The 72089-nt window shown below is 23.7% G+C and overlaps 1 protein-coding gene across 1 annotated transcript; it reads left to right on the forward strand.

The window, feature by feature from the left end:
* The first annotated feature begins 15188 nt into the window (after positions 1–15188).
* On the forward strand, positions 15189–38120 carry LOC145831804 (protein Wnt-7b-like). Its single transcript, XM_082939146.1, has 9 exons — positions 15189–15453; positions 28354–28583; positions 30484–30571; positions 30839–30903; positions 31354–31441; positions 31709–31769; positions 34212–34384; positions 36930–37110; positions 37643–38120. The coding sequence occupies exons 1-9, from the start codon at positions 15200–15202 to the stop codon at positions 37802–37804; spliced, it is 1302 nt and encodes a 433-aa protein (XP_082795272.1). The 5' UTR covers positions 15189–15199; the 3' UTR covers positions 37805–38120.
* Positions 38121–72089: the final 33969 nt, after the last annotated feature.

Here is a 72089-nt window from a genome sequence, read left to right on the forward strand (position 1 = left end):
TTTTACTCAGCACATTACAACATTGTAACATACAGACTATTACTTAAATATGCTTCAAAAAAAATGGTAAAACAACTGGAATTTATAATACAAGTTTAGTGCGACAATAGGATTAAGCTCTTACGGTGTTTTTGTTATATGTTTACAGTTAGCTATCTCAAAAACTTGTATGTATTTCGAATGGAAAAATGCAACATTTGTATGATAATTAAAACTTTTATTTTATTCAATTTATGTCATCGAGCAATAAAAGTACTTTTTATAGTTTTATATAACTGTAAACGATAAACTTTATCTTTAGTAGTTAAAAAGTAGTTGGTTATAGTTAAGCATTTAATATTAATTAGTTTAATTAAAAACTAGAAAAGCTTAGTCTTTAACTTTTTAAAACTATTTGATAATAACTCAAATGATAATTTAAATACTTTAAATGTTTAACACAAATCATAAAATTTGTATCGAAAAAGAAAGTTTGAACTAGATCATGAGTGCTTTACTTCAAGTTTTACTTCAAGTTTTTTTAAAATCAATATTTCGGCTACTTGAGGAATATTTATTTTTAGCGCGTCAAATTTTAAGTAAGCTTCAAAACTTTTTGCAAAAAAGAATAGTTTGAATATTCATCTTCAACTTTTAATTGACTTATCATAATGTATAGTTTTTCATTAAAATCTACAAACATACTTTTTTTTAAACATAATGGTTTTTAAAACATTAAAAATAGACATATACTAAACAATATTTTGCAGTTTTAAAGATTCGAACTATCAAGGTAAAGCATTTAAAAAATCAAAAAAGAGCTATTATGTAATAAAAGCTTGAAGTAAGTACTTAATATAAATTATTTTATACAAAAACGTGTAAAAAGCAAAATATTTCTATGTAATTAAAAGTGTAGTAGGACCTTGAGACACGGTTTTGAAGGTTTTGTTTTAACTAAACATAATTTTGTTTTTATTTACTGATTTTTATACTATCAGTGACACAAATATGGTTGGTTGCTTTTATTTATTTCAAGTTGTTTTACTTTAGTTTGAAATTATTATAGTTTGTAAAACTTAATTATCCGAAAGTAAACCTTTCTTGTGTAGACAGAATTCTCAACGAAGAAATTTTATATTAATAATTTAATTTTTATTTTCTACCTAAGCATTTATCGTTTGGCGATTATATTTTGTACAAGCTAATAATTTAAATTTATGATCACTGAATTTAAATAAAACATACAGTTAAATGTATCAGCTTAAATAAACAAGCATTTAAACCAATTTAGTTTATAAAAACTTGTTAAATTTTCTTTAAATATCTTTTTCCTAACAACTTAATTTGTTAATATAAATTATCATTGAATTATTATGTTTTTGTTATATAATTAAAGTATAAACAAAACTATTAAAAAGAGTATTTTAGTAATAATCTTTAAAAATTTTAAGCACTTAAATATATCTCTTTAATAAAAATTTGTTTTGTTACAAAAAATTTATAATTGAATGAAATCGCTATAATTTAGAAAAAAATGTGATTAAAAGCAATGCCAAAAATGAGCTTAACTTGATATTCTTAAAAAAAAGTATAATAATAAGGTCAAGCCATTGCTGTAAATCACTAGAAATTTAAACTAATTTTAAATATTTTGTAAACAAAACTATGTTAATATCGTTGCTCGCATCTAATTAAAAAATTCAACATCTTCCTTTGTAAATGGTATCCTTTTACGTTCAATTTAGTTCAAAGTTTACACCATAGAGATTGTGTAATATTTCCGTCAACTTTAGTTAAATTTCTTTAAATAAATAAATAATAAACAGGTAAGCTGGATGCTTGTACCTGCTTAGTTTATTTTGACGATTCGCATTTACCATTCATTAATTGTTTATAACTCTGCCTTCAATAGAGTTTGGAAGAGTTAAAAACATTAAACTTTTTCGTAGTTATCAGCAAATCCAGCAAGTTTCAGGCTGTTACTAGTTTTTGAAGTTTAATGTTCCAATAACACAAAAATCCACAAAGTGCTTCATTTACAATTGGTTTAATAGTAAGAAGTTAAATCACTTTATATGTAGTCTGGTTTTTTTATAATTATACATACTAATAAATACCTTAAATCATGAAATTAGTGGAAAACATCAAATTTGAATATTTTTTACTAAAATTTTCATGTTGACCTGGCTGTCTACTAGTATAAAAAATAGGATTTAATCCATTCACTCTGTGTCCTATTTCCAAGTTTAACCAGTAATAATAAGTATTATGAGCACCAAAGTTAAAGTATTGGATACTAGTCTTTCTAAATTGACCTAAATATTGAGTCTTTACAATGTTTTAAAAGTAATTTTTACTAAACATCCAACAAAAATATTTGAAGAACGCACTTTTTAAAGCATCTTTCTAAAGTTTATCAAGGACAATATGATTATCTAAGAACTTGCTGTTATACTTTAGTAAGTATAATTTTACCCTAATAATGCTGTAATCAAATTAACTTATTATTTGTTGTAATTGTTTTTTTTTAATACTACCAACGGAAGACGGTTTTGACCTTTTAGCTTATAATTTATCTTTTTATCGATAAAATCTTTCGTTGCGTTCTAAAATAAATTGCTCAACGTTTTTTATAAGTTGTTCGTAAAAATTATTTTATTAAAAGACTTAACTTTTGTGAGCTCAAACTAATGAAAAATACTTTACCATTCAATATATAAATTTACTAAGATAACACCTCTTATAGGCAATAAAGAAAACTAAAAATATATATTTAAACCTTTATTGTACAATAAATCACATTTCAAAATAACATTATCATAAATTAGTTTTTTTTAATCACATTCAGTAGGCATTTATTTTAAGACTTTAATAAAAGTTGTAATTTTGTTTCAATATTAATATGCTGTTGTTACTCATGTTAAACTTCTTTAGTCTAATTTTATTGTTCTTAATGACTTACATGGTATAATAGGTTAAAATAAGTATTTTTTCTGTTTAAGATTTTTTGATTTTAAACTGGCTCATCTTAGTATATTTTCTTACTGTTTGTCATTTATATTCAACTTTGGTTTTTTGTAAAACTAACGCTGAGTCAATAAAAAATGCCACACATTAAAAGAAAAAAAGTTCATAAAGTTGTTTTGTGTTAAGTTGATTAAAAAATTATGACAAAAAATGTTGGGTTAAACGAGACATTTTCTAAAATTTAAAGATAGTAAAAACAAGTGAAACAACAAAACAAAATATGATTTTAAAACTTATTAATCGATATAGTGTTTTTTTCTTATTTTAATAACAAAAAAATCAATACTGTACCATGAATTCTTTGTAACTGTATACGAAGCGTATATCAATATATACAAGCACATACGAAACAAAAAGCAATTAAAAACGAGTATTGACTATATTGTCACATGTATATTGTCGCGTTTCATAACATAAAAACAAATCGATTAAGCCACTTCAAAAGTCAAATGAAAAGAGTTTCTTTAAGTTTTTTTTATGTTTTTTCATTTTAACCTTTTTATTTTGACAGAAAAAATTTTTGATTCGAGGTAAATTTTTCAAATACGTGTTTTTAGTTAAATATAGGTTAAATTTATGATTTGTGTCAATACAGATTTAAAACTGTTATATAAATACTAGATTTGTTTAAGAATTTTTTTTATGTTTGACAGCTTAGTATTAAACGTTGCTTGTTTCTTACAAATTTAATCAAAACTTGATGTATTGTACAACTAATGGTTAGGTAGTTTAAGTTAAAGTTTTTTTCAGCAGAACAAAAGTTTTCAATTAAGAACATACTAAGTAATTTTTAAGTTTTAAATGATTTTGGTGTCGTAATTAAATATGAAGCTTATATACAAAAACTCAAATAACCAAAGAGTTTTTATACACAAAAATAAAAAAAATAAAATTTGTAAAGTTTATTTAAAAACACACTTCTCAACCACAAATACATTACGTACAACAATTCATTGTACATACACAATTTCTTGCTGCAAAGCATATAAGCTTACCTTAGCAACACACTGTGCTTAACACAAGTATTTACTTAACAACAATGCTTAGCAACGAAACACCGTTGCTAAGAAACTAAACATCATAACTTGGAAACCGTCCAAATAGCCAATGATAAATGGTAAATTGTAATTAGAATAAACTCATTCTTTACCTTGAGCCATTTAGAAGCACGTTTGCAGAATTCGGTTTTATTTTGTTTATACTTCGATAACTTATGTGCAGTTCTTAATAATACATTGTTGAGTAAAATGTATTAAAACAACTCTGTTTTATTGAAATTAAGATACCAGTATAATGCGTTTGTGTTTAGCTTATTGAAATTCGTATACAATTGTTAATATTTTTATACAATTAAACTGTATTTTATCAAAATAATCACTTCAAAATTTTAAATACAATATAAATTATAAAAAAAAGGAACGAAAGCAATAAAAAGTTGTAGGTACACTAGATAACAAAAGCTATTGTTTTTAAAACAAGTGAGCATAAAAAACAATCAAACTTATAAAGTATTTATGTAAATTTTGATGATTGCTTGGAAACAAAATAAAGAACACAAAATGTTTTATTTTAATAAGTCAAACGTAACTATTAACTTAACTTGTGCGACTAAATATTGATTTTCTTGAAATTGAATTACTGGATAATTAAAAACAATGTAAGAAACATTAAACAACATCTTTAATACGTGTACTTTTTAAACTTACAGGCATTTAAGCAGCTCTAAAATTAATCAAATGTAGTCAAAAAAAAAGTCAGTTTATATTCATGTGCGATTGATCAAACCAAGCTTTGTAAGTACTTGGCCTTTTAAACAGTACTACAGTGTGTCTTTAAAACGTAGTTGCAAAATTTTTAGTTTCTGTAAATGCATTGGGTTTTTACACTTAGAACTACGTATATTTGTCCAAATAAGTAGATTGTTAGGAAAGTTTTTTAAAGACAGCTTTAGTTATAACGGTTTAACTTAAAAAATAACTTAAGTTAGCCACAAACTTTCGACGAAATGTGACTTAGATTATATTTTAGTTTCATTAAAATCTATCAAGTAGACTTAAATTATACTTTAGCGTTTTTACTTACTATTAAATACAGTTATTGCTGAAACAAAAATAATAAAACAACGTTTATAATCGCTAACAAAAATGCTGTATTAATTAGAAATGTAGCGAAAAAGTATTGTGTTCTGTAAATGTAGTTAAAGTAAATAAATAGTACTATTTTTTTTAAACCTACTTATTATTAACTTGATCTTTTTTTAATCGTAAACATTCTAATTTAAAATAAACGTTTTGTTTTAGTTAACCTATAAATAAGGACTGTATAAAGTTCTCTAGTGCTATCCTTTTTATAAGTGATAGCTCGAAATTTGACTACTTAATCGGATAATAACGTTATAACTATGATAAATTATCTTCCCACAATTAGCTGTAAGCTTTGCATGACATAATACTACCAAAAGTCGTTCATAATTTTCCTTGTAATTACATAATTATATAAAGATGTGTTATTTTGTTTTATCTCACTGCGATTTTTTTAAAAACATAACACTGTTAAGAACACATAAAGATGGTTGTGCGTAAAAAAACCATTCAGTTGTTATAAGTTCTGTAGAAAACTAATTTACTAAAATTAAACAATGACCTTTTTAAAAAATATTAAATAGCTTCAGACTTAAACATTTATAAATTCAAGTAATAAGTTTCAAAAAAGAAAAAGAAATAACGTAGTAACAAATAAAAACTTTGAAATAAGTTCTTGTATTAGAATACTTTGTTTTATTGGTTGAAAGTTTTTCTGCTTTTATTACTTATGCAGTTAATATAATTTACATGCAATAAAGATTTACGCTTATACTAAGTTCGATTTTATCATTTTTTATTTATTGAAATAACTACAAAACGTGATTGAAAATTCTAATTAAGTTTGAATTATTAAAAACAATTATAAATGTGACTCATACAGCTAACAAATAAGTAATGATGTTGTTATGCTTTTTTATTTCGTCATTTAATACGTCTATCGTAAGATAAAGCATAAAATTTTTTTGTGAAATCGCTCTATGCAAAAAACACAAGGTACAAAAACAAAAGTTGTCAAAAATTACCATGCAGTATAGTGTAAATATTGAATATTTCAATATAAATCTCTGCACGTTTAAAACTAAGTGTGTAAGAAAAATCTCACCCACGTTCACTGTTTTGTAACAAATCGTGAGAAATTTATTTCTAAACATCCTTTAAAAAACCTTCCATGAACTTTGACTACATAGCATCTGGAAATATTTAATTTGCTGAAATTTTTTTTGTTTTTTTATTTTATAGTAGTTTTAAAGTACAGCTCAGTTTTTGTATCGCTGAACAAGTCTTGTAGAGTTTTTTTTTTAATTTTATACTTACCAAAACAATTACAGTTATACAGTTAATATTTTTATATAACATAGTTGTCTAAAACTAAAGAACTATATTTTATTTCAGTTCTGCAAATTTGATTTAATTAAAACTATTGTAACACTGTAAGAAAACATAAAATATATTTTTGATGAAATGTTTATTATGTTGTAATTTAAAGTCTTTTTTTCTTAAAAATTCAATTTTTCACTATTGTTTTTTTACTTTACCGTAGCCATGTTTGTTTAATTTATTTACTATTTATTTATTACTTCAAATAAATTTACTTCCCATATACTTATTTGTACTTAATTGTTGTTTTACATTACTTAGTTAAGAATGCAATCAATGTTTAAGTTAAGTTTTGAAAACTCAGACTTGAAAAACTTCAAATATGAAACCTTTTTTTATATATAAATTGTAACTCAAGTGGTAAACACTGTTACTTAAAGATCTTTTTTTTTTAACTGTTAGCTTTAATTTAAATTTATATAAAACTTTAGTATAGGTACTGGCTGGTGTTAATTAAATTAGAATAAATAAATAAAGTTTTAATTAATTTCCTAAACCCACAAAGTTGAAACTTTAAATACAAATTTCATTATGAGTATAAGCTACATTTTTTTCTTTTATACGAAAGTAAGCAGTTATTTTTTGTAGTTTACAGTTTTCGTATGAAAGATAAGTATTCGTTTGTTTATTATTCAAACTTTTACTTTTTGACATACTATACATACTAATAGATGCGATAAAAACTTAGTTTTTTAAAGTTCTAAATAAACTATTTAAATACAATACGGGATAAAAAAATTATCTCTTACTTAGTATTTTCGAATGACGTGAAAAAAATAAAAATAATCTGTTCCATTTGGTCTAAAAATTTCAAATAAAAAACTTCTTGTGTAAATATTTTCTTATAATTCCGTGACTACAAATAGAAATATTTTTCTGTCTAGCTACTAATCGAGCCATTATGATATCGGCTTACAAACATCTCTCTCGTTTTTCAAACTTGTCTCGTTTTTTCAGTTGTCTCGTTTTTTAAGTTCTCTCGATTTCATTTTTTCGCGCTTTCAAAGCGGCTTTAGAAGCTTTCAAAGTTTTCATTTCAATTTAAGAGTTGGTTGAATTAGGATCATTTGGTTCAGAAATTTATTAAAATAAATAAAGTAGTATTTTTTGTTTAAAGTTAATATTTATTAAAAGAAGCAAAAAGATAAAAATAGTTATTTTAAACGTGTTTAGTTTAATGTTTGGATCTAAAATTAAAAATTAAGTATATCTTTGTTGAACCAGTATAATACTTTAATTTAGATATAATTATTTAGAAAATTTCCATAAACGTTTAGAAAAATTGAAAGTAGATTAAAAACTACTTAGTTTAATCGTTACAGTATAGAACTAATTTGGTAAAGTTTATTTTCTCTGTTATAGTACATAGTTGTTCGTTCATTGATTTTTGATAGAAATTATTGGTTTGAAACACTATTAAAGTTTTAAGTATCAAAAAAGTTATAAACTACATAAGTTATTTACATCAGTTTTAAAACTAAAAAGCTATAAAAATTTGAAATAAAATGTAAAAAAATAATAAATGTTTATGTAAATAAAATTTAAAAGCTTAAGTGTTTTTTTTTTATTTTATAAGGTATATGTAGCAATAAGATAAAATTATGCATTATTCAATAAATTTAAATATCGAGAATTGGAATTTTTTTTTTTGAATAAATTAATATTTTCATGTTCTTTGAAAAATTGAAATATTTGTTCAATTTGATTTTGTTCTTTTTATATAGAAATCAAAAATATTTTAAAATATAAATGACAAACTTTAGCAAATAAAGTATGTTTTTATATTGGACATTAAATCTACTTTGTTTTTTTATTCAGAATTATGTTAAACTTATTCCAGGCTTTTTAACACTAAAAGTCAAATGTTAGAGCGAATTAAATTCAAAACATGACTTTTAAACTTGATATCCAGTAGAATTTTCCACAAAACTAAGCCAGCTGTAACTTGACTTTAAATGTCAAATTCAGTAAACGTACACCTTTAAAGTATTTCTTTCTAATATTTCTATTCAACGTTGAGAAACATTTTTCATGAAAGTCAATATTACCAACGAAGAAAAATAATACTTCGAAATACTTTATAATGGTACAAACGAAATTTTAAATATAACAAACACTCTAATATTTCAACAACAAAAAAAATAAACAGGATTGCATTACAGTATGCTCAACATTACTGTAATATATTTCTTATTTTGCGCTAAAAATAAAGATTTTCTAAAACAACTACAAAATATATTTCCAACAATTATCTACTTTTTGTTCTAGTACTAAAATATTTTTTTTTTCAAAGTATAAAAATATAAATGTTTTCCACAATTTTTGTCAGCTTTGTACACAACTCTCCATGTCAGCTGAAAATTCGACACGAAAATTCATTGTTGACTCTTAAAAGGCTTCCTATAATTTTCATATTTTTCAATTGACACCCCTGCCGTCAAGGGCTTTTGAGAAAGGGCACAATGGCAACAAGTGCACCTCTCAAATCGTGAAAGTGTTATAAATTTTAGGCGTTGCACTCGTGTGTTGTTGTGAAAAAATTATAAAATACTGCTGTGTTTATGACGATGTTGATACGACGTAAAAATGTTTTCAATACTTGAATGTTAACTGGTGTTTGTTTTGCAACCGTTTATGATCTAAAAGAAGCACATCACTTTTAAGGAAAGAAAAAAGATTAGATTACAGGAAATTATTGATTAGCTTTCTTTTAAACATTGATATATAAGAATAGGAAGTTGTAGTTTGATAGGAATTTGAAACTATTTGAATTTTGAAATAATACACTTTCGTTTAAATTAATGCTAAAAAACTTTTTATTTATACTTTAGTTAGTTTTTTTCAAAATTTATTTTAATCTACTTTTACAAATTTTAAAGTATGAACAAAAAAAAATCATTTTATTTTACTGGTTTTTAAATCAACATTCATAAGTTATAAAGATAATGTTAAGTTTTTGTAAAAATATTTACTTTCTAAATGCATTCAGTCAAAATGCAAAATATAGAAATATTAAACATATGCTATATTTTTTGTTCTCATTTTTTTTAAAGAACTCAGCCTTTTAGTTTACTTTGTTCCAAGCATAAGTGTTTTTAGAGTAAACTTTAGTTTCTACATTGTATAAGCAAGCTCATTTGATGAGCTAATTAGTTATTGATTTTCTGTCCTGTGTGATACACTTACCTTGCATAATATAGTATAGTTTTTAAGTATGCTTTAAACACTGCGGTTGAATAATTGTACTCAAGACAATTAAAGTTAATTCAAATTTTATGTCATTACTTTTTCTTAGTATTCTTATTTACCTTCATTGTTGTAAATATAAATTAAAATTCAATACCATAATTAAAAATATTATTTTCATAAAAACAATGTTATTGTGTTAGTTAATGGTTAAAAGTTATCAACTTTTGAATTTTGAGCATTGTGAAAAGTAAAAATGTATTAACTACTTTATATGCATCTATAACTATTTAAAAAAAAAATCATCATTGAAACAATTTTCATATGTAGTTTTTTTATAAAAAGGTTTAAGCTTTCTTATAGATAATTTATAACTGTCGTTTCAAAAAGTATGGAGACTATTTTTTCTAAGCAAGCAAAATCAGTTTGTTTTGTAGCATGTTTAGTTCTTAGCTTAGTAGTTTAGAAGTTTGAGTAAACTCGAAGTAGTGTAAAATAAATATGAACTATGAAAGCTTTATAAGCTGAAACTTTTAAGATTGAACTTTTTGCTTAATTTTTCCTATATTCTGAACTTTTTAAAAGTTGCTCAGTTTCTCCTTTAAAAGCAGTTTTTGAAAAAGTTTTAGTCAAAGCAAGGTTTTAGCCGTTTTAAATTCACAACAAAAACTCCTTGTAGTCAAGAATTCAGTTCGTTTTTAGGTAAAATTACCGATTGTTAGGTAATAATAGCCGTTGTTAGGTAATACTACTCGCGGCCAGGGATCGTGCCCAAACCCCGTGATGAATCCACACTCAATTATGACGTGATAATTGTTTACGCATGAACAAAAAAGTAATCGTTGCTAAGCAACCTTTGAAGCTTCGTTGCAATTTTCTTTATTTTCAAATTATTCTTGAATAATTAAATAACTAAATTTTTAAACTTAACTGTAAACTTATTGTTATAAACAACATGTTAGAAATAGTATTGCTTATAAATAAACATTAATCTACAAACTGCGTAATTGTTTTGGTTATCAGTAGCAATTTTACAAATATGTTAATTTGCTAAGTTTTTCAGTTGCCTTCTTTTATACGAAAACTTAATTTGTTTTTGTTAGTCGGTTACAAGTAAAATCAATAGTTAATGCAAGTTGCTCGGCATTAGCAGATTATACTTTATATGAAATTTTTCATGAAAATCAATACAAGTACCAGCATAATGGATTAAATTATAAAAACTTTGTTACGAAAAAAAAACGATGTAAATAAAACTTACAACACAAAACATTATCTACTACATACAGAAATATAACAATTTATTCACAAAACGGGCGTAAAATCAATATTAGAGAGAAAAGCTACTGGCTGCTAAAAGTTTCTTACTGAGTATAAGTTCAAATTGCTTAATTAAAAACCACAATGAAAGTTTGTTAAGCTGTAAAACCTCATAAAAATTAATTTTAACTGCTCTGCTCACGTTTGAGCCAAATTAAAAACAAACCGTTGGGGTTTAATTAGCATTTGTAAAACTGTTTGTATTTTGCTTTAGCATCATTTGCATTGAAACTCTGGTAGCTTTATATACAGTGGTATTTTAGCTGAACATTTTAATTAAAATTATTAAAATCGAAAGAAATACTTGTTTTTAATTAACATTATTTAAACTGAAAGTGCTTACCGTTTTTTAAACTTCAAAACAACCACATTCTAGCTTTTTACTACTGCTCTTTTTTAATTAAGTTTTCAATGTTTTCTAAAATTTCTCTTTCTGAGGTAGCTTTATTGTAACAAGATCAAACAAATTTAGATACTCAAATAAAGTTTTTAAAGTGCTTTATGCTTTTTTGATTTAAGTATAACAAAAGCCAAACTTTTATCTTTTTTACAATTACTTTGTGTTTTTAGTTTTAGAAAGATTTTTTTAAAGAAAAAGTTTTGTGTTATATAGTTTTATAATATTTAAGGTAAAACCGAGTACTTATATTTGACAGTAACAAGCTATATAACCTAGTAATTTTTTTAATTATTTTTTTCTAGAAGGAGCTGTTAATATAGCAGTGAGTAATTGAACTAATTGAAAAATACAACAAGTATTATTAATATATAGTAAATTAGATAAATCGTATTATTAAGTGACATTTTTTAGTTTTAGAAAATTTGAAAAGTAATTTCTAAGTTTATTTATAAAAAAAATCTGAAAACACCACATATAACTTACGTATGTTGTTCACTATTTAATGAAGTTTGTCATCAAAAAATAACAATAAGTATCATAAAGTGTTTATTATAATGGAAGTATTTTCTAATCATTTTTTAGGCTTATAAACTATTTCATCACGCACAAACTTTACTACCAAGAAAAATTATGAAGTTCAGCTTAAAAAGTCAATTTGCCATCATACCTTTGCCATGTTTTTGTGACACTTCAGCTTATAAATGTCAGTTTTGGTAAATTTTTCGGAAAACATAATACGTACTCGTGAATTCATCATCAAAAAAACTCACCGAAAACATAAACAATTACATCACGTTCTAATGTGTTTTAAAATCGTTTCTTTTGTCCACGCAGTCATGTGATTAATTTTCTCTTATTTATATCAGGATTTGTGTTCTATTGTCAGGAGATTTCAGTGGTGCCTGCGTAAGACCAACCCAAATAAAAACATTGAAAAGTTCCCATTAGAACTTTGTTTGATGAAACACCAAAATGCTTTGAGTAAACTTTCAAAGTGGTCAGAATTTTCACAAACTGTCGTTGACATATCTGAAATGTTTTATAGGAAACTTTTACAACACTAACTAAATTGTGTATTCTGAGCTGTAAAATTACGAAATAAACTTTCAAATCATTGAAAATAGATCGATTTGCTAAATTAAAAAAAAATTAGTTGTATAAAATCATCAATTGATCTAGAATTTTTGTTTTAGAATGCATGTTTATCATAAATTTATTATTGTATAGATGAAATATTTTTTGTTTTATGCATTACAATAAGTACTATTTGTTTAAGCAAAAGCAGTAAACTTAATCTTAAATGCAGACTATTTTGAGAAAAGTGAGGAAAAAGTACTTTACTTTGTTTTATTAATAAAAAAAGCAGATAACCTAGTTTAATGATTGTTTTCCACTTTTATTACTTTTTAAAAACAAAGAAATAAATCGGATGTATTTTAAAACATTTGATTAACAGCTTAAAGTAAAAAAATTTCTAAAAATAGAAAAATAGTAAATATTCTGAGTGGTTACTTCAAGTTGCAACGGAAAAATGCAGCGCGCAAACCCGAAAATGTACGAGAAAATCAATAAAAGTGATTTAAAAAGGCGAAAAGTGATTTAAATTGTGATATTGTAGCGGTTTACGGCTCAAGCGTAGTTTCAAGTTACAATATTGCTGCAGGTTTACTATACAAAGCTTCAATGCTTCAAATTGCTTGCAAGGCTCTAAAGGCGTTAAAAGTTTCTTTGTTTCAGAAAAAAAAAGTGAAAAATGTTCAGGGTTTTTCAGCGGCTTTTTGTTTCATTGTTTAGCCTTTGAGCTGAACTGTGGATTCTGAAATTTACCAGCTTATGTTGACGTTTATTTTGATAAATTTTGTATATGGTTAGACTTGTAAGCAATTAGATCAGTTGTTACATTTGTTCTACTGAGTTCAATTCATTTCTAAAAGTTTTGTTGTAAGATTTAAAATCTTTATACTGTAATAAACAAAAGTAGTTAGAAACTTATTTTCAAATATAAAAGTATTAAGTAAAGTATAAAATATATTCATTTATTCAATCAGTCAGACATTTAGTCTTCACTAACTTTAAGGACATACTGTTTCCTTATATTAAAAACATGTTTCTAATACGTCAAAGTCAAGTCAATTTTTAATTTATGGCAAGCAGACTTGGAGTCTACAAAACAAAACTTGTAACTAGCTTTGAAGTTTTTGATTTACAGTAACCTGATCATCTTAAGTTAAACGTGTATTTAGCTATGATGTAAAATTTGTTTGCCTAGAAAACATGAGATTAATTACTATATTCCAAATTGTTTGCTCAATGATGTTCGAAAAAACTTTTACGACATTGAATAAACATTATCAGAAATTCAAAACGTTAACCCGGTGGTAGTTGAATAAACATTTTGTTGCAAAGTATTAGTTTAGATCAGCGTATAAAGTTAGGTTAAAAAGTTAAATAAAATAGAATTACAAACTTTAAAGAAAACTTAAAGGAAAAGTATAATGAAAATTTTGTTTAAAAATACCCGTTAGTTGTTTATGACGTAATATTTACTTGAATATTTATTGTTAAATTAAACGAAATTTTTGATCCGGTTATGGTAGTTTTAAGTCTTTTACAGCAATTTGTAACTACCATAGTTACTTTTATAAACTTCAAATACTGGATAAAAATGCTTAAGAAATGGTTGTTCAGTAAAGCAATGTAGTAGGTAAAGTTTTAAACCTTGGAAATATAGACATTTTATAATTCAATATATAACTTTTTTTATTTAAACACTTATATGTATTTTTTGAGAAACTATCAAACGCCTATAAGTCTAAAAGTAGTATATTTTTCTATAAATAGAAAACGTAAAATTATGTATAGTATGTACAACACTTTATACATAATATACTTTTATAACAAGAGTTAGGATTATTATAAACTATATTACAATGTAATGTATATTTAATTTCCAGCTATTTTTCCGAGAATTCCAGACAATTCCCAAAAGTTTAGACGACTTAAACAATCAAATTTATTTTCTATGCAATTTATTCGTCTGTGTTATTTTTAGAAGCAATATACTTAAGATGTAGGAAGCTATGTATTACTTACAGAAAATATAATATCTTTATTACAATGAATTATATTGGTACTTATGTGAAACCACTAGTATATGTATATACATTTTTGCAATTATCTCGTTTATACAAGTGTTTAACCTTAGAACGGCATGTTTATAGTCTTTATCTAAAAAAAGCTTATAGTATTGATAGAAATATAACTTTATGTTAAACTCTTATATTTTTGCAGAATTTGTGTTAGTAGAAGTTGTGAGTATACAAAATGTTAGGGTCTATAACTTTAACCTTAGTAACTGGATATTGTAACGAGAAAACTAACATCTAATGTATTCGTCGGTTGCTATGTTACCACGCTAAGTTACCACGCAAAACTTTGGTTGCCAAGGTAACTTCCTGTTGTCAGAGATACCACTAGATATCAGGTTACTGTTTCAAGAAGCGAAAAGATGGAAATTTTCGAATAACTGTAAAGCGATCTTAGCAGTGCATGTAAAACAATTTTTTTTTTTTTTTTATAGAAAAAAATGATTTTGTTAAAATTTGCAAGCAATAGTCTTTATGAGAAGAGTCACTATTAGTAAAGGCATTAAATATATAAAAAAAAATAAAAAAACAATTAAAAACAAAATCAATAAGTCAAAAAACAATTGATAACCATTGCTTAAATTTTCATACTAAATTTCTTATATGTTCAAGTTAATTTTTGAAAAATAGTCATGTAACCAAACAAAAACCGTTTTTTCAGCAAAACACTTAATGTAATGTTTACGGAAATGATCAACTCCTGCTGCTCGGACCAATCGAAAGCAAGAAAATATTCCAAGAACCAATCAAACTGCTCCAGAGTCCCGTGCTACGTCATCGATCAGTCTCAGGAAGACTGCAAGCAGTTACGTCATGACAACAGGAAGCTTCGTAGCAACCAAATGACGTCACGCAACGCGGGGAGCGGAGTGCTTGTGTGGGGTCCTATCCTGATGGTTGCCGTCATAGCAACAACCTTGCCACATTTTGTGTTAGTCAATTTATACAAGTATTTTTAAATTTGGAAACAGTTGATATTAAAATTTGAATAGTAGTAGAGAACTTGACCTAAACTGTAAAATCTCTAAATATCACTAATTGCAATAGTTAAAAAGACTTATAAATAGACTAATTTTTAAATTATACTTTGTCTTAGGAAGTCGAATATTTTACATATAGGTAATTCAAAAACTTTAATATAGTAGATGATTAGTAGACACAGTAATAGTTGTGTAAATGAGAAAATAAAAAGTTAAAAACATTTTATTTGAAGCAATAAATTAAGAGTAAAAAAAAAAGAATATTAACTTTTTACATATGCCTATATTAACTACTTTGAATATTTTTAAACTGAATACTTAATTTTTGTTTTTTGATAATGTTAAATACTATGAAAAAATTAGTTAGGTAACTACTAAAGTGGTTTTTTTTATGATAAAAGTAGTTTTCCCTGTGAATCTTGAAATGTTTTAAATTGTACATACGAACTTATCAAATATTGTTAATAAAATTATTTCAAAAAATATTTCAAAACTGAAACTGTTATAAAAATAAAAAAAAGCATAGTGTACTTGAAAAACAAAACATACTGAATTTGTTTTTTCAAGTTTCTAGCAATATTCAGTAATATCAAATTTTAATCAGGTTTATTTTAAATATATTACAATTCTACAAAAACACATAATGCTTGTGTTTTTTACTTAATATTACATCCCAGAACTTTAAAATCTGTGTTTTACAATATCATATCTTATACTTAACAACTGTTTTAATCTAAGTAAACTTTGTCTAATGTTTTATCTTATTAATGTTAATTGTTGTTAGTGATATTAATCTATAAAAACCATGCTTAATAGTATAAAGCAGTTAGTAAGTAAATATATCGCTAAAATATTTTTTAGTACTTACATTTTAGCAAAAAAAGAAATTAGTAGAACGTTAATTTTTTATAAATACTCCTTGGTCTTTGTTAAAACAGTGGCAACTTTCTGCAATTTAACTTCTTGCTGAGAACAAAGTTGTTTTTAATGATTTTACGACGACTTTGAAAATTTTGGTCTTTTAAGTATACATCGTAAACTTAGAGAAAAGTCTTTAAAACAAACTTTAAACAAGTTATTAGTTGATGAGGGTCTGTTTGAAAGGTCGATTTGAATTTATTGTTTCCAGCTTGTTTGCACAGCATTAAACTTTATTGCTGACATCAAAACGCCGGCGGATTTCGAAATAGTTTAGTATTTTATTTCTTTTGTGAAAAAGTGTCCTTCACCTTATAATTACAATAAAATGTGTTTTTTTTTTCTGTACTTTTTCTATGGAAAACATTCGAATACAAAACAAAGTTGTTTAGTTTTCGGATCAAACAAAATAAAAATAAACAAATAAACGAGAAAACTTTTTTATTTACCTACTTGAACAAAAAACAGTTAAATTTTATTTCAAGTGCTCAGTTTTACTAAATCTAAAAAATAACTTGGTTATTTTTTGAAACATATACTATGTTACTTCCGTTATTTTGTTATTGCAACGAAATAATCAAAAATAAAAACTGCGTTTTTATGGTTGAATACATAAAAGTTTTTATGTTAATAGTTTTAACCTAATTAAAGTTTGTTTTATTTATTAGCTAACAAAGTTGTATTTTAACAAAATACTACTTTTCGTTTAATAGCATTTTAATGTTCACGAAAAACTATTATTGTATTATTAAATTTGATAACTGTACATACCATTTTACTAAAGATTAAAAAGATTTAACAATTTAGTAATAAATTTATGTATTCTCTATATAAAAATAGCTAAATACGGCAGGAAATGCTACGGTTACAGCTACAAATTTAAAAACCTTGCAATGAAGCAAGCACAAAAGTGTGTGTGTGTGTGTGAGTTGTACAAGATGTAGCAATAGTTGCTACATTACTACATACAAGACACCGAACTAGATTTGTAAGTGATAGAGTTTAAATATAAAAGTATAAGGTGAGCGAATATTTTGGCACGGATTTAAAGGAACTTATTAGACATTGTGGCTATGGGCTAATCAAATCTTATAAGTTCATAACTTTAAATATCAGCAGAGTATCGTTGTAAAACTACTGTTTGATTTGAAACATGTATGTAGACTTTTTTTTTTTGCTGATATAAGTTTGACTGAGTTTAGATTGTTTTCTGCTTTAAAAAACAATTTGTAAACATCTTATAAACTGCATGTAGCTATATACGTTTGGTATGGTTAGCCCTGTTTTAATATACATTATGGTATTTACAATAACATGTACTTAAACAAAATTTTACTTTTTGAATAATTTTATTTGAAACAAACTAATCTACCTGTAAATATTTGAAATAAATCTTATAAGGCTATATATAATAGTCTTTAAAGTTTTTAAATACTTTTCTACATAACAATAATATTTGTAATAACGTTCAAATACAGTTCTTTACAAACAAAAATATAACTAAATAAAATTTCCTAGTCTTATTAACAAGAGAGTATGTTTTTTACAAAAACTAATTTCGATTAAGAACTATTTGAAAACCATATTTTCTAAACTTCAAAAAAAACTACTATTGTAGAAGTTATATTGTTCATATATACAAAACATTCAAATGAATATTATTTGTTTTAATTTGGCAATAAGTACTTAAAGGTTTTTTTAACAGTTCTATCGTGCAAAGAAATAATTTAAGAGTTAAGAAATATCAATTATCTGAATTAAAGTTACACCTGTACTTTTCATAAATTTAAAATAATATTTAAACTTAAAATTACAGAACGCTTTTTGAACTTTCATATTTATTATTTGCACATTTAAAGTTTAAAAATGTTATAGCAAGATTAACAACTTACACTCCTTTTTAATTCTTTAAGTTTACGTATAATTTTAATAATGCAGTATGTTATCATGCTAGTATAAGGTTTTATCAAAATTGACGAATTTTTTTCTTTTACTTAGACTTTATTGATATATATTTTAAATTTAATTAAGTAAAACTAATTGAACTATTGTAAAAATAACTTTATTTTCTTTTAATAATCAAGACTTGACAATTATTACTAATTTCATTATTTATGAAATAAAAAAAAATTTAAGGTTTAAAGTTAAAACTCATTCAAAATTTATATCAATAGTTAACATGAAACAAATTTTTATTTTCGAATAAACAAAAACCAATAATATCAACGAACAATTCAATAAACACACGACATCAATTTTAATTGGTTTTTTATTGCTTGTTCGTTCAACTGTGACCAATTATGATATCTCTTAGGAAGTTATATGACGTAACAATGCAGCTACGAAACGCTATCCGACTGGGAAATGTATTTTGTGTATTGCTTGTAATATTTCGTATTTGTATATAAGATGCTTTAACATTGAAATCAAAATAATCACTTAGTAGAAATCGAATTGATTTTGTGTAAATTTTACGGATCAATAAGGCTATAATGCATAAAAAAAGTTTAGTTTATGTTATATAAATGCTAAACCGGTTAAATCTAGACTTACTTAAATGACTTAAAAGTATTGCTTGTATTAAGAGTTTTGTTGTAAATTTTACATCAAAGGCACATTGAATGTTATACAAAATGTTGAATTTGTAAATTTCCATTTAACACTGGATTTATAATGGCTAAACATTTATTTTTTTCTAATTTTTAACAAGTTAAATATCCAAAATTAAAGGGATGTGTTATTTTGATTGTATTAAAACATATAAGAGCTTTATTTCCTAGTAATTCTTTAAAATCTTCGAAACAATAAAAGAAGTATGACTAATTATTGTACAGTTTTCAAAAGTCTTTGTAAAAAAAAGTATAAATTTATGTATAGCTTAACTACAAACTATCCAAACAAGTATATAGAAGAATATTTGTAAGCATTTAGTATTTTTAAGCCTACTAAAATTGGACAAACTTAATTGATTTCAGTTGATCAAACCAAAACATTTTTAGGTATTGATTGTTGTAAAACAGTTTTGTTGAAGAATAGTTTTATTTACAGAGTCTAAAAGTTTGAACTTCTCTTTTAAACTAACACTACTTTTTTTTCTCAAATTAATTGATTTCGTTAGGGAATTGCGGTACCAACAAAGATTATTGTTTGTGATTTTAATTGTTCAAAAATACTAAAACTTATCAAATTAGTTTTCGATTAACTTTTTGCTTTCAGTATCTAAAGTTATATATTTTAATTTGAGATATAAAAATTAATGCAATTAGTTTAGAAATAAAACTAAACTAAAAGTGTAGTTTTGTTAACATATAAGAATTAAATTAATGTATTTTAATCCACTATATTAAGCTTTTAAATTGTTACATACTAGTTTAAAGATTTGGTTTAAATATAAAATTGCAATAAACATAAATGAAGCAAAAAACTAAAAACATATTTTTATTTTATATAGAAAAATAATTTTTTTAAAAATTGTAGTCTATTGAAAATAAAGGAACACTTGAAAAATGTATGTTACATGTTTATACCTGACATACCTAGATGACCTAATTCGTTTGATGTCGTAGTTCTATAACTAATTTTGACGTCATAATTATGTTAATCGGCAACTAAAGGTGTTTGTTAAAAACACTTTTATTACACGAATAAAAATGGTTTAGTGCTTATATTAAAGGTATCGCAACTATATAAATAAAAAGCTATTGATAAACTTTATTTAAATATGAGTTTTTTGTTAAATCTGTTTCTAACTGCTGTAAAAAGATTGTCTATTGGAATTTTGTTTTTAAGTATATATTTTTTGTAGCAAGGAGATTATTACTCGTTGTTTTTTATGCAGCTAAAAGTTTTATTGAGCTGAAGATTTAAAAATTTTATAAAACGTCCTTCTTGTAAAGTCGATCAAACTTGAAGTTTTTATACCGGAAATAATTATTCACCCTTTTATCTTAAACATAATATCCCTGATCAAACATACAAAACGAAAAAATGCCTATGAAAGTAGTAGATTGTCACGAGTTATACTGAGTTTAAGTCCGAATAATGAATCACAAGTGTGCAAATCCTAAAACAAACTTATTAGTTGTTGATTTAAGTTTTGGCTGCTAGATAGCAAAGTATGATGAAACTTATTTTGTTGGTTATTTGAATTTTTTTTCAGATTTACCCTTGTTTATTTTTAGTTTTTTATCGCACATTTTTTATAGTTGAATTATGAAAAATTTAGATTAGTGTAGACTCATTATTCTAGGTAGTTCAAAGCTAGAATTAGTAGTAAACTCATATAACACCACGCTGTTAAAATAGTTTATTATTTTTTTCTGTTTCTCAAAAGTAAGTTTATAAGTTTAGTCATATTATGTGCAGTTTAATTAGTGATATATAATATAGATCAGTAGTCGTCAATGCTTTATTAAGTCGTTAAGGTTTATTTTGGGGTAAACGAAAATTTAAGGGTACACACAACTCATTTAGGGGTGCACAAAATTAAAGACTCCAAAAAAAAATCCAGTTTTTATTATAGTATTTATCTAGTTTAAGCGACATAAAAATATTAAATAAAACATATTAAGAGTACTGTACTGGGAATGTTTAAGTGATTGTGGAGATGTGTTCAATTATTAAGTATGTAAGGCAAAGCCATATAATAATAATAATAATACGAGGTAAACCAAATAGAAGGGTCCATTAAAAACAAAATCAAATGATAAATTCTAGTTTTAGTTGTTAAAAGGTTTGCATGTTAGTATAAACTGAGTTATTACTCTTAAAGAGAAATGCATTAGTAAAAATGTTTACGTAGTGACACCACTAGCGGCACTTATTAAAATTAAATCTTGGGGTGCATCGATTATATTTTTTGCATTTTGGTGTACACAGATTTCGATTAGCTTGACGACCACTGATATAAATACATGTCTTTTTATAACGATAGTACTTCTTTTTGCTTAGAGGTACTAAAACAACAAAGTCTTTAAGTGCTTCACTAACCATCTATTTTTTTTTAGCTGTAAATAAAAATAAATTAATTTCTTTTTCATTTATTTTGCTATATAAAATACTTAAACCAGTTTACAGTACAACATCTGCTTTAACTAGTTTATTTATTTAAAAAGTAACTTTCTCTCATTGTATAGGTACAATACCTGTCACTTATTTACGTGTTTATAAGAAACTTTTATTCAAACCCTAATTTGTCATGACGTAATAAACTAATTATGACAGTGTAATTGCTCTAATTGTAAGTAAAATTAATTTATTACCTTTTTGTTCCCACATAAAACTTCATATTAAATATTATGTAAGTTATATTGAAAACAAATGATGTTAACTTAGTTTAGTTTATTTTTAAAAATTATAATTTTATTACTAATTCTTTTTTATTATTTATAAAATCTTTAATTAACACAAATAAGTTTGCTTTACATAATAAAATATAAAAGTTTTTTCTTAAAACACCCCCCTTAAAAATTAACGTTTTTTAATCTTACTGACAATATTTCGCTGCCTTTTGAAGTTTTTTAAACTTTTTGTAGCATGTAAAAATACTAAAACTATGAAGTTATTAAAGGAAATAAGTTTATTTACATTTTCTTAAAAATAGAAATGTATTTGTGTTTTAAGTATTTTATTACGATTTTTCTTTTATTCTGTTTGCTTTAAAAACAAGAATTTTCTAAGATGCCTTATTCATTAATAGTTATTATACTTTATTAACTTAAGCAAAAACTTACAGCAAAAACACAGTTATTAAGATAAGCATACTTTATACTAATCCAGTTTAATTTAGTAAAAAATATAGTTAGTATTTTGTTAATGGTAAATATTGTTACTTACAAAATAATAAGAATTAATAAATAATGTTTAAACTGCTTCATAATTTGATTATGTTTAGAAAAATAAAAACTTTAATCAATTTATTTCTTTTTAGTTAAACTTTACGTGATAGGTATTTTAAAATAAATGTAAAAATGGTTCTCGGTGTTGTTTTTTAATTGTGGTAACAATGCTCATTATAGTTAAATCTGTAATTGAAAATTGTAAAAATTTATTTATATTGTAGTTTTACAAAAATATTTTTCTAAAAGTTGATTTAAAAAAAATCTTCTATAAAAATCTTGTTTACTTTAATTATTTGAACTTTAATTTTTTACGTTTCAATGATTTCAATTTCCATGCTTGTTATGGTTTGGAACAGTTTTTAATAAAAGAAAGTAAGTTTAAATATTTGGAATGTTTGTTGTAAACAATCACAAGATATAGTTTAGTATGTTTTTCTATTTAACTGTGAAGGAAACAAAATACGAATGAACTTTACGTTTCAACAGTTTTACGTACATAAATGTTTGTTTTGGTTTTAAAACAATTTTAACTTAGTTAGTTGATTCAACGTCGCGTAATTTTACGTTTGAATTATTTTGGTTAATGCTTGAACAATTTTTTTGGAAATCATAAGCGGGAATATTAAGCAACTTTTTTCTTTAGTCAAAGACCACCGAATTATTTAGTTCTACTATATCATTATTTTTTTTACATGAAGCACTTATTAAACTTAAACTTTCATTAAGATCTAACTAAATATACCAAAAAATAAATTGAAAAACTATGAAATATAAAATAACTTACTATGTTTATCATAGGTTTTTACACTGAATCTAGCTACCATTTATCTAAATTAATTGCCTTTCTAATTTTCTTTTTTAAATACCCACTTGGCATTAAATTTAAAAAATCTCTCCTTTTAAAGATGTCGCCACATTATTAGTTAATAGTTCATGTAATTTTTCAAAAGTATAGTTAATTGCCCTAGTAGCCAATAAAAGCGATATTGTTAGGTTCAAGGAAACCTACATCAAAGTTTTTAATTTTTTACAAAATGTACATTTAAAGAGTTATTTGTTTTACAAAAAAGATGTAAAAAAATATTTTATTACTTGAGAATCTAAACCAGGGGTCGGCAAACTACGGCCTGCGGGTCAAATATAACCCTCTAAGCCATAATCTGGGGCCCACGAGGTACATTCCAATTGAAAATGTAGTTTTTTAAAATACAGACTTAAGATAAGTTTTTGTGGTAAAAGCTTACAATTAGTCTCCTTGAAATTTTATTTTTTAATTTCTTTTTGTTTATTTAATCTGATTTATGTTTTAAAGTAGTTTTTGATATTGATTATAAGAAATAATTTAAATTAACTGCAGTAACGTTGTACAACTACTTATAAAAGCTTCCAGCACCTTCTCTGAATGTTTTTTTTCAAATACCAAAATAAATACTAACGTTTAAAGCCATTTTAAATTTTATTCTTGTGAGTTTTCTTAAAAACAAAAAAAAAATATTAAGTACAAAAACCTTTTATTAAAAAAATGATTTTAGTTTTAATATCACTAACTTTTTTTTCTTATTGCATCCAATAGTTTGATGACATTACAACTTATCGATGCCTTTTATGACGTTATGATAAAATTGAGAGTTTATATTATCATAATTGTTAAATAAATTTAGAAAGCAACAAAAATGTTTTCGGTCATTTTTGTGAAATTTATCTAATTGATAGTCGGTGAGATCCTCCGTATAAATTTTAAAAGTAGTTTTATGTAAGAACATAACATTTTCTTGTGGTTAAAAAATAATTTCTTATTTTATTTGTATATAATTTGGGTGTAGACTGCTACTTTAAGATTTTGAACTTTAGTAACATGTAATGAGCTAAAAAACATTAGCAACTATTTAATACAGGTAAAGATTCAGCAAAACAGAAAGCAGTAAATTTATTTTTTTTGAAATTTTAGTTAGTTTTATAAAATGCCCAAAATAAAATTATAAAGTTCTAAATGTAAATTAGTTGTTTTTATTATATATAAAATAAACAGTTTTATAAAATTAAGTATCTATATTGTTAAATTTATAGCTTTATTTATTTATTTATAAATTTACAAACTTTTTATGTTTTAAATGTTTGGTTTGAAAGATTTTTTTTATCTTTAAGGTAAGTCATAAAATATTTATTTCTTTTATCTTTATTACTACTACGAGAATTTTTTTGGACAAGCGTTTACATTATAATTATTAGTAAATTTATTTATTAAATTGAAAAATTTTTTAACTACGGGTAGACCTATACTTACTCATAAATGTGAACCTTAGTAGAGTTCAAGTTATTTTTTGTCCCTTGGGTTATAATTAGTTTCATACAAATATAATCAGAGTACGTTACTTTAAGATAAAAAAATTATCATCAAATTTATTACCTAGTTTTAATATAAGTAACTTACAAGAATTTTAATTATTTTGTTAAGAAAAGGTCATTACTACATAATTTGTTTATAAATATATACAATTGTACTACAATATTTTGTAAATAAAAGTTCTGTAAATGTTCGTTTTATTTTCATTAATGTTATAATTTTAATCATTTAAATATTAACTATTTAATTTGTTCTTTTAAAGTTTATAAACTTTAACAAAAAGCAAAATAAATGTTCACTAAAAATCAATGAACATATTTACTTATAAAACTTTCAAAATATTTAGAAGTATGTAAAAAATTTTTTATTAATGTGTTAAATAATGAATAAAACCAACTTACGTTATTCATAAACATTTCTTTAAAAAACTATATAATTTTCGTAAGTACTGCTTAAAAGCTATTTATATAAAAGCTTTATAGATAAATAAATATTTAAATTTTTTATGTAAAGTCAAAATCAAAGTAACTTTAATAACTTTTTGTTTTTCATTTTGTCAATTATTTTATGTTTTTTATAAGTGTTTTTTTATGTTTAATTTAGCTAACGAGTTCTATTTATAAACAGTAAAACTATTTCACATCTTAACTTAATTGCAATATTGCAAATTTTGTCAATTGATACTTAAACATGTTTGAGAAAAAAAAATATTTTAAACATAATGTAGTTGCAATGGTTTTTTCTAAATTTTATAAAGCGAAAATTGTAACTATTTAGAAAAATGTCTGTAATTTTAATTTACACTTTTATTTTAAAAGAACTATTGTAACTTCGAACGAAAAATAATTACAATACGACAATCAAAGTGCAATTACCAGTAAAGTTTTAACAGATAACAAAGTAATCCAATTATAAAATTAGAAGGTGAATGAGATAATTAGACAAATTTAACTCAATAGACGCCTCTGTGAGTCTGATCAAGTAAAATTATCACATTTAAAATAAAGCTAACATAATACAAAGTAGTTAGAAAATCAGCTAACACTAAGTTTAAATGTGCTTAACTTTAAATACCCCGTTAGCTTACTTTTAAATAGATACTTATATTAGTATATGTTAAATTTGACTACTAGTATATGATGTAATAAGTAATAATCTTTTATAACTAACATCGTTTGACTCGAATAATTTTCTATAATGTCATAAACTCTGCTTAAAATTTTTTATTGAGTATATTCTTATTAAAAGGTTTTTTATTATTATTAACTAAAACTGGTCTTATATACCAAATTTTTGCGAAATTTTACTTTTTTCGGTTTTAGATATATTTATGTTTTTAAACATAAAACGAACCTTTTTTAAAAATATTTTTGAATTTTTGATTATAAAGGTAAAATCTCAGTATAAGTATAAAATGTTGAAAAAATTTTCAAATTTTGATAATGAATACGTTTAGGATATTTTTTTTAATTATAAAAATCGATTAGATAGTATTAAATATTTATGAATTAGTGTTTTTTTCACAGTGCTTAATTTTATATTTTTAATTAAATTACTAAATAAATCAATCTTTCAATCGATTTGTCAAATTTTAGATGTTTTTTTCTTTGATCTTAAAAAAAAATTGTTTCAAAACTCGGCACTTAAACCATATGTCATTACATTTTTAGACAGCAGCGCTTAATACTTAGTAACAGTATAAAATAGTTTTATCTGAATTACCTCTGATTTCGATCAAACTTTTATGATACCTCCAATATTATTATTATTATCGTTTACAAACTTTATATCTGCACACCTTTATTGTTTACATTTCAAGACTTAAAATATAAAACTGTTTTTAATTGTCGTCCTGTCATATAAGTACTACTAAGAGCTGTTATATATTTCAAATAAACAAGAAAAAAACCACATTACTTTTTCTTTTAATGTCAAAATTTTTACAAATAAACATTTTCTACTTAACGTTACATGTTGTCTGTTTGAACTGTAATTAATTTAAGGCTCAGATTTAACTTATGATTTTGGTTTCTGTTATCGAACAAACTTAAAAAAATTATAATTAATCAAAGTTTATATCATACTAAAATGTAACCTTATATGTATATTTGTTTTAATTGTCATAATTATGGTTTAAACATTATAGTAGTTTTTATTTTCATAGAGTTTGTTTCTGGTTTTTACTTCTTTTTTATTTTAACTGACTTTCAAAACTTTATAAAACTGATATTTTGTACATAAGAAACGCGTTCTTTATGAGTAATTTCAAAACAGTTAAATTTCATAAACGTTAAACATCAATCAAGTAGATGCCAAGAAATAAGAATAAAAATAAACATTTTGCGACAGTAATACTTTTTAACATAAAAGTAAAGAAACATAAATTTAGTCTCGATAAAAGGTTTTTGAATATAAGAAAGTAATAACTTAATATTAAGACAAAGTAATTTTCAAAACAATTTTCTAGATTTTATTTTTGTTTATGTTATGATAATTGAAAAATTGTTGCCCTGTGTTACAATAATGCATTTAATAAAATAGATTTTTCAAATAATCCTAAGAACTCATTTCCTTGAGAATTTGTTTTTGTCTGATTGTTTCCAAATAAAATCGTCGTTAAAAAATATTCTTTTTTAACACTATAATGCCTTCGTAATTTTAAAAGCGTTTTTAGGAAGTTTACATATTAAAATAATCAGTTTAGCATTAACACTAAGATTATAAAAGTTTAAGTTTAATCTTTTAAGTTTTATTGAAAATTATCTTAACACTTTCCCATGTTTTTAAACTAATGAATAGCTTGTGTCTTATACCAACGTGAGAAAATTTGATTATTTAAAGTTTCATTTAAAACTTACAATAAACTTAAGCATTGCAATATATTTTTTACAAAAGATTAACAGCTTTTAACTTGATATTTCTTAATCCATGTTTTTATATTAAACTTATTGTAATATCAAATTAGACTTATTATAGCTAAAATTATTTTCATATAAGAAAACTTACTTAGACAGCAATGTAGTTTTAAGTTTCAATATTATAGATAATCTTACAATGTTTTAACTTAAAAAAATCACTTTTAATAAGCTTTAGTTTATGTAAGTAATTTATAAATTTAGAGCTATTGATACTTATTTAATTTTTTTTTACTTCAAAAGTTTAAACTAAATTAACAAATGTAGTTTATTAGATTTTAATAATTCAATAGACTGTATTAAATCAATAATTTTCTTAAGTTTTATACTAATATTTTTGTTTTTAAGTGATATAATTAAGTATTTATTTAATAACATTTAATAATAAACTTATTCAAACATACACAAAAATAGTGAAAATTTTTTGTTTATAATACATTTTACCGATTTCAAACAGAAGCTTTTTAGATTCGAAAAACTTGAAAAAAACTCATGTTTATTAATATATTTGATTTTTTATTCTTTATTTTGTTTTATGGTATAACTATGTCATCTTGATATAACTACTATTTAAGCATATTCTGACTACTTAAATGTTTAATTAAATATGATTTAGAATATATTCTACTTTAAATAGTAACTGTTTTTAAAAAAGTACCTAAAATTACTTTATTTTAAAGTAAAGTATTGCTAAAATCTTGACTGTATTAAAAATTATTAACATTTTAAGATGTTTTTTTAGTATCATCCTGAATTTATACTTTACTATAAATTTGATAACAATACAGTTTTAATATTGCAAATTACCTTAATTGTTTACACATTTACATACAGATCATCTTCAACTACAAACTTGGTATCTAGTAGAATTTGTCAGGGAGTTTCAGGTCTAACACCTCTCCAGAAATCCATGTGTTCAAGCAACCCGTCAGTTTTTGTTTCTATGGCAACTGCTATTGTGAGGGCATCTGAAGAATGTCAATGGCATTTCAGGTGGAAAAGATGGAATTGTTTCCATGGAAATAACACCAAAAAGTTGTTCTTTCCTCAAGAACTATCAATTCGTGAGTTGTTTAGACATTGTTAGTTATTTTTTACAAGTTTGTTGACTGTTAAATAAGTTTTGTTCTTTATATTAGAATTTTTGTACGTACTCAAATATTTGTTCAATTTTATTAACACTTTTTCGTTAATAAATGGTGTTTACTAAATGAAGAATTTAAGAAATATTCAATAGTACTTTATATTTTGAAAACCTCTTAATTTGCTAATAATGTTTTAAATAAAAACAATTATTGAATTTATGCTTAAATATTACAAAATTATCTGAATTATTTTGACATGTTTGTACAATTTTAAAATTATAAGTTGGTAAGTTTGATTCAAAACTGTTTACATTGAACGGTCGTAAACTAAGTTACTTTCATAAGCAAACGTTTTGATCTTTTTATAAATGTTTTTCAAACATTTTTAATTAAAAACTTTACCATTACTTTTGTTTTAAGTAGACATATTTCAAATTAAAGCAAAATTTCATCTTTCACGAACAAAAGTTTTTTTTCACCATCTAATTGCTATTTTTAAAACAAAAATTCAGTGGCAATTTTTCAGGCACTTTTCCAAATTTTTAAACAGCTGTCTGGAGGTTATTCAGTATTAGATTGAGAACAAAAACAAATGACCCTTTTACTAAAATTAAATCCCTAAGTAAACTGACGTTTCTAAAAATATATACATTTTTGTGACGTAATAGTAGTAATAAATAGGAAAGGTACTTGTGAGAAGTTTTGATACTTTTATAATTATTTTCTAACTAACATAAGTAAGTTTTCTAACAACTTCAATATCAAACAAAAAAAAACGAGATTATTATGTTTAGATTACTTTTGTTTTTAAATGAATAATCTACAGTTTTATGAAATTATTCATTAAGAAATTATTTTAAATTATTAAACATTAAAAGTTATAAATGAGAAATATTTGCTGTCCAAAACTATCGATAAAGAATACTTAAACGTATAACTATTTAATACCTAGAAAATCGATACATAGTTTTTATAAGCTTTATAGGTTTATACTAATTAAAGAATAAAACTTTCTCATTAGTCTAGTTTTATTATTGACGTTTATTGTAAAGCAATAAATCAAACTCTTTTCATCTGAATTATGATTATTTTAATCCGCTACATACTTATTCAAGTTTAAATATTGGTTTTACACGCCTTTTTACTATCAACAAGTATTTGGGAAAAAGTTAATTTCTAATCTTTTGATTTTAGTAAGTTTTACGTTTTTATAAGAAAAAAGGTGTTGAATGACGTAAATAGTTTAGAATTTTTTTTGTAATTTACTTAAACTTGTATACAAGCTTTGTTTTCGAAATACTATAGTTCTAAAAAAAATATTCTCAGTTATTATTAAGAAAACATCTTCACCTGTTGAAATAAAATAATTAGTATAATGTATATTTAAGTATTTATACATTTTGCAGTTTTGAGCAAAAATATATGGCTAAGCAACAAAAAAGTGTCGTTTAATTAGTTTAAAGTCAAATATCTTTTTTAGTTTTTAAACTTGGAATCATGCCAAAATAAGATGCAAATAAAATGATTCTCGTGATCTAAACTTTTGATATAGATTTCTTGTTATATAAATTAAAAGTGATATAATATATACTTTAATTATAAATTGTAAAAACTCTGTAAAACTAGGATAGAATTTGAACTAAATCAGTTTTGAATGGAAAATAATGATAAAGTTTTTAATTTTAAAGAATAGTTTAGATATTTGAAAATAAAAGAAAATATTTTGAATTAGAAATTAAAGGGATCACTATAAAAGTTTTATTTATTGTATATAATTTTTCAAGGTTTTTAAAGCCTTAGTTGAGCTGTCACTTAAAATACAACTTTTAATTTCACAATTACGTTTTTGACTTTTTTAATGTTTTTACATTGTTTTCAGCAACAAAAGAACTAGCATACGACCACGCAGTAAAATCAGCTGAGTTGTTTTCCACAATTTTTAGAGAATGTGCAAAAGGGTCTATGGGGTTTGAACTTTTCTACAATATTTTATATAAATATTTCTAATTTCTTGAAGCTACTCAATGTATTTTTATACTTTTTCACAATAGCTAGAATGTTCAAAGACACTGCAGTATATTTTACTGTAAATAGTTAAACTACAGACTGCTTTCACAGTGTATTTTAAAAGATATAAAATTTTAAATAGTTTTTATTTAAACTTAAGTTCTTTACAAATTTAGGAATTCATGAATGATCAAGAACATTTAAATCAAATAAATACTTTTTTTCAGGTCTGTTTGTTATTGTAATGGTAACAGATTAAAAAGACCAAGAAGTACCAATCAAAGAAATTCAGGTTTTTTTACTAATTTAGAGAATATTTATGATTGTTGTTACAAATTTTGTCTTTGATCTCACTTTTTAAACAAATTACTTGTATTTGTTTGTTATATATTTTCAAATAGAAACAGCATTCTTTTTGTCAAGTTTTTGAAAAGCAAGAAAAACAGCAACATAATATTAACTTGAGTAGCTGTTTATTTCCTTTTATATAAAAACTCTTTAGAAAAAGGAAATAAGTTTATCAATTAAAATGTGCCTAAAATTATTGAAAAAAAGTTTTTTATTACGTAATCACATCACCATTTTTGTTAAATAATGTGCAGTACACTTGCTTAGTACTCGTTGATCAGTTAAAATTTTTGATCACTAATTTCTTATGTTAACGAATTCTGATTTTTAACTTTAAATAGTTCAATAAACAATTACATATAATATTTTTTAAAATAACTATACATTTTCTTAGGAAGCCGAAGTAATTTTTTATGGACAGGAGAATGTAATGAAGAAGTTTCATTTGCAAATAACTACACTGCAAGATTACTAAAAAGCAGGTTGGTAGATAAAATTGAAATGAAACATGATAACAGTTTATTTTAAACATAGTAAAAGAGATACTTCTGTAATTTATGCATTAGTAGTTTAAATATTAGTAAAACTGTTTATTGTATACTTTAAATAAAGTTTAGCTTTTTTAAATAACTTGCTGTTTAACTATTAAAAATAAAAAATTTTTTATACCCTATTTCAACAACTAATACAAAATTCACTGTTTTAAGAATAAAAGTTATTTAAACTTATATAAAATTTAAATTTTATAGAAATGTACGTAGAAGTAAAAGAAGTCATGTTAGCAGACATAATTACGAAGTTGGTAGAAATGTAAGTTTTATTTTAAACATACAAATGTATCAATATGTAGTAGTGTAGATATTTTTGCATGTAGGCAGCAAATTAAGTTGATATTTACAAACGTTTTAGAAAATAAATATAACAACTTACCCAGTTTTCAAATTTTAAACTAAGTATTTTAACAAATTACATATGAGAACAACAAAATTAAAACTTTTTAATTTGTTATTCAAACATTTTACTTGTAAAGTATGTTTTTATTTTATAGTTACAAACAGTATACCACAAAAACTTCTTTTAAGTTATTTTAAATTAAACATTACTTACTTAAAAATTATTTTACATTATTTATATACTTATACAGTTAAAATTAAGTTTATCTCATTGGAACTAAACAAAACTATTTATCATAAACAACCCAAGAAAAGTATAACGTAGGAACAATTTCAAATTATAAATTTCTATTTACTATTATATTTATAGCCTTAATGTGAAACAAATTAAAAAAAAATTAAACTATTTTTAAAAATCACTGCTTAAAGTAACTAAACAATTAATAATCGCTATAATTCAGTTATCTTTTAAAGTTAAATCTATGGCTTATAATGGTTGTTAGAAATATAAAATTTAAAAACAATGATTTATTTTACGGATAAATGCTTTTTACAACTAATGAAAAATTGTAACCTAAAATCTATATATCACAAAAAATATCAGTTAACAATAGATGGCCAATTAAATTTAAAAATCAACACAAATCTTGATAAAGTTTAATCCAATTCGAAAGTTAGTATTTTTGAGTTTGTTATCCAAGATGTTCAAATTATTGTTGAACCTAGATAATTTCGAAGTTGATTAAAAACTATCTTTGAGCCAAAAACAACAACAATAGTTTTTTGGTGAGAAAGTTTCCGTTGTAGGAAATTATAATTATTTTGATATATCTTGGCTTTTTAAATTTAAAATTTCTAGATTATAACTTTCTAATTTTTTATTAAAACTTAAAATTTTAAAGTAAGATAGCAATGTTTATTACGTAGTTTCTTATTTACAAGCCGTAAACTTTAAACAGAAACAATAGTCTTTGTTATTAACTTGGTTAAAGAAAACATTTTATAGTCTAAAATCAAAACTTAGTAACTTAAAGATATAATTTAAGTTTTGATTAACTTTATTACTGCTTTCTGTATAAGTTTTACTTTTAAGTATAAAACATTTAAAACTTTGATTCTGAAGTGAAACGTTTTAAGAAAATATCTAATATTACATCTGCTTTTATAAACAAATTAAAATTGCTTAAAAATTCTTAGGTGTAGCATTAACAAATATAGTTAAAAGAACAATCATGACTATTTAGTAAAAAAGTTTAAGGTTATTATGCATAGATCAAACTTAATTAAAAATATCAAGATTATTGATAAATGATACAAAAGTCAGCTAAATTCATTATCAGATTATTGTTAAAACTACATCAATAGTTTTTATTCAACTTTTCTTAGTGAGGCTTATAAACCGGAAAATAATTTTAAAGTTCACTTATTTTGAAGTGTTCAACTGATATGTTTTATTAAGAGTTTTAAAAGTTTTTTCTAACTATTATATATCTTTAAAAGCTCATACGTTACTCTAAAAACAATTTTATTTATTTAAATCAAAAATTACTTAAAAATAATTTTTTTATTTATGTAGAATTTATATATGTTCGAGTATAAAAATTCTTAGAGTATTAGACATTTAAATAGGTAAAACTTGTCATTTCATATGATTTAATTAAAGTGTCAAAAAATTAAATTTTCAATATATTGACTGAAAGTTAACTATTAAAAAATTAACTAAATAAACTAAAAAACTTTCAAAGCTTCTGATATACTAATTTTAACTTTAAAAATTAAACATTACTTAAATGTATACTGTTCAAACGCAACGTGTTAACACTTAATCATTTTAGTTTTTTATATTTATTTATGAATAAAGTTGAAACTAATTTTAAATTTTACATAAAGATTAGTTTTCTTTGAGATACATTTAATATATAAGTGTATACATATATACAATGTGGTTGTCAAATAATGTTTACTAAGACATGTGCTAGAAATATTTTAGTATAACTTCATAAAGGTTTCTTAAATACTTGAAATGTTTATCAATACTTTTTTTCGTAGAGTTTAAAGATAAAAGTTTATATCTTCAGTAGTACTAGAAAACATATTAATAAATATGTTTACAAGTAAATGTTTGCATCTAAATCGGAACTAGAACACTCTATTCATACGAGAGTTCATGGTCTTTTATTTATATATCCTTGGTTTTTTCTAAGTAATTAAAAGTTCTCAGTGCAAAAAATTTACAATTTCTTTAGCACTATTTATTATCTAAAATAAAGCTTCACAGTAAACATACTTTCATATTAAAATTAGGACAAATTTTATTAATTTTTTCAGTTTATGTTTATTACTTCATACTTTTTTACAGGCAGTTAAAGAAATGATGACGTCACAATGCGTTTGCCACGGAACCTCAGGTTCTTGTTCATCTAGAAGTTGTTGGAATGAACTTCCAACCCTTCATAAAGTTGCAGGATTTCTTAAAATGAAGTATTTGAAGAAGAGCGTCAGAGTAAACGTGGTCAGAGATCGCTCAAGAAGGTGTGAACTTTATAATTTTTTTGTTTATCCACAGCTTGCAGTCTTTTTGTTTTGAGTTAGACCACGATTTATAGCTTAGCTTATCCATTAAAATTTTGAAATTTTCTATTTAATTTTAATAAATACTTTATCAACAAGATTGTATAGCTGAAATATATTAGAAAACTAAATTACTTTAGATCATTACAGTAACCTCTCGCTTATTTACGCACATTGTGTCCACAGAAATTTCGCGTAAAGATACGAGAGATCGTAAAGATACGAGAGGTACCAAATAAACATACTATAATGGCTGGTTTTTGATATTGCTTTTAATTAAAAGCAGACTTAAGACTCACTTTTAACAATTTGTTTACTTTGTATATAAATATAAAAACAAAACATAAAACTTACATTTATTTTAAAAAAGGATTTAATTTTACATAAAATAATAATAAATTAAGCTTAACTTTATTTATATTTTGATTTAGTGATATTTTTACTAAAAAAACAATTGAGATTTGTTTAAGCGTAAGCATTATATTTATTAGGTATCACTGATAGTTTTTGCTAGATAGTTTTATTAGATTTCTCTTTAAGTGTTTATTCATATATAGGGCAAGAGTGCTGTATTATTTATTTGTGTTTTAAACTCTCATTATTTCTTTATACTTTCATTATTTAACACATTCATATTTCTTTCAGAACTTCAATATAACCTCTTATTGTTATCAAAATTTCTGATATACTGAGGTATGGTTTACTATCATTTCTAACTCGCTATCATTTCTAACCTGATCATTTCTAACCCGATCACTTCTAACCCAATCATTTCTAACCCGATCACTTCTATCTCGATCACTTCTAACCCGATCATTTTTAACCCGATCACTTCTAACCCGATCACTTCTTACCCGATCATTTCTAACCCGATCACTTCTAACCCGATCAATTCTAAACCGATAACTTCTAACCCGATCACTTCTAACCCGATCATTTCTAACCCGATCATTTCTAACCCGATCACTTCTAACCCGATCACTTCTAACCCGATCATTTTTAACCCGATCACTTCTAACCCGATCATTTCTAACCCAATCACTTCTAACCCGATCAATTCTAACAAGATCATTTCTAACCCAATCACTTCTAACCCAATTAAACCCGATCATTTCTAACCCGACCATATCTAACCCAAAAATTATTTAGCTGATATGTCTTAATTTATTAATTTATTATTATTTTAAGTTAAGGATTTGTTTTAAAAACAAATTAATCTAAACAAAATTGTTTTTTTTTGTTTTGAAGTATAGTTTATTTTGTTTAAAATAAAACCTAATGTTCAGATAGCTTTTGTTAAAATATAATTGTTGATATTATTTGGTTCATTTATTCTTTTGACAATAGAGTTTAAAATTGGATTATCAATTAATTGTAGCTAATTAGTTTTAAAAAGCATTACGAAAGTATATGTCTTTTTTATTCTAAAGTTAAATATAAAGTTTTGATAGTCGTCAATGTGAGAAATATAATGAGTATCGCAGCGGTTAAAGTCTATTCTGTATCTTATGAAACGATTCTATATGGTTAATATACATTTTTAAGTGTAGAAACCAGATTACCAATTTGCCTCCAAATTTAGGGAGAATTTATATGAAATACAATTTTTTTAAAATATTAATATCAGCGTTTATGAAACTTTAAATAATACAGTTATAAATTTTGTAATTGTAATTATAATGGTATAATTTCATTTAGAAGTTATATCATTAAATCCTAAGTTCTTTAAACGAAAGAGTATACTATTTAATACAAAGCCAAAAGTAGAGATAGAAGGTTTTTTAAATATTCAGAATTTGTCATTTACTGGAACTTTAATTTAATTTTGTTTATGAAATCAACTTGTAAATTGTATATAAAGATTAACTGTAATTAAGTTATAATAAATCATAATAAACTTAACTATGAAAGTTTAGTGTCGAAATCTTATAACTACGCATTTTTTTCTTTTTCTATTGAAATAAAATTTATGTAGGGCAAAATAAGCTTACATTTTTCATAAAAACTTAAAAGTTTTCAAAATTTAAAAATGCAAAAACACGATCATTCTCACGATTAATAGTAGATATTTCTAAAATACTTTTCTTGATATCTTTTTAAAGTTATTGTTTTACTGGTTTTCAAATACACAAAAACTTTAGATTATTTAGCGATCATTAAATATGAAATGGTATTACTAAATGTTTATTGATTAGTCAAGGAACATAAGTTTACAAAGTCTAAAGATATAGAGATTTGAGTTAGCATTTAAAAGCCTATTTAAATTAAAAATATACAATAAACCTATTTTGTGCAATTTTTTAAAATATTAAAGCTTTTTTATTTTTAAGTTTTTAGAGTTCTAAAATGCATAGCTAAACGAGAGTGCGTAACATCACGAGTGCGTAAAAATGCGAGAGGTTACTGTAATTTAATGATCAAACTTTTTATATAAAATTGACTTGCATAGTTATTCACCCAATCAAGTGTAATTTCAATTCAGTTTAAACAAGCTTTATTTTCCCAGACTGGCTAAACTGAAAACCATGACAAAGCCAAGGAGGTCTCCTTCACTTCAAGAGCTAGTATTTCTGACTCCTCACAGACCAAATATGTACTGCAGTGCTAAGCCAAGAAAGCATATTGTAGGTACAAGAGGTAGAAAGTGTCACGTCGAAGTAAGAAAGTCAAATGGCAAGAGAGAAGTGGTTAGTTTTGTATATTAATAAGAATGTACTATAACTTTTGTTTTTGTTTGAAGCATTGATTCAGAATAATTTCTACTCTATAACCATATGTTAGTAGAATACCTTTATTTATCTAAAGTAAGAAGGTATATTATATTTATAAATCTTGATAACGCTTTTATAATAATATACAAAGGGATAAATCTTCATAAAAACATGTTTTGTGTGTTTAAAGGCTAACAAAATCTTTTTTTTTTTATAGATACAGATATTTTTGATATATGTTTACTTACATTCACATAAGTAAAATATTTAGATGAGTTATGTTTAGTTTCTTAAACTCGCTAAGTGTAACAAGTATGTTTAGAGAAACACTTATTTTTTTTAAATCCACCACTGAAATTTAAACACTTTATTTTTACAAAGCATTAGCTTTCTATTTAAAAAAATTAATTCAAACTTCATTAGATTAAAATTGCGATTTATTACTATTTCAAACATAATTAACTTTAGTGTAAGTAAGAAAATTATTTTTTGAATCTTAATTTTACAGATCCCACCAGTCGAAGGAAGCTGTAGAAAAATGTGCTGCGGTCGAGGATTTACAACTAAAATTTACAAGAAACAACAAAAATGCAACTGCAAATTTAAGTGGTGCTGCGAGGTTAAATGCGATATGTGTGACGTCATTGTGAAGGAACACACTTGTCTGTGACGTAATCAAATATAGTGACGTCACTAAAATTAATAAAGATAATATGAAGAAAATTGATGGATTTAATTGTCAACTTTGTTAATTTTCTTTTAGTGTTTAGGCTGCAAAGAGTTTATTTGATTCATATTTTTTATAGTTATATTTATTTTAATGTTTTTTTTTGTTTATGAAAAAAACAATTTATTATTCTTCATTAGTTTTTTGTTAGACTGAAAATATCTATCACCCTTAAAAAAATTGTTTTTTTCAATTAAAGAGTTTCTTAAGTAGAATTTCAAAATATTTTGGCCTCCTAAATTTTTTTTTAGAATTACTAAAGCTGCAAAACACAGTGATGTATAAAACTTATTAATTTTATAGTATAAATTAAAGTAGTTTGATGCATTATTATACTTCTTTGTTTATGATGAGTTTTTATTTAAAATTATATTAAAAGTAATTATAACTTTAACTACTTTTATATCTTTTATCAATCATCATTTTCTGAAAACATGTTCATTTCAAAAAAACTAAGTAAATGTAAATTTTATTCTCAGAAATTGTATTAAGTTAGAGTTGTTACATAGAAGTTTAAAAAAAAACTAAAATAATTGTTTTAACTATTTATTAGAGTATAACAAAAACATAATTATGTTAAAAAATTTACGACTTTCCAATTTCTTTAAACTTCATCTAATTCTCACTGTTTTTTGTTTTACTGAAAACTTCAGAACAAACTGGTGAAAAAACTCTTTGTTAGAAAAAAACTTTTAGAAGTCTGAAAAAAATTACTATTAAGACTTTTAAAAATTAATAAAATCGAGCTATAACTAAAAAATAAAGCAGTTTGATATTTTAAACTAAGTTAAGTTTTTATTCGTTTGCATTTTTTTTATCGCTAATAAATCATAAAGTTTTTGTTCTCAAACTTAGAAACTAAACAGGTTTATATGTAGTAAGATAAAAAAAATTACTGTAATAAAACAACGGTAGTGTCATGAAAAGTTATTGAAGTTTATTTATTAAGTTATGAAAAGAGATTTTACAAAAAAATATATTAGAAAGATTTAGATAATTATGTATGTGGTGTTGAAAGTTTATTGTTATTTATTAATTACTTAACACTAAAACACTATTCCACATACTCTTATTCTAACATACCATTCTTAACATGATAGTAAAACTCTTTATGTTTATAAAGGTGCTACCTTAAACTGGTAAAAGTATTTAAATTTATAAAACACTTAAAAATATTATTTTCAGCTGTTGTTGTGGAACAAAAGAAAACTTTATTTTAAAAGAACTTTAATAGAACTTATCTATTCTGATATATTTTCAGTTGTTTGATACTTAAATCAAAGTCTTAATATCAATTAGTTTTAAGAAAAGTAAATTTGCGAGGTTTTAAAAGCGCGAATTAATGTGTTCAACACCAAAGCTATATAAATATATGAAGAGTTATTTCAGTATGCATAGTATATAATGGAAGAAATTAGATAAGAACTAAACATCGTTATAAACATTTAAGTCAGCTAAATATTTTATGTTTATTAAATTAGTTGTCCTGACTAACATTAAAGTTCATAAACTAATATTTTCACCATAGATTTTTATTATTTGTCTTCGAAGAACGAGTATTTAAGATACTTTACAGTTAGCTTTTTTATATTAAAAATTTTTTTTTATAAGTAACCATTTTGGTATTTTCTTAGTTGGCTAATATATAGTCCTTAGATAAGTTATAAGTAAGTTAATTTTGTTTATTTATATTTTGAAACCAATAAACGCATAAAAAATATTTTTATTTTTATTTTACTTAAACGGTTTCAAAACAAACAATTTGTTTAATTGTTAATTGAAATAAAAACGTTTAACCATAAAAGCCTTTAATAAATCTTATTATTTTTTTACTCTTGAATGAAAAATATAAGCTTCCTGAAATTTAGCTGTATATTTGTACATAAATTTGTTTTTACAAAAGCCGATGACTTAACTAATATATTACTTACTATTTTCGGAAATCAAAACTTTTTAACTCTAAAGTACATATTTTTTACGAAATGTACCCTATTTAGATAAAAGTATAAAATATTTTCAGGCGTTTTAACAAATAATTCAGTTAAAATTACTCATTACTTCGTAAGCGTTTTTTCAAATAGTATTTTACAAAAGATTTTTATAACGTCTAGTCAACTAAGCTGTAATGATTTTATATTCAAAATAATCTGTTAAACATGTCTAGTTTTTTATATAAAAGCTAAAAACGATATATGACGTAACTCAAACTTATAAAAATTTTATTCTATTCTGGGTCTTATGTTTTCTATGTACATATATAATTCTTTTTTCTAGTCAAAAACAAATATATGTGAAAGAATAGAATGACCAGTGATTTAAAGTTTTTTTTAGGTACATTATTTTTTATCAATAAAAAATTATTTTTGTAAGAAAGTTTATTTAATATTCGTAAAGTAAAATTTTAAGCGAGTCTACAAAATATACACATTTTTTACACAGTAAAAATTAAGAAGAAGGTTTATTTTATTGCATTAGTTTTTCATTTTTCCAGTTGGAGTCTACTTAAAAATAGTCATAATTTAAAATAGTTGAGTTTATAAAAAAATTTATTCTAATAAAATTTTTGCACATAAAAATGATATTAACAACTTTAAAACTGTATAACATTTAATAATTACTTGAAACTTTGTTTATTCAAGAAGTTGAATTTTAGCTTAAAAAATTTTTAAAATAATTCAGACACTTCTTACTTTAAATCTTAGTATTAAATTAAAAAAAAAATAGTTATTTTACAACTAAAATACAACAAATATTAACAAACAAACCATAAATTGTTTTAATAGTCTTTTTTTTAACAGTATTACACTAAACTTACATTTTACTAAACAAAACAACCACATATATACAAATGTACAAATTTAAGGAAAATTAACAAACTAACTTGTGTCGACTGTTTCCTATTTTCAGTTAAATAATTAATACTCAATATACTTTTATTTATGTAGGCATATCTAAATTTTCTTAACCGTAACCACACTATTAAAGTATTTAACATACATACTATTCAAATTCTATGTTTATGCATACTATTGCATAAATATAAACCTAATAATTCCGCTTATAAATTCTGTCTTAGTCTAATACTGTAAACACATTTTTTATTCTGCTGTAACTAATTCATTGTTTAGAAATTAAAAGCTTTAACACAATATAAAATCTAAGCAATTGTTTTGCTAATGAATCAACATTAGTAGTCTAAGCCACTTTATACACCTAACAACAAAGTAACGTTGATTGGAAACAAGCCAAAAAATCAATGATAAACGTAATTAATAGAAGTTTATAATTTACCTTTTAACATTATACAGCTAAAGTAAAATTATATTTTTTAAAACGTTTTTATTTTATTCTAAGGCTATACACCTGTTTGTTAATGGTTTTTAATATTTTAAAGCTTATTTTACTAGCTTAGTTGCTTTAGTTCACTAAGTTATTTGGATAAATTAGTAATATTTATACAACTTTGATGTACAATTAATTTAAAACAAATTAAGTTAACAAAAATAATAAAGCATAGTTAAAGTTTCTTTTTTTGAAGTACTTTGATTTTTGTTTAAAAACGTAAACAAAAGTGTTGATTAGAAAATAAGTTACACAGTTTGTTTTTTTAATAAATAATTTTATTTTTAACATATGCTATAGTTTTGCCCTTAAAAGAAACTGTCGAAGTTGTAAATAAAAAATCCTGAATTTAAAAAGTTAAACAAAAATTTCTTTATGCTTAAAATAAATTAAAAAACATACTTATCTGGTTTACTTTAAATGAACTGTTATGATCAACTACAAATGTCATAAAAACAACTACAACCTACTTAACCAAACTAAGCAAAAACGATCAATAAGTTTTAACTCATTTTATTGGATTATATAAAGATTAGGCGATATATTAATGAAAAAATGACAACAAACTTTCTATTTTTGCAACATTAGATAACTTACACCTCTGCAGTTAATTTAAAAAATAATCCAATTAATTTACAACTATAAGCGTATTTATTGTATCGGTTTATTTACAGATAACTATGTCATTTTTACCAATATCTTAGAAAATAATTAAATGTTTAACACTTTTTAGTTCTTTTGCAAAACATTAATTTAAGTATTATTAATGTCATATCTTTCTACAAAACCAATAAAAAACATTTTTTTATTTAATTATAAACTTTTGATAATAATCTTTTATTTAAAGCGTTTGTTTTAAAAACCAGCCAAATAATAAAAAGTATACACACGATAGCTAGAACCGGTTGTTGTAACAAAAATTTCAGCAAAATCTGTTCATCTTTATTTAAAGACGTTAGTTACTTTTTGTAATTTAATAAAATGTATTATTATTTCAAACACATAAAGCTATCCGTTTAAATAAGTTTTACTTTAAACCTAATTAGTCTTTTAGCTCTGAAGTTCTAACTCTGACAAAGTAATTTATAACTAGTCAAAATATAAATCCAAGCGTTTGTCAAAAATAAATTCTAGAGAAACAAATTCACTGGAATATATAATAATAACAAACTATACAGTATCCTTCATTTAGTATACTGACATATGTTTCTGTGTGTTAAACGAGTCAACACACTTAAACTGAGCTCTGTAAAAAAATAAATACTGTAAGAGAAGATTAGAAGCTAAAGTAGGTGTATACAAATAGTTAAATATACTGTCGAAAAATTGCTTTTTTCATGGTATTGAAAGTAATATTATTTAAATACTATTTATAGAGTTACAAATAAATTCGTTTTACATAAAATAAAACAAAAGCGAAATACCTTTGTGTAAAACTTAACGTAAGTACTAATAATTACTTTGTAAATAAAATTAAATTGTATGCAAAATTAAAAAAATATTTTACACATTTTAGCTTTAAATATATTTTGTTTAATGGTCGTATCAAAATAATTATAGAAATTTATATAATAGAATTAAAAATTATATTTAAAGTTTAACTATGTTGCCTTTTTCTGCTACTCAACTAGTTTAATTTGTGTGTTTATCCTTCATTATTAATAATTAGTAACTCAATTTAAAAAATCTTTAAAACCTTACATTGATCTTATCTTTTCTGATATTAACACCTAGTTTATTGGTTTATTGTAACTATATAGTTACGCTTTTCAAGTTGTTTAAGTTTATTTATAGTTAGTACACAAAATAATGTTCCTATTTGTAATATTTGTAACATTTTTAAAAAATATATTAGACAATAAAACATGGAAACAAGGAAATCCAAAACGTTTTTTCATTAGGCACCTTTTAATGAAATAAAAAAGTCATGGCCCTTTCGACAAGACTTCTACATTTAATACACCAAAGACCTTTTATTTCTTGCTCTTCATGATCGACTCCAAAATATCTAGTGTGAGGTTTAAAATATGGCAAATGACCCTTCTGCTGCATCTTGTCTTCAAAGTTCTATAATGGCTCGTAAAGAGACCATTTGACCCACTTTAGGAAGCCATGATGTTGACCAAGAACACCGACTTTTTTACAAACCCTAACTATAAGTAAATATTAGTATACATATATATTTTTTTTACAACTCTTTCAAGTTTGTATCTATAATAGACTGCAAAACTCTTATGAAAACGATAGAATATTTATTCAAACTAAAATACAATAAGTATTTACATATATTTTTACATTTCTAAGTGTAAACAACTGTTTAAAAAGTTTTCTGACTTTTTAAATATAAACGAAAATTCTGGTTTACTAATATTCACATGCAACTATTTAGTTAATATAAAAAATTCTAAAGGATTAATTCAAAGTTAAAAACAATAAATTGTAATATTTTTATTGAACCTAGTATATTTTAAACATACTGTAATATGTTTGTTTTCGTATTGTAAGTAAGATGCAACCTTTTTTATATTGTTGACTTAATTTTAAGGATTGTCTGATTATCAGTTTAAAGCAGTTTTTTTAATGCAGTGTTTTCAACAAAATTGCTTAAGCTTGTTATGCAGCAAGTGCAAGCTGGTATCACAGTAAATTGATAAGAAATTTTTTTTTTTTTTTCTGTAGTATTTATTTTTTGTAAACAGTAATATTTTACTTTTCGTGACTAAACCTAAAAATACCTTACTGTCTAGTTTTAAACCGACCCATTAAAATATCAATTTACGAAATTCTCTTGTTTTTCTGTCTGTTCTCTCATTTTACAGCAAAATCTCTCATTTTTACTTTTTCTTTTTTATCAAAATTGTTTAAAATGTTAAACAAGTTTTCATTTAGATTTTAGTTACTTAAAGTAGAAATCGCTTATAAAGTACGTTTTAAGACTGTATTCTAGTAATTATTTATAAATATTTATTTTCAATTTTTTTTATTATAACTTATGTTTATTGTTAAATTTATAATAGTCTTTTGTGGTTTTCAAATCTTTTGTTAAACTTAAAAAGCTCAAATCCTGACTAGTTTTAAAACAAACAATTTAATCGTTTAATATTTACTAATAAATACTATAGTAATACTAGATTAAAAAAATTACTTTCACTTCAGTATAAATATTTAATTTATGCAAATACGCTTTTTTTTTTTGTTTAATACTTAAAGTCAATTGTTAATTAAACACCCATTTTCTATGACTTTTAAAATATTAAGTATATTTTTATAGAATTTTCAGTTTTATAAGCATTGATGAATTATTTGAGAGAAACATTGCTTGCAGAAAGTATATATTAAAATTAATTGTAATCTAATAAAACTCCAATTAACTATATTTAAAAAAAATAAGTTTCAAAACATTTTAAATATTTCATATTTTAAAACGTTAAAACATTTTGTATTAAAAAAACCATAAGTTAATTTGTTACAATTTTATATTTTTAAAATTAATTGTATTTCTTGAGGTAGAGTTTTAAATTTTAAAATTAGTTTAGGCTAAGCGTTTACTTTAATCAAATCAACTTATCAATTCCATTTTCGAAAATCCAAGTTACAACATAAACAAGATGTTTTTTAATAATTTTAAAACCCAGTAAAGTAAAATTAGACAAGTTATAATATAATAGAAAATTAGTTTGTTGCAAAATTTTATACCTTTATCTACATCTCTGAATTGCTAAACACTTAGTATGTTTTTTGAGTGACAGAAAAACTTTGTGACGTCAAAGAACAAACAGCTATTTTTATTACTTAAAACAACCTGAAGGCGAATTTTTAATTGATTTGCTGACATTCAAAAAAAACATTAAAAAATTTATTTTTATAAAAAAATTGATTAATAACTAAGGCTGTATCTACTACTATCTATCCTACAATTAAATTTATTAATGTTGTTTAAATAAACAAAATACAAGGTAAACTAATAGTAACTTGTATTTTCAAAAGCAAAAATATACATAATTAAAATGATTTGTTTAAAATTTAAAGCAGCTTAAAATTATTTAAAGATCTTTATGACAGTTTTGAGTAGAAAACCAAAAAAATGTTATATTATCTGACATAAAGTTTGACAAATTAAAGTCTTACTATCGAGTCTTACCCAATTGATTCATGTAATTGAACATATTTGACATTAAACTTGTGTTCTGATTAAATTGCAAGATAAAAAAAACGTCAAACATCAAGTACTTCGAATGACGTACCCAGAAATTTTACGAAGGAAATGCTTAATTAAAGTCTATAAATTGATTTTAGTATTATAGACAGAAGTCTAATGATATTTTTGGGTTTAAGCTTACTATAAAACAAATGTTTTTACATACATATATTTTACATAAAAATAAAAACAGTTTCTTTATTGAAATACTAGAATTTTTTTGATGTTTAAAACTTTTATATGTTACATAAATTTTCAATAACATAGTTTGTTTAATTTTTGCCAGTATAACGTATAAACTAAATAATTTTAAAGTTTTAATTTTTTTTTATTCTTAAATTTACAACTTACAGTTTTGAATATTCAACTATTATATACTATTAAGTTAGAAATAGTTATAAGAATTTTAATTTGTCGTCAAATTTCAAATCAAGTTAAAACAGTTTAAGTGTATTAATTTAAAGTAGCTATTTATAAGGAAGTTTAAAACAAACTTTACGTGTTAATATGACAAAATATATTTCAAAAGTTATTAGAAGTAATAGTATTCTTTAATATGTTTAAATTTAAGTAGTGTAAAATTATACTTAGTAAAAATATATTGAAAATTAAAGATGTGTTGTAAACCTGATTTTGTTTCGATAAATACAACAAAAACTTTTTTATTATACATTAAAATATTTATAATACAAGTTATAAACTGGCCTAACAACGAAAATAATTATCGTGAAAACAAAGTCTGCTTTTGAAAACTATAACTTTAAACGATTCGAACTTTGTTTAGAAAATTATTCAAGTTTAATTATTTTTTTAACTACTTTGAATTATCAACTTTTAAACTTATACAAAATTATTTGAATGCCTGCTTTTGATATTTGTTTAATTAATTTTGACTTTGAAAATATATACTCAACCTCATTTTTAATAAAAAGTTGAACGTATTTTATATTATTTTCAGGTATATAAGAAAATGTACTACACTACACTACTGTAATGATAATATTATTTTAAAAATTTTAATTTGTATCCAGAACCAACAGAATCATGATTTGATTGACTTAGTAGATTACTAACATAATGTGGTTTTATAGCGTTTTGTAAAAAAACATTTAGAATAAAAGTTACAACAAACTTTTGTACGAAGTAAGAATGAAGAAAGACTTCAGTATTTTCATCTCTAAACCACTAAATTATTTCTCACGCATTACGCGCATTAAGCTGCGTAACTTTGATTTTTTCTGATATCAAAACATTTTAGTAGAAACCCGAAACGTAGTAAATTGTGTTGGTTCATAATGACCCATAAAATCGGAAGTAAATTCTTGCTTGTCTGGAAAGAACGGGATAGTTTTTGAAATTTTATGTAGCTCTTGTAATTGAATGAGCTAAATTTTTATTGCTAAATTTTGATTGAGAGACTTAAGTACATAATCAAGTAGAGGATGTTTTTAAATTTCTACACTTTAAACCATAGTAATAATACCTTCAATTTAATTCTAACAAAAAATAAATTAACTAGTGCTTCGGTTCAGGTTAGTGAGGTTTAAAAAGCATAATAGAATTAAGTTTGCATTAAGATAATATGTGTATGGCTGCATTATAGTGTTTACCGTTTTATATTTTCATTTAAAACAGTTAAAATTAATAAACCAGTTTAAAAAAATTTATTGAAGTTTATTTTATGTTAATATTTAGTTTATACCTTTAACTTATAAAACTTGATCAAAGTTTCAATTATGTTTAAAAAAATGATAGCAAATAGAAAAAAGTATGAAGCAGAATAAAACATGGGAATTTATTATGCTACATAAAACCAAGTAACCTAGTCTGTTTATAATGATATAAAACAACGTTTAAAAATTTTAACAGAGTTTAAACAAACATTTTTAATTCATTTTTCTCTATCTGTATAAAATTTTTGAGCTTAATACTTTTAAACACCGTTAGAAAAAAATATTTTATCAAGTAAAAGCAATTTAGTATATTTATGTAATACTCTGAACAAGCTTTCGTCATTATGATATAAACATCAAAATATATTATCATTGTATTGTTGAAAAATTTATGCTGATTTTTTATAACTTTGTATTTTTAGACATAAAAGTCGTGTTATCTAACATATATATAGCCAGCAGTTGTGTACACAAATAATCTGAACAAAAGTTACACCTGTAAAAATAATAAACTTTGAAATTGTTTTATTCAAAATTATAGAAAAAGTTTTGAACTTTGATATTTAGTAATTGCACATTTTAAAGTTTAAAAATGTTGAAGCATAATTAACAACTTACACTCCTTTTTAGTTTTTTAATTTATGTATAAATTTGAAAATTAAATATGGTATCATGCTAGTATAAGGTTTTATCTAATTCAACGAAAATTTTTCTTTAACTAATAGTTTGTGAAAAGACTTTTTCATTTTATTTATGCAACTAAAATTATATGACTGAATAAAAATATTTTTACATTGTTGTTAGACTCAACACTTACCAACTACAGTAACCTCTCGGATCTTTACGCACTCGTGACGTTACGCACTCTCGTTTAGTTACGCATTTCAGAATTCAATAAAAATTTTCATTTTTCTTAACATTGCACAAATTAGGTTTAATGTAAATTTTTGAATTTAAATATGTTTTTGAATGCTAATACACCTCTCTATATCTTTAGACTTTTAAAATTTATGTTCCTTGACTAATTGATAAACATTTAGTTATACCTCAGTATATCAGAAATTTTGTTAACAATAAGAGATTAAATCAAAATTCTGAAATAAACATGACTGTGTTTAGTAATAAAAGTATAATGAAATAATGAGAGTTTAAAACATTAAGAAATAATACAGCAGTCTTGCCATATATATTAATAAACACCATTTTGTAATTGTAAAGAAATGCTTAATAATAAATCGAATTTGCTAAGTAGAAAAGAATATAAATTTCACATACAAATAAAGATAAATATAACTTCTACTTATTATTAAAATAGTAAAATTATTTCTACTTGTATTATTATTTTATAGAAATTCAAATCCTTTTTTTTAAATATATGTATAGTTTTATCTGTTGTTTTCATATTGATAAATGAAGTAAACAAATAGTTAAAAGTGGGAAAGTGCCCAGTCTGCTTTGAACTAGAAGCAACATTAAAAAACAGCCATTATCGTGAGTATATTTGGTACCTCTCGTTTTTTTACGATCTCTCATATCTTTACGCACTTTTTCTGTGGACACAATTTGCGTAAATAAGCGAGAGGTTACTGTATTACTAATTTTATTACTTTTGACAGTATTGGATTTTATAAGTAAAATAATAAATGTTTATCCCTAAAGATTTATTCTTTTTAATATTAAAGCTGAAACTCATTTAAAATTTTTATGCTTATTAAAGTAAAATAAATTATTAATTTCAGAAAAAAATAAAATGAATAATATCAACGAACAACTTAATAAACACTCGATATCAATTTTAATTGGTTTTTTATTGCTTGTTCGTTCAACTGTGACCAATTATGATATCTCTAAGGAAGTTACATGACGTAACAATGCAGCTACGAAACGCCATCCGACTGGGAAATGTATTTTGTGTATTGCTTGTAATCTTTCGTTTTAAGTTGATTTAACATTGAAAATAAAAAATTCACTTAGTTGAAACCGAATTGATTTTGTGTAAACTTTTTGTATCAATAAGGCTATAATGCATATAAAAAAGTTTAATTTATGTTATATAAATGCTTAATAGGTTAAATCTAGATTTACTTAAATGACTCAAAAGTATTCCTTATATTAAAAGTTTTGGTGTAAATTTTATATCAAAGGCACATTGAACGTTATAAAAAATGTTGAATTTGTAAATTGCCATTTAATATTGGATTGATAATGGCTAAACATTTATTTTTTTCTAATTTTTAACAAGTTCAATATCCAAAATTAAAGGGATGGGGTATTTTGATTGTTTTAAAAATATGAGAGCTTTATTTCTTAGTAATTCTATATAACCTTCGAAACAATAAACGAGGTATGACCAATTTGAATACAGTTTTCAAAAGTCTTTGTAATACAAAAGTATAAATTTATATATAGCTTCACTACAATATATCCAAACAAGTGTGTAGGAGAATATTTGTAGGCATTTAGTATTTTAACCCTACTAAAATTGAAAAAACTTAAATAATTTCAGTTGGCCAAACCAAAACATTTTTAGGTATTGATTGTTGTAGAACACTTTTTTTAAAGAATAGTTATATTTACAGAGTCGAAAAGTTTAAATTTCTTTTTGAGACTAACACTACTGTTTTTCTTAAATTAATTGATTTCGTTAGGGAATTGCGGTATCAATAAAGATTATTGTTTGTGGTTTTAATAGTTCAAAATTATCAAAACTTATCAAACTAGTTTTCGATTAATTTTTTGCTTTCGGTATTTAAAGTTATATATTTTTGTTTCAGATATAAAAATTAATGCAATTACTTAGGAAATAAAACAAAACTAAAAGTGTAGTTTTGTTAACATTTAAGATAGAAATTAATGTATTTTTATTTACTATATTAAGCTTTTAAATTGTAGCATACTATTTTAAAGTTCTTTTTTTAAATATAAAATCGCAACAAACATAAATAAAGCAAAAATTTTTTTTTTTATGGTTTTCTAAATATTGTAGTCTTTTGAAAATAAAGGAACACTTGAAAAATGTATGTTACATGTTTATACCTGACATACCTAGATGACCTAATTCGTTTGATGTCGTAGTTTTATAACTAATTATGACGTCATAATTATGTTGATTGGCAACCAAAGGTGTTTGTTAAAAATACTTCTGTTACACGAATAAAAATGTTTTAGCGCTTATATTAAAGGCATTGCAACTTTAAATATAAAAAGCTATTAATAACTGCTATAACTATAATCCTCATATTACTATACTTAAATTTGAGTTTTTTTGTTGAACCTGTTTCTAACTGCTATAAAAATATTGTCTATAGGGTTTTATATTTTTCGTAGCAAGGACATTATAACTCAGTGTTTTTTTTTTATGCAGCTTAAAGTTTTATTTCGCTGAAGATTTAAAAATTTCATAAAATTTCCTTCTTGTAAAATCGATCAAACTTAAAGTTTTTTTACCGGAAATAATTATTTAACCTTTTTCTTATTCATAATACCCCTGGTCAAATATACAAAGCGAGAAAATGCCTTTAAAAGTAGTAAACTGTCACGAGCAAAACTGAGTTTAAGTCCGAATAATGAATCACAAGTGTGCAAATCCTAAAACAAACTCATTAGTTGTTGATTTAAGTTTTGGCTGCTAGATAGCAAAGTATGATGAAACTTATTTTGTTGGTTATTTGAAGGTTTTTTCAGATTTACCCTTTTTTATTTTTAATTTTTTATCGCACATTTTGTATAGTTGAATTATAAAAAATTTAGACTAGTGTAGACTCATTATTCTAGGTCAGGGGTCGGCAGGCAGTTGGTGCTCGCGGGCCAAATTTCAAGTTTTCAAAATCTTCGCGGGCCACAGTTTTAGTTTTAGTGATATTTGAATAATCTTTTGGCTTTTGTTTTGGTCACACCAGAGATAGTTTTACTTTTATTCACTTAATTACTTTAAATTACTTTTAGCTACACATAGAATGCCTATTTAATATACAAATATCTGTTGTAATAGATTTACATTGTTTAATATACTTAAGTCTTAATAAAATATGTACTTTATTAAATACTTAATAAGTTAAACTTAATAAAGTGCTTTTATTATTATACCTACAACCTAACTCACTATAAAAACCGAGCTTGAAAAACATTTATAGTCACTTTTATACGTTTTTTATATTATATTATGAACCACCTTTTCATATCAAAAAATGTTAACTTTAGAAAATATTTTTTGCATCTTAAATGGTTTGCACTCTTTAAAAACTTCTGTAATTAGTTAGTTAAAGAAAATTAGTACCTATTTATACTGTAGATAATCTGAATCAAATTTTTTAGCATAATTAAGGCTGGAATACTTTAATAAAATACCTTATTAGTAATTAATTAGTCTTTTAAACGGTTGCCACTTTAAAAGCAAAAATTTCTGAATTATATTAAAATTTGAAATAGCTAAAATCTTTCTGTTAATCAAGCTTAAATACATATCTAAAATATGATTACTATAAATAAGCACAGTAAGTAAATAGAAAAAAATTACAATAAGTAAACTACACTACAGTCATAAAAACTATTCTTAGAGTTCGAAGATTTACCCTGAGTTTTAAAAACATTTGTTGAACAGCTTTAACCTAGTCTAAATTAAAAAAAAATTAAAATTAGCCTGATTGTTTTTCAACCCTGTTAGAAATAAAATTCACATAATACAGAAATACCGAAGTTTTTTAAGAGTGAATTAATTATACAATTAAAAACTTATTGTAATTCAGTTTGAATAGACAATTAAGTTTTTAAACAGTTTAAACAAATGTATAAAAATATATCAAGCTATTAATGAATTAGAAAAACCTATTTTTTACAGAGCATTATAGCAATTCTTTATCTGCAATAAAAATATTGCATTTAAAAAGAGCAAATGTGAATTATAAGATGAGCTATAAGAATTATAATACGTTAGTTTGGAGTTATTGCGAGAAACGAAAAAAACAAAAACAAATCGTTTAAGTCAGATTCAACAACGCACATATTTATTTTCCGTAACTACAGGCTGATCAGAAATAACTGTTTAGGCAAATTATAAAGTAGCAAAAGTTATTACTAAAAAAAGATACCGTTTAGAGTTGAAAACTTATTTAAATAATTTGTGTTTTCGTTAGCAAAATATTTTTGTTTATTTCTTAAATATCAACAAGAAGTCGTGTTTAGGAAATGTCTGAAGATTATAAAGCCGCATAAACCAAATTAGGACGTAAATCAATCTGTCAAGATGCGAGAACTGATACAAAAGATATTGCTAATTTTAGAATTCTTATCACAGATGTTTTTACTAATTTTTACATTTTAGAATATTTTCTAGGTTTAGTTCCATTACAAAGCACAACAATAGGTAACGACATTTTAAAAGCAAAGGTACAATACAGCAATATAAAGTTTTTAAAATTACAACTTTTTGCTTCTATTTTTAGTATATAATTAAGTTAAGGGTAAAAAAACTGTGTTAAATAGTATAATTTAAAAGATACTGTTAAGATACTTTAAATGTGTTATTTAATAAAAATATTTGTATAGTAGATTTTATGTGTCAAATTGAACTTTCATCTCTTTACATGTAAAAATTGTTTAAAATTCCAGGTATTTTCGATATTTCTCAAATTCATGGTTTTTTCAGAGTTTTAAAGTATAAATTGTCAATTTCAAAGTTTTTTTGTCAACACTAATTGTTCACACTTATATGTATACAATTAGTATAAATAATTATTCAAATTATACCAGCTTAAAGACTTAAAACTTAAAAAATATTTTAATTCAAACCACCACTGTTTTTGAACGAAAAATACATCTTAATTTAATTTACCACTCTTTAAAGCAAAAAAGTCAATCCGAGTGACCTAGACTAGCCTGATATTTTAGAATACAAAAAAAATCAAGCCAAAAATAGAAAAATGATTAAATTGGCCTGAGATTTCAAATCTTCAAATAGTGATAGTCTGAGTGTGTGACAATTTTTATTTGTTTATTTGATCGAATTTGACTATTTTGATTAAAAATGTAAAAACTTAACAAATTACCGTTTCTCAATCAAATTTGTATTAAATAGGTAGTTCCAAAAAACAGCAATTGTTTATATTAGTATGCAACGCATAAAAATTAATTTATTTTGCCAAAAAACGTGGTTTGAAAAATCAAAAAGTATACCTAACAAAAACTTTTTCAATTTATGTCATATATATTCTTTTAAAAATGTCTGTACACACTTAGATATTACATGTAGAAACAATAATGTTAGAATATCATGCATAAACTAAATTTTATCTCGTTAAGTATTAAATAAAAAGTAGTTTAAAATATGAGCACCTTTGTTCATTGGTGTGCATAGGAATTAATTTAAAATGCAAAAAACTTCTAAAAAATAAAAAGTGTCAAAACCAAAACAAATTAACCTTATTTTTCTTCTTCTTATTATTTTTAATGTATTTATTATTTTTATTATTATTATTATTATTATTTTTGTGTTATTTAAAATGTTTTTGTATAAACTATAATATAAAATTTTTAAAAAAAATATATGTAATATAAACTTAAGTATAAAAAACGTGTAAAAAAAAACTGTAAAAAATTACATTTTAGTTCTTTACTATGCATTACTTTTGTACAAAACGGAAAACATTTGAATGTAGTTTTTACCAATTAGGTATTATATATCTTACTTGTTCAGAGGACTTTTTACACTCCTCTTTCAGAAAATAGTTTGCTGTTGTAAGAAGAAAGTTATTATAAAATTGAGAAAAAAAACCTGGTAGAAAGCTAACCTGTCTTTTTCACATTTTTAAGATAAATCATTAAAGTCATTTAAATGTTTTAAAATGTTTTACAGGAACTTAAAACTAAATTTATCAGACAGATTTGACTTAAAATAAATTTTTGCTCAGCGGGCCACATTTACATGCTCGCGGGCCGCAAAATTTTCTTTCGCGGGCCGCATTCCATTCAAAAAAATAACGTGCTCGCGGGCCGCAGACTTAGCCTTCGCGGGCCGCATTTGGCCCGCGGGCCGCAGTTTGCCGACCCCTGTTCTAGGTAGTTCAAAGCTAGAATTAGTAGTAAACTCATATAACACCACGCTGTTAAAATAGTTTATTATTTTTTTCTGTTTCTCAAAAGTAAGTTTATAAGTTTAGTCATATTATGTGCAGTTTAATTAGTGATATATAATATAGATCAGTAGTCGTCAATGCTTTATTAAGTCGTTAAGGTTTATTTTGGGGTACACGAAAATTTAAGGGTACACACAACTCATTTAGGGGTGCACAAAATTTTAGACTCAAAAAAAAAATCCAGTTTTTATTATAGTATTTATCAAGTTTAAGCGACATAAAATATTAAATAAAACATATTAAGAGTACTGTACTGGGAATTTTTAAGTGATTGTGGAGATGTGTTCAATTAATAAGTATGTTAGGCAAAGCCATATAATAATAATATCATTGTAAAAACGAGGTAAACCAAATAGAAAGGTCCATTAAAAACAAGATCAAATGATAAATTCTAGTTTTAGTTGTTTGCATGTAAATATAAACTGAGTTATTACTCTTAAGGAGAAATGCATTAGTAAAAATGTTTACGTAGTGACACCACTAGCGGCACTTATTAAATTAAATCTTAGGGTGCATCGATTTTATTTTTTGCATTTTGGTGTACAGAGACTTAGATTAGCTTGACGACCACTGATATAGATACATGTCATTTTATAACGATAATACTTCTTTTTCCTTAGAGGTACTCAAACAACAAAGTCTTTAAGTGCTTCACTAACCTTCTATTTTTTTTTAGCTGTTAATAAAAAGAAAATAATTTTATTTTCATTAATTTTCCTATATAAAATACTTAAACCAGTTTACAGTACAACATCTGCTTTAACTAGTTTATTTATTTAAAAAGTAACTTTCTCTCATTGTATAGGTACAATACCTGTCACTTATTTACGTGTTTATAGGAAACTTTTATTCAAACCCTAATTTGTCATGACGTAATAAACTAATTATGACAGTGTAATTGCTCTAATTGTAAGTAAAATTAATTTATTACCTCTTTGTTCCCACATAAAACTTCATATTAAATATTATGTAAGTTATATTGAAAACAAATGATGTTAACTTAGTTTAGTTTATTTTTAACAATTTTAATTTTATTACTTAGTCTTTATTTTATTTATAAAAGCTTTAATTAACGCAGATAAGAATGCTTTACATAATAAAATATAAAAGTTTTTTTCTTAAATTACCCCCTTAAAAAAAACGTTTTTTAATCTTAATGACAATATTTCGCTGCCTTTTGAAGTTTTTTAAACTTTTTGTAGCATGTCAAAACACTAAAACTATGAAGTTATTAAAGGAAATAAGTTTATTTACATTTTCTTAAAAATAGAAATGTATTTGTGTTTTAAGTATTTTTTACGATTTTTCTTTTATTCTGTTTGCTTTAAAAACAAGAATTTTCTAAGATGCCTTATTCATTAATAGTTATTATACTTTGTTAACTTAAGTTTACAACAAAAACACAGTTATTAAGATAAGCATACTTTATACTAATCCAGTTTAAATATAGTAAAAAATATAGTTAGTATTTTGTTAATGGTAAGTATCGTTACTTACAAAATAATAAAAATTAATAATTAATGTTTAAACTGCTTCATAATTTGATTATGTTTGGAAAAATTAAAACTTTAATCAATTGAATTCTTTTTAGTTAAACTTTACGTGATAGGTATTTTAAAGTAAATGTAAAAATGGTTCTCGGTGTTGTTTTTCAATTGTGGTAACAATACTCATTATAGTTAAAACTGTAATTGAAAATTGTAAAAAATTATTTTTATTGTAGTTTTACAAAACTATTTTTCTAAAAGTTGATTTAAAAAAAATCTTCTATAAAAATCTTGTTTACTTTAATTATTTGAACTTTAATTTTTTACGTTTCAATGATTTCAATTTCCATGCTTGTTATGGTTTGGAACAGTTTTTAATAAAAGAAAGTAAGTTTAAATATTTGGAATGTTGGTTGTAAACAATTATCAAGTTATAGTTTAGTATGTTTTTTTTTATATTTTACTGCAAAGGAAACAAAATACGAATGAACTTTACGTTTCAACAGTTTTACGTACATAAATGTTTTTTTTGGTTTTGAAACAATTTTTACTTAGTTCGTTGATTCAACGTCGCGTAATTTTACGTTTGAATTATCTTGGTTAATGCTTGAACAATTTTTTTGAAAACATAATCGGGAATATTAAGCAACTTTTTTCTTTAGTCAAAGACCACCGAATTATTTAGTTATACTATATCATTATTTTTTTTACAAGAATCACTTATTAAACTTAAACTTTCATTAAGATCTAACTAAATATACCAAAGAATAAATTGAAAAATTATGAAAAAATAAAATAACTTACTATGTTTATCTTAGGTTTTTACACTGAATATAGCTACCATTTATCTAAATTAATTGCCTTTCTAATTTTCTTTTTTAAATACCCACTTGGCATTAAATTAAAAAAAATCTCTCCTTTTAAAGATGTCGCCACATTATCAGTTAATAGTTCATGTAATTTTTCAAAAGTATAGTTAATTGCCCTAGTAGCCAATAAAAGCGATACTGTTAGCTTCGAGAAAACCTACATCAAAGTTTTTAGTTTTTAAACAAATTGTACATTTAAAGAGTTATTAGTTTTACAAAATAGTCAAAATTATTTTTATCAAGATGTAAAAAAATATTGTATTACTTGAGAATCTAAACCAGGGGTCGGCAAACTACGGCCTGCGGGTCAAATACAACCCTCTAAGCCATAATCTGGGGCCCACGAGGTACATTCCAATTGAAAATGTAGTTTTTTAAAATACACACTTAAGATAAGTTTTTGTGGTAAAAGCTTACAATTAGTCTCCTTGAAATTTTATTTTTTAATTTCTTTTTGTTTATTTAATCTGATTTATGTTTTAAAGTAGTTTTTTATATTGATTATAAGTAATAATTTAAATTAACTGCAGTAACGTTGTACAATTACTTATAAAAGCTTCCAGCACCTTCTCTGAATGTTTGTTTTTTAATTACTAAAATAAATACTAACGTTTAAAGCCATTTTAAATTTTATTCTTGTGAATTTTCTTAATAACAAAAAAAATATTAAGTACAGAAACCTTTTATTAAAAAAATGATTTCAGTTTTAATATCACTAACTTTTTTTTCTTATGGCAACTAATAGTTTGATGACATTACAACTTATCGATGCCTTTTATGACGTAATGATAAAATTTAGAGTTCATATTATCATAATTGTTAAATAAATTTGGAAAGCAACAAAAATGTTTTCGGTGATTTTTGTGAAATTTATCTAATTGATAGTCGGTGAGATCCTCCGTATAAATTTTAAAAGTAGTTTTATGTAAGAACATAACATTTTCTTGTGGTTCAAAGATAATTTCTTATTTTATTTGTATATAATTTGGGTGTAGACTGCTACTTTAAGATTTTGAACTTTAGTAACATGTAATGAGCTAGAAAACATCAGCAACTATTTAATACAGGTAAAGATTCAGCAAAACAGAAAGCAGTAAATTTATTTTTATTGAAATTTTAGTTAGTTTTATAAAATGCCCAAAATAAAATTATAAAGTTCTAAATGTTAATTATTTGTTTTTATTATATATAAAATAAACAGTTTTATAAAATTAAGCATCTATATTGTTAAATTTACAGCTTTATTTATTTACAAATTTACAAACTTTTTATATTTTAAATGTTTGGTTTGAAAGATTTTTTTTTATCTTTAAGGTAAGTCATAAAATATTTATTTCTTTTATCTTTATTACTACTATTAGAATTTTTCTGGACAAGCGTTTTCATTATAATTATTAGTAAACTTTATTTATTAAGTTGAAAAAATTTTTAACTACGGGTAGACCTATACTTGCTCATAAATGTGAACCTTAGTAAAGTTCAAGTTATTTTTTGTCCCTTGGGTTATAATTAGTTTCATACAAATTTAATCAGAGTACGTTACTTTAAGATAAAAAAATTATCATCAAATTTATTACCTAGTTTTAATATAAGTAACTTACAAGAATTTTAATTATTTTGTTAACAAAAGGTTATTACAACATAATTAGTTTATAATATATACAAGTGCACTACAATATTTTGTAAATAAAAGTTCTGTAAATGTTCGTTTTATTTACATTAATGTTAAATTATTATGTGTCAAATAATGAATAAAACCAGTTTACGTTATTCATAAACAGTTCTTTTAAAAACTATATAATTTTCGTAAGTACTGCTTAAAAGCTATTTATATAAAAGCTTTAAAGATAAACAAATATTTAATTTTTTTATGTAAAGTCAAAATCAAAGTAACTTTAATAACTTTTTGTTTTTCATTTTGTCAATTATTTTATGTTTTTTTTTAAGTGTTTTTTTATGTTTAATTTAGCTAACGTGTTCTATTTATAAACAGTAAAACTATATCACATCTTAACTTAATTGCAATATTGCAAATTTTGTCAATGGATACTAAAATATGTTTGAGAAAAAAAATATTTTAAACATAATGTAGTTGCAATGGTTTTCTCTAAATTTTATGAAGCGAAAATTGTAACTATTTAGAAAAATGACTGTAATTTTAATTTCAATTTATTCTAAAAGAACTATTGTAACTTCGAACGAAAAATAATTACAATACGACAATCAAAGTGCAATTACCAGTAAAGTTTTAACAGATAACAAAGTAATCCAATTATAACATTAGAAGGTAAATGAGATAATTAGACAAATTTAACTCAATAGACGCCTCTGTGAGTCTGATCAAGTAAAATTATCACATTTAAAATAAAGCTAACATAATACAAAGTAGTTAGAAAATCAGCTAACACTAAGTTTAAATGTGCTTAACTTTAAATACCCCGTTAGCTTACTTCTAAATAGATACTTACATTAGTATATGTTAAATTCGACTACTAGTATATGATGTAATAAGTAATAATCTTTTATAAACTAACATCGTTTGACTCGAATAATTTTCTATAATGTCATAAACTCTGCTTAAAATTTTTTATTGAGTATATTCTTATTAAAAGGTTTTTTATTATTATTAACTAAAACTGGTCTTATATACCAAATTTTTGCAAACTTTTGCTTTTTTTCGGTTTTAGATATATTTATGTTTTTAAACATAAAACGAACCATTTTTAAAAATATTTTGGAATTTTTGATTATAAAGGTAAAATCTCAGTATAAATATAAATTGTTGAAAAAATTTTCAAATTTTGATAATGAATACGTTTAGGATAGTTCTTTTAATTATAAAAATCGATTAGATAGTATTAAATATTTATGAATTAGTGTTTTTTTCCACAGTGCTTAATTTTATATTTTTAATTAAATTACTGAATAAATCAATCTTTCAATCGATTTGTCAAATTTTAGATGTTTTTTTTTTTTTGATCTTAAAAAAAAATTTGTTTCAAAACTCGGCACTTAAACCATATGTCATTACATTTTTAGACAGCAGCGCTTAATACTTAGTAACAGTATAAAATAGTTTTATCTGAATTGCCTCTGATTTCGATCAAACTTTTATGACACCTCTAATATTATTATTATCGTTTACAAACTTTGTATCTGCACACATTTATTATTTACATTTTAAACTTAAAATAAAAAACTGTTTTTAATTGTCGTCCTATCATATAAATACTACTAAGAGCTGTTATATATTTCAAATAAACAAGAAAAAAACCACATTACTTTTTCTTTTAATGTCAAAATTTTTACAAATAAACATTTTCTATTTAACGGTACATGTTGTCTGTTTGAACTGTAATTAATTTAAGGCTCAAATTTAACTTATGATTTTGGTTTCTGTTATCGAACAAACTTAAAAAAATTATAATTAATCAAAGTTTATATCATACTAAAATGTAACCTTATATGTATATTTGTTTTAATTGTCATAATTATGGTTTAAACATAATAGTAGTTTTTATTCTCATAGAGTTTGTTTCTGGTTTTTACTTCTTTCTTACCTTTACTGACTTTCAAAACTTTATAAAGCTGATATTTTGTACATAAGAAACGCGTTCTTTATGAGTAATTTCAAAACAGTTAGATTTCATAAACGTTAAACATCAATCAAGTAGATGCCAAGAAATAAGAATAAAAATAAAGATTTTGCGACAGTAATACTTTTTAACATAAAAGTAAAGAAACATAAATTTAGTTTTGATAAAAGGTTTTTGAATATAAGAAAGTAATAATTTAATAATAAGACAAAGTAATTTTCAAAACAATTTTCTAGATTTTATTTTTGTTTATGTTATGATAATTGAAAAATTGTTGCCCTGTGTTACAATAATGCTTTTAATAAAATAGATTTTTCAAATAATCCTAAGAACTTATTTCCTTGAAAATTTGTTTTTGTCTGATTTTTTCCAAATAAAATCGTCGTTAAAAAATATTCTTTTTTAACATTATAATGCCTTCGTAATTTAAAAAGCGTTTTTAGGAAGTTTACATATTAAAATAATCAGTTTAGCATTAACACTAAGATTATAAAAGTTTAAGTTTAATCTTTTAAGTTTTATTGAAAATTATTTGAACACTTTCCCATGTTTTTAAACTTATGAATAGCTTGTGTCTCATACCAACGTGAGAGAATTTGATTATTTAAAGTTTCATTAAAAACTTACAATAAACTTAAGCATTGCAATATATTTTTTACAAAAGATTAACAGCTTTTAACTTAATATTTCTTAATCAATGTCTATATATTAAACTTATTGTAATATTAGATTAGACTTATTATAGCTAAAATTATTTTCATATAAGAAAACTTACTTAGACAGCAATGTAGTTTTAAGTTTCAATATTATAGAAAATCTTACAATGTTTTAACTTAAAAAAATCACTTTTAAAAAGCTTTAATTTATGTAAGTAATTTATAAATTTAGAGCTTTTGATACTTATTTAAATTTTTTTTTTCTTCAAAAGTGTAAACTTATTTAACAAATGTAGTTTATTAGATTTTAATAATTCAATAGACTGTATTAAATCAATAATTTTCCTAAGTTTTATACTAATATTTTTGATTTTTAGTGATATAATTAAGTATTTTTTTAATAGCATTTAATAATAAACTTATTCAAACATACACAAAAATAGTGAAAATTTTTTGTTTATAATACATTTTACCGATTTCAAACAGAAGCTTTTTAGATTCGAAAAACTTGAAAAAAACTCATGTTTATTAATATACTTGATTTTTTATTCTTTAATTTGTTTTATGGTATAACTATGTCATCTTAAAATAACTACTATTTAAGCATATTCTGACTACTTAAATGTTTAATTAAATATGATTTAGAATATATTCTACTTTAAATAGTAACTGTTTTTAAAAAAAGTACGTAAAATTACTTTATTTTAAAGTAAAGTATTGCTAAAAAACTTGACTGTATTAAAAATTATTAACATTTTAAGATGTTTTTTTAGTATCATCCTGAATTTATACTTTACTATAAATTTGATAACAATACAGTTTTAATATTGCAAATTACCTTAATTGTTTACACATTTACATACAGATCATCTTCAACTACAAACTTGGTATCTAGTAGAATTTGTCAGGGAGTTTCAGGTCTGACACCTCTCCAGAAATCCATGTGTTCAAGCAACCCTTCAGTTTTTGTTTCAATGGCAACTGCTATTGTGAGGGCATCTGAAGAATGTCAATGGCATTTCAGGTGGAAAAGATGGAATTGTTTCCATGGAAATAACACCAAAAAGTTGTTCTTTCCTCAAGAACTATCAATTCGTGAGTTGTTTAGACATTGTTAGTTATTTTTTACAAGTTTGTTGACTGTTAAATAAGTTTTGTTTTTTATATTAAAACTTTTGTACGCACTCAAATATTTTTTCAATTTTATTAACACTTTTTCGTTAATAAATGGTGTTTGCTAAATGAAGAATTTAAGAAATATTCAATAGTACTTTATGTTTTAAAAATCTCTTAATTTGCTAATAATGTTTTAAATAAAAACAATTATTGAATTTATGGTTAAATATTACAAACTTATCTGAATTATTTTGACACGTTTGTACAATTTTAAAATTGTAAGTTGGTAAGTTTGATTCAAAACAGTTTACATTAAACGGTCGTAAACTAAGTTACTTTCATAAGCAAACGTTTTGATCTTTTTATAAATGTTTTTCAAACATTTTTAATTAAAAACTTTACCATCACTTTTGTTTTAAGTAGACATAATTAAAATTAAAGCAAAATTTCATTTTTTACGAACAAAAGTTTTTTTTCACCATCTAATTGCTGTTTTTAAAACAAAAATTCAGTGGCAATTTTTCAGGCACATTTCCAAATTTTTAAACAGCTGTCTGGGGGTTATTCAGTATTAGATTAAGAACAAAAACAAATGACCCTTTTACTAAAATTAAATCCCTAAGTAAACTGACGTTTCTAAAAATATATACATTTTTGTGACGTAATAGTAGTAATAAATAGGAAAGGTTCTTGTGAGAAGTTTTGATACTTTTATAACTATTTTCTAACTAACATAAGTAAGTTTTCTAACAACTTCAATATCAAAAAAAAAACGAGATTATTATGTTTAGACTACTTTTGTTTTTAAATGAATAATCTACAGTTTTATAAAATTATTCATTAAGAAATTATTTTAAATTATTAAACATTAAAAGTTATAAATGAGAAATATTTGCTGTCCAAAACTATCGATAAAGAATACTTAAACGTATAACTATATAATACCTAGAAAATCGATACATAGTTTTTATAAGCATTATAGGTTTATACTAATTAAAGAATAAAACTTTCTCATTAGTCTAGTTTTATTATTGACGTTTATTGTAAAGCAATAAATCAAACTCTTTTCATCTGAATTATGATTATTTTAATCCGCTACATACTTATTCAAGTTTAAATATTTGTTTTACACGCCTTTTTACTATCAACAAGTATTTGGGAAAAAGTTAATTTCTAATCTTTTGATTTTAGTAAGTTTTACGTTTTTATAAGAAAAAAGGTGTTGAATGACGTAAATAGTTTAGAATTTTTTTTGTAATTTACTTAAACTTGTATACAAGCTTTGTTTTCGAAATACCATAGTTCTAAAAAAAATATTCTCAGTTATTATTAAGAAAACATCTTTACTTGTTGTAATGAAATAATTAGTACAGTATATTTAAGTATTTTATACATTTTTCAGTTTTGAGCAAAAATATATGGCTAAGCAACAAAAAAGTGTCGTTTAATTAGTTTAAAGTCAAAATATCTTTTTTAGTTTTTAAACTTGGAATCATGCCAAAATAAGATGCAAATAAAATGATTCTCGTGATCTAAACTTTTGATATAGATTTCTTGTTATATAAATTAAAAGTGATATAATATATACTTTAATTATAAATTGTAAAAACTCTGTAAAACTAGGATAGAATTTGAACTAAATCAGTTTTGAATGGAAAATAATGATAAAGTTTTTAATTTTAAAGAATAGTTTTGATATTTGAAAATAAAAGAAAATATTTTGAATTAGAAATTAAAGGAATCAATATAAAAGTTTTATTTATTGCATATAATTTTTCAAGGTTTTTAAAGCCTTAGTTGAGCTGTCACTTAAAATACAACTTTTAATTTCACAATTATGTTTTTGATTTTTTTAATGTTTTTACATTGTTTTCAGCAACAAAAGAACTAGCATACGACCACGCAGTAAAATCAGCTGAGTTGATTTCCACAATTTTTAGAGAATGTGCAAAAGGGTCTATGGGGTTTGAATTTTCTACAATATTTTATATCAATATTTCTAATTTCTTGAAGCGACTCAATGTATTTTTATACTTATTCACAATAGCTAGAATGTTCAAAGACATTGCAGTATATTTTACTGTAAATAGTTATACTACAGACTGCTTTCACAGTGTATTTTGTAAGATATAAAATTTTAAATAGTTTTTATTTAAACTTAAGTTCTTTACAAATTTAGGAATTCATGAATGATCAAGAACATTTATATCAAATTAATACTTTTTTTTCAGGTCTGTTTGTTATTGTAATGGTAACAGATTAAAAAGACCAAGAAGTACCAATCAAAGAAATTCAGGTTTTTTACTAATTTAGAGAATATTTATGATCGTTGTTACAAATTTTGTCTTTGATCTCACTTTTTAAACAAATTACTTGTATTTGTTTGTTATATATTTTCAAATAGAAACAGCATTCTTTTTGTCAAGTTTTTGAAAAGCAAGAAAAACAGCAACATAATATTAACTTGAGTAGCTGTTTATTTCCTTTTATGTATTTAAAAAAACTCTTTAGAAAAAGGAAATAAGTTTATAAATTAAAATGTGCCTAAAATTATTGAAAAAAAAGTTTTTTATTACGTATTCACATCACAATTTTTGTTTAATAATGTGCAGTACACTTGCTTAGTACTCGTTCATCAGTTAAAATTTTCGATCACTAGTTTCTTATGTTAACGAATTCTGATTTTTAACTTTAAATAGTTCAGTAAACAACTACATATAATATTTTTTTAAATAACTATACATTTTCTTAGGAAGCCGAAGTAATTTTTTATGGACAGGAGAATGTAACGAAGAAGTTTCATTTGCAAATAATTACACTGCAAGATTACTGAAAAGCAGGTTGGTAGATAAAATTGAAATGAAACATGATAACGGTTTTTTTTTAACATAGTAAAAGAAATACTTCTGTAATTTATGCATTAGTAGTTTAACTATTAGTTAAACTGTTTATTGTATACTTTGAATAAAGTTTAGCTTTTTTAAATAACTTGCTGTTTAACTATTAAAAATAAAACATTTTATATACCCTATATCTACAACTAATACATAATTCACTGTTTTAAGAATAAAAGTTATTTAAACTTATATAAAATTTAATTTTTATAGAAATGTACGCAGAAGTAAAAGAAGTCATGTTAGCAGACATAATTACGAAGTTGGTAGAAATGTAAGTTTTATTTTAAACATACAAAAGTATCATTGTGTAGTAGTAAAAATATTTTTGCATGTAGGCAGCAAATTAAGTTAATATTTACAAACGTTTCAGAAAATAAATATAACAACTTACCCAGTTTTCAAATTTTAAACTAAGTACTTTAACAAGTTACATATGAGAACAACAAAATTAAAACTTATTAATTTTTTATTCAAACATTTTACTTGTAAAGTATGTTTCTATTTTATAGTTACAAACAGTATACCACAAAAACTTCTTTTAAGTTATTTTCAATTAAACATTACTTACTTAAAAATTATTTTACATTATTTATATACTTATACAGTTAAAATTAAGTTTATCTCATTGGAACTAAACAAAACTATTTATCATAAACGACCCAAGAAAAGTATTACGTAGGAACAATTTCAAATTATAAATATCTATTTACTATTATGTTTATAGCCTTAATGTAAAACAAATTTAAAAATTTTTTGAACTTTCTTTAAAAATCACTGCTTAAAGTAACTAAACAATTAATAATCGCTATAATTCAGTTATCTTTTAAAGTTAAACCTATGGCTTATAATGGTTGTTAGAAATATAAAATTTAAAAACAATAATTTATTTTACGGATAAATGCTTTTTACAACTAATAAAAAATTGTAACCTAAAATCTATATATCACAAAAAATATCAGTTAACAATAGATGGTCAATTAAATTTAAAAATCAACACAAATCTTGATAAAGTTTAATCCAATTCGAAAGTTAGTATTTTTGAGTTTGTTATCCAAGATGTTCAAATTATTGTTGAAGCTAGATAATTTCGAAGTTGATTAAAAACTATCTTTGAGCCAAAAACAACAACAACAATCGTTTTTTGGTGAGAAAGTTTCCGTTGTAGGAAATTATGATTATTTTGATATATCTTGGCTTTTTAAATTTAAAATTTCTAAATTATTACTTTCTAATTTTTTATTAAAACTTAAAATTTTAAAGTAAGATAGCAATATTTATTAAGTAGTTTCTTATTTACAAGCCGTAAACTTTAAACAGAAACAATAGTCTTTGTTATTAACTTGGTTAAAGAAAACTTTTTATAGTCTAAAATCAAAATTTAGTAACTTAAAAATATAATTTAAGTTTTGATTAACTTTATTACTGCTTTCTGTATAAGTTTTACTTTTAAGTATAAAACATTTAAAACTTTGATTCTGAAGTGAAACGTTTTAAGAAAATATCTAATATTACATCTGCTTTTATAAACAAATTAAAATTGCTTAAAAATTCTTAGGTGTAGCTTTAACAATTATAGTTAAAAGAACAATCATGACTATTTAGTAAACAAGTTTAAGGTTATTATGCAAAGATCAAATTTAATTAAAAATATCAAGATTATTGATAAATGATACAAAAGTCAGCTAAATTCATTATCAGATTGCAATCTAAAACGCAAAACTATTCTTAAAACTACATCAATAGTTTTAATTCAACTTTTCTTAGTGAGGCTTATAAACCGGAAAATAATTTTAAAGTTCACTTATTTTGAAGTATTCAACTGATATGTTTTATTAAGAGTTTTAAAAGTTTTTTCTAACTATAATATATCTTTAAAAGCTTATACGTTACTCTAAAAATAATTTAATTTATTTAAATCAAAAATTACTTATAAATAATATTTTTATTTATTTAAAGTTTATATATGTTCGAGTATAAAAATTCTTAGAGTATTAGACATTTAAATAGGTAAAACTTGTCATTTCATATGATTTAATTAAAGTGTCAAAAAATTAAATTTTCAATATATTGACTGAAAGTTAACTATTAAAAAATTAACTAAATAAACTAAAAAACTTTCAAAGCTTCTGATATATAATTTTAACTATAAAAATTAAACATTACTTAAATGTATACTGTTCAAACGCAACGTGTTAATACTTAATCATTTTAGTTTTTTATATTTATTTATGAATAAAGTTGAAACTAATTTTAAATTTTACATAGAGATTAGTTTTCTTTGAGATACATTTAATATATAAGTATATATAGATATACAATGTGGTTGTCAAATACTATTTACTAAGACATGTGCTAGAAATATTTTAGTATAACTTCATAAAGGTTTCTTAAATACTTAAAATGTTTATCAATACTTTTTTTCGTAAAGTTTAAAGATAAAAGTTTGCATCTTCAGTAGTACTAAAAACATATAAATATGTTTACAAATAAATGTTTGCATCTAAATCGGAACTAGAACACTCTATTTAATCGAGAGTTCATGGTCTTTTAATATATATCCTTGGTTTTTTCTAAGTAATTAAAAGTTCTCAGCGCAAAAAATTTACAATTTCTTTAGCACTATTTATTTTCTTAAATAAAGCTTCACAGTAAACATACTTTCATATTAAAATTAGGATAAATTTTATTTATTTTTTTAGTTTATGTTTATTACTTCATACTTTTTTACAGGCAGTTAAAGAAATGATGACGTCACAATGCGTTTGCCACGGAACCTCAGGTTCTTGTTCATCTAGAAGTTGTTGGAATGAACTTCCAACCCTTCATAAAGTTGCAGGGTTTCTTAAAATGAAGTATTTGAAGAAGAGCGTCAGAGTCAATGTGGTCAGAGATCGCTCAAGAAGGTGTGAACTTTATAATTTTTTTGTTTATCCACAGTTTGCAGTCTTTTTGTTTTGAATTAGACCACGATTTATAGCTTAGCTTATCCATTAAAATTTTGAAATTTTCTATTTAATTTTAATAAATACTTTATCAACAAGATTGTATAGCTGAAATATATTAGAAAACTAAATTACTTTAGATCATTACAGTAACCTCTCGCTTATTTACGCACATTGTGTCCACAGAAATTTCGCGTAAAGATACGAGAGGTACCAAATAAACATACTATAATGGCTGGTTTTTGATATTGCTTTTAATTAAAAGCAGACTGAAGACTCACTTTTAACAATTTGATTATTTTGTATATAAATATGAAAACTAAACTTAAAACTTACATTTATTTTAAAAAAGGATTTAATTTTACATAAAATAATAATAAATTAAGCTTAACTTTATTTATATTTTGATTTAGTGATATGTTTACTAAAAAAACAATTGAGATTTGTTTAAGCGTAAGCAGTATATTTATTAGGTATCACTGATACTTTTTGCTAGATAGTTTTATTAGATTTCTCTTTAAGTGTTTATTCATATATAGGGCAAGAGTGCTGTATTATTTATTTGTATTTTAAACTCTCATTATTTCTTTATACTTTCATTATTTAACACATTCATATTTCTTTCAGAACTTCAATATAACCTCTTATTGTTATCAAAATTTCTGATATACTGAGGTATGATTTACTATCATTTCTAACTCGCTATCATTTCTAACCCGATCACTTCTAACCCAATCATTTCTAACCCGATCACTTCTAACCCATTCACTTCTAACCCGATCACTTCTAACCCGATCACTTCTAACCCGATCATTTCTAACCCGATCACTTCTAACCCGATCACTTCTAACCCGATTATTTCTAACCCGATCACTTCTAACCCGATCATATCTAACCCGATCATTTCTAACCCGATCATTTCTAACCCAATCATTTCTAACCCGATCACTTCTAACTCGATCACTTCTAACCCGATCACTTCTAACCCGATCACTTCTAACCCGATCACTTCTAACCCGATTATTTCTAACCCGATCATATCTAACCCGATCATATCTAACCCGATCACTTCTAACCCGATCATTTCTAACCCGATCATTTCTAACCCGATCACTTCTAACCCGATCACTTCTAACCCGATCATTTCTAACCCGATCACTTCTAACCCGATCACTTCTAACCCGATCATTTTTAACCCGATCACTTCTAACCCGATCATTTCTAACCCGATCACTTCTAACCCGATCAATTCTAACAAGATCATTTCTAACCCAATCACTTCTAACCCAATTAAACCCGGTCATTTCTAATCCGACCATATCTAACCCAAAAATTATTTAGCTGATATGTCTTAATTTATTAATTTATCATTATTTTAAGTTAAGGATTTGTTTTAAAAACAAATTAATCTAAACAAAATTGTTTTTATTTTGTTTTGAAGTATATTTTTTTTTGTTTAAAATAAAACCTACTGTTCAGATAGCTTTTGTTAAAATATAATTGTTAATATTATTTGGTTCATTTATTGTTTTGACAATAGGGTTTAAAATTGGATTATCAATTAATTGTAGTTAGTTAGTTTTAAAAAGCATTACAAAAGTATAAGTCTTTTGTATTCTAAAGTTAAATATTAAGTTTCGATAGTCGGCAATGTAAGAAATATAATGAGTATCGCAGCGGTTAAAGTCTATTCTGTATCTTATGAAAGGATTCTATAAGGTTAATATACACTTTTAAGTGTAGAAACCAGATTACCAATTTGCATCCAAATTTAGGGAGAATTTATATGAAATACAAATTTTTTAAAATATTAATATCAGCGTGTATGAAACTTTAAATAATACAGCTATAAATTTTGTAAATGTAATTATAATGGTGAGTCTCATTTAGAAGTAATATCATTAAATCCTAAGTTCTTTAAACGAAAGTGTATACTATTTAATACAAAGCCAAAAGTAGAGATTAAAGGTTTTTTAAACATTCAGAACTTGTCATTAACTCGAGCTTTAATTTAATTTTGTTTATTAAATCAACTTGTAAATTGTATATAAAGATTAACTGTAATTAAGTTATAATAAATCATAATAAACTTAACTATGAAAGTTTAGTGTCGAAAACTTATAACTACGCATTTTTTTCTTTTTCTATTGAAATAAAGTTTATGTAGGGCAAAATAAGCTTACATTTTTCATAAAAACTTAAAAGTTTTCAAAATTTAAAAATGCAAAAACACGATCATTCTCACGATTAATAGTAGATATTTCTAAAATACTTTTCTTGATATCTTTTAAAAGTTATTGTTTTACAGGTTTTCAAATACACAAAAACTTTAGATTATTTAGCGATCATTAAATATAAAATGGTATAACTAAATGTTTATTGATTAGTCAAGGAACATAAGTTTACAAAGTCTAAAGATATAGAGATTTGAGTTAGCATTTAAAAGCATATTTTAAATTAAAAATATACAATAAACCTATTTTGTGCAATTTTTAAAAATATTAAAGCTTTTTTATTTTTAAGTTTTAGAGTTCTAAAACGCGTAGCTAAACGAGAGTGCGTAACATCACGAGTGCGTAAAAATGCGAGAGGTTACTGTAATTTAATGATCAAACTTTTTGTATAAAATTGACTCGTATAGTTATTCACTCAAGCTTTATTTTCCCAGACTGGCTAAACTGAAATCCATGACAAAGCCAAGGAGGTCTCCTTCACTTCAGGAGCTAGTATTTCTGACTCCTCACAGACCAAATATGTACTGCAGTGCGAAGCCAAGAAAGCATATTGTAGGTACAAGAGGTAGAAAGTGTCACGTCGAAGTAAGAAAGTCAAATGGCAAGAGAGAAGTGGTTAGTTTTGTATATTAATAAGAATGTACTATAACTTTTTTTTTTGTTTGAAGCATTGATTCAGAATAATTTCTACTCTATAAGCATATGTTAGTAGAATACCTTTATTTATCTAAAGTAAGAAGGTATATTATATTTATAAATCTTGATAACACTTTTATCATAATATACAAAGGGATAAATCTTCATAAAAACATGTTTTGTTTGTTTAAAGGCTAACAAAGTCTTTTTTTTTATAGAAACAGATATTTTTGATATATGTTTACTTACATTCACATAAGTAAAATATTTAGATGAATTATGTTTAGTTTCTTTAACTCGCTAAGTGTAACAAGTATGTTTATAGAAACACTTATTTTTTTAAATTCAACACTGAAATTTAAACACTTTATTTTTACAAAGCATTAGCTTTCTATTTAAAAATTTTAATTCAAACTTCATTAGATTAAAATTGAGATGTATTACTATTTTAAACATAATTAACTTTAGTGTAAGTAAGAAAAATTGTTTTTAAATCTTAACTTTTTACAGATCCCACCAGTCGAAGGAAGCTGTAGAAAAATGTGATGCGGTCGAGGATTTACAACTAAAATTTACAAGAAACAACAAAAATGCAACTGCAAATTTAAGTGGTGCTGCGAGGTTAAATGCGATATGTGTGACGTCATTGTGAAGGAACACACTTGTCTGTGACGTAATCAAATATAGTGACGTCACTAAAATTAATAAAGATAATATAAAGAAAATTGATGGATTCAATTGTCAACTTTGTTAATTTTCTTTTAGTGTTTAGGCTGCAAAGAGTTTATTTGATTCATATTTTTTATAGTTATATTTATTTTAATGTTTTTTTTGTTTATGAAAAAAACAATTTATTATTCTTCATTAGTTTTTTGTTAGACTAAAAATATCTATCACCCTTAAAAAATCGTTTTTTTCAATTATAGAGTTTCTTAAGTAGAATTTCAAAATATTTTGGCCTCCTAAAGTTTTTTTTTAGAATTACTAAAGCTGCAAAACACAGTGATGTATAAAACTTATTAATTTTATAGTATAAATTAAAATAGTTTGATGCATTATTATACTTCTTTGTTTATGATGAGTTTTTATTTAAAATTATATTAAAAGTAATTATAATTTTAATTACTTTTATATCTTTTATCAATCATCATTTTCTGAAAACATGTTCATTTCAAGAAAACTAAGTAAATGTAAATTTTATTCTCAGGAATTGTATTAAGTTAGAGTTGTTACATAGAAGTTTAAGAAAAAACTAAAATAATTTTTTTAACTATTTATTAGAGTATAACAAAAACATAATTATGTTAAAAAATTTACCACTTTCCAATTTCTTTAAACTTCATCTAATTCTCACTGTTTTTTGTTTTACTGAAAACTTCAGAACAAACTGGTGAAAAATATCTGTGTTAGAGAAAAACTTTTAGAAGTCTGAAAAAAATTATTATTAAGACT

This window comes from Thalia democratica, chromosome 3 (assembly GCF_965202585.1).
Source record: "Thalia democratica chromosome 3, ktThaDemo2.hap1.1, whole genome shotgun sequence".
In the NCBI taxonomy this organism is placed as follows: Eukaryota; Metazoa; Chordata; class Thaliacea; order Salpida; family Salpidae; genus Thalia; species Thalia democratica.

Bases quoted from the DNA above. Each gene is read 5' to 3' on its own strand.
- LOC145831804 (XM_082939146.1), top strand. From the start codon at position 15,200: ATGTTTACGGAAATGATCAACTCCTGCTGCTCGGACCAATCGAAAGCA. The intron at 15,454-28,353 runs GTTAGTCAATTT...ATTTACATACAG, and splicing joins ACAACCTTGCCACATTTTGT to ATCATCTTCAACTACAAACT. The intron at 31,770-34,211 runs GTAAGTTTTATT...ACTTTTTTACAG, and splicing joins ATTACGAAGTTGGTAGAAAT to GCAGTTAAAGAAATGATGAC.